The following is a 72,089-nucleotide window of genomic DNA, read 5'->3' as shown; positions in this document are numbered from 1 at the left end:
GCGCCTGAACCTTGATAAAAAGTGGACTCAAAAGTTTTTTGAAAACAAAACATTTATGTATTTCCTATAAAAGTAATAAGTTAACTTACGAAAAACATTGTCTTGTAGAGATTAATTGATATGTAACACAATTTATTGATAAAATTAGTAATTTTTTAAAATCGCTTTACATGATATATTTATTTATTATATGTTATATGGCTTTATTTTAAACTTGTTTTGAAGTTAATGAGAGCATAAGCACGAAACTCGAGTCCTTCAAGTTTTACATCTTGAAATAAACTTTTTTATTAACAAAGCCCTTAAGGTGGGCTGAGTGTGAAAGATTTAGTTTATCAAGTTAAACAACTTAATTCTAAATTAAGGGTTTTATGAAAATTTCTAGTCGATAGTGCTCGACAAATTTAATTGGAGCTAAATATTTATCTAATTATATAAAAACTATAACCTTTCTAAACTTTCCTAAAATGCATAAATTAACAAATACAGCGTATCATTTTCAAATTCAGCTAACTGTACAAAAAATTGTATTATTACTACGTCACAGTTATTATAAAAAATTTCAAAATCTAATTTTCTGTTTACTGAAATAATAAACTGTAACTCAATTTTACATTTCATGTGTGAAACAGCTGTATAAGTTTTAGTTTTAAAATAGTTTTTATTTAGTTAGATATATACATATAACTAGAATAAAAATATTTAACTTGATAAATCAAATCTTTCACACTGAGTCCACCTTAAGGGCTTTATTAATAAAAAGGTTTATTTAAAGATGTAAAACGTAAAGGACTCGAGTTTCGTCCTTATGAACTAATCAGCTTCAAAACAAGTTTAAAATAAAGCACAAAACAAAACACACAAATGAAAGTTAAAAAATTTAGCATAAATAAATTATGACGTAATTTTGAAACTATCAAAAATCATGCAAAACTGTTGGTAAAAATTAATTTACCAATCGACAATAAACTGGCAAAAATTCATAAAACTTCAGTGAGTAACTATATTTTAAGACAGATAATTGAAAGAGATAAAGATAAAATTAAGACAAAAATTGAAATTTAGATTATTTTAAAATGAAATTAAAACTTATTAAACTTTAAAAGCGATTTTTTTATAAGTCTATAAGACGATACAAAATCGCTTCTTTTATTTAGGCATCTCTTGTCTTTCAGTGCATATACAAAGGCTGTTGCTTCTTTGAGAAACAGCCTACATATTGGGCTATTGCCGTCAGCTATAGACTGTGCTCTTTTTATAACTTCCCAGGATATTTCAAAGTCAATGCCGCTGCGCTTTAAGCCACAAACATACTTCGAAAGTTCAGTGTCATTTTCATATATGCTGCCTTTAAAAGATTTTTTATGATTGGCATACCTCAATCTAAACTGAGTCGAGCACAAGCCGACATAGAACCTCGTCTCAACGCCAGAGTTAACTGTGGCCTTGTAAACAATGTTCTCTAAACGGCAATTGCCCCCTTTCAAATTATATTTACAGCTACCAGCGCAGCTACATTGACTTCGAATTCTTAAGTTTTGATTTAAAATTTTTTGGTTGTGTGCCTTAATGATATTGTCAAAATTTCCGAACACGAATAACTTATTCGCATATTATGTTTAATGAAAATTTTTTTGTTAGCGGATTTTGTTTATTGAAGTGTTTATTGACATATATATATATATATATATATATTAAAAGTTTGATAAAAAGTTCTGATCGATAGTGCTCGACAAATTAAATTGGAGCTAAATATTTACCTAATTATATAAAAACTATAATTTATACAGCTGTTTCACACATTGAATGTAAAATTTCATGTGATCGTCAGTAAGTTAAGTTTATTATAATAGTGGACATAAATTTCGATTTTCAAACTTTTATAACAATTGTTACGTAGTAATGGTACAGTTTATTTTACGATTAGCTGAACTTGAAATAATACGCTGTGAATGTTAATATATGCTTTTTAGAAAAGTTTAGAATGGTTATTTTGATTTTTTTTTATAGCTATTAGAAAAATTTTTTTAGACTGTTGGGAAAAATGTTATAAGATACTCGTGTTTGCCGCTTCGATTTTATTTTGTTTCAATATTTTGTTGGTTTTTATTTTGTTAAAAAAGTATTTTTGATAATGGATGCATATGATTTGTCTTTCGCTTTTCTTGTTTAGTGTTACGTTCTTATCTGATTTTTCGATTTCTATTTTTTCTAAGTTACAAAGTTTGCAGCCGAGCTTCGTATTTAATTTTGATTTAGTCCTGTTTAATATTTCCCATATAATTTTTTAGTCTGTATTGTTATCTGATTTTTTCGATTTCTTTCGCTTTTCTTGTTTAGTGTTACGTTTTTATCTGAAGAAAAACGTAACACTAAACAAGAAAAGCGAAAGACAAATTACATGTATCCATTATAAAAAATATTTTTTTAACAAAATTAAAACCAACTAAATATTAAAACAAATAAAAATCGAAGCGGCAAACACGAGTATTTTATAACATTTTTCCCAACAGTCTAAAAACTTTTTTCTAATAGCTTAAAACATTTTTCCAAAATAACCTTTATATATATATGTTTATAAATATTACATTTACCTAAAAAATAAAGTGATTATATGAACTAAACCTCCTTCAACAGATCAAATTCAAAGGCTTTCAATCTATTAATGTTTATTTATTGTATTGATTTTAAGCAAAGTGCAATTTATTTCGAACCTACAGCTGATGATTGAAAACAATTTTGTTATTTTTATGAAGCATATCTACTATCTATTTTTAATTCAAACGTTTGCAATAGATTATATATATATATATAAACATACTTTAATTTCACAATTTACATGTTGTACTTTGTAAAAAGCGATGAAAGTCATCTTAGAAATGTAGAATAATTAAAAAATTATGTATTTAACTTTCAAAGGTGTATACTTAAAATTTTTTAGAGTATTTAAAAAAAATTTATATAAAAATTATAAATATTTAAAGTCTTTACTAGTTTTATATGGTATACTCATTTTGTCTCATTTCTGTGGTATATTTTATCATTTTTAATGTAAATTATAAACTCTATTTTCAAATAAAAAAGCTTTTGATTAGAGCATTGAGTTTATTATATTTGTTTTTCTAATAATTAAATAAGTAGTTTGTGACATAGAGTTAAACTATAAAAGTAGTTTAGAGACCATTATAAACTACATTTAAACTGCATTGTTTTTAACTTAGTTTACTTTATACAACTACTATACAACACTATTTTTACGATTCTTCAATAGGTATTTGAGTACACTGTTTCATGTTTTTAACGTATTATTTATTCTTTAGATGGAGCTGTGAATGTGAGAGGTTCAAATAAGAAAGGGGTTAAGTCAATATCTGATGAAATAAGTTTAAAAAAATTAACTAGTAGTTTAGAATTTAAACGTTCTGTTTTTATAAAAAATAATTTTGGTTTGTTAAACAAATATAATGTGGTTTCTTCAAAGACTATATTTAAATATTTATTGAGTTGTCCATTAAAATTTGTACTAAATTTATAAAAAATCAGATAGAGAGGCTAGAGAAGCTATGCACCAGTCAATTTTATCTCAAACATCTGAAAAATTGAACCAGATTAAATTAAGTGAGAAAGAGTTGCTTGAAGAAGCGAATAGAATCAGAATATATAGTATGATTTCTGAATTAAATACACTGTTTCAACAAAGAGTGAGTGATCCTGTAACAACATATGCATCCCTGGAGAACTACGATCCACTATGGGCTCTTCATGTAAATGGACTTCAAACGAAGTGCGAACTGTTCTTAGCATCCGGAGGTTGTTTAGAAGACCAACTAAAACAACATTGCGAAAGTTGCAAGAAAGCACTTGAAGATATCAACTCTTATTTGGATTCGCAACCAGCAAAGATCGTTGAACTTCAACTAAAACTAAACCTTGGTCTCATTCATGTCTCTCTATTTGAAGTGAAATATCTCCAGGCATCGATTGAAAAGGCTATTAGCAATAACATTCACAACATTCCAAATTCAACTAGTAAAGGTTTGTTTTTTTTTTATTGTGGGCTTTTATTAATTTTAATGTCCCAATAAAACTTAATTTAAAACATACAATAACATTTTTGAATTAAGCAACTGTTAAACGTAAAATAAAACGAAATTCAGTTTATTTGGTGATTGTTAAAGAAATTATTTTAATTGTCATTATTTTAACATAACTTGAAATTTCCAGAGGCATTGCAAAAGAAATCGTTGCAAGAATCAGCAATATCAGTTTTTACTAAAAAAAATAAAGAAATTAGTAACCTTGCTAAAACCTTAGAAGATAGACTTAGCGAGTTTGAAAATGACCCAGAAAATATTTCGCTAGCGGATTTAAATGATCAAATTATTGAAGCAGTACAAACTTACCATAATTCATCAAAACAAATAAACTCTTATTTGTTGAAAGATTTGGATAAAGATTTTGAATATACATTGCAAGTGATCAAAGGACAAATGCTTATATCATGCTGCAAAGTCGAGATGGTTCATTATAACTTGAAATCATTACAACTTGGTTTAAGAATGGGAAAAAACAAAAGCTCAACAAGTTAGTTACAGGCATCGTGTTCTTAATTATATAAATTACCATTTTAAATTTTAGACGTTACTCAAATTACACATCTAGGTTTAATTTTAGTTTGTTCGTATCTCAGTAGTTACCCAAACTGTAATATACTATACAAAACAGTTGTTTTCTAATAAAATTTCTTTAAATAAAGAGTTTAAATCGGAGTCTCCCATTTTTTTAAAGGCCCTCTTAAAAGAAATAAAATTAGTTGTGGTCTCTCTCCAACAAGGTTAAAAACTTAAAAAACTACTAATAAAAAAAAACATAAGAACTTTTTTTTTTGCTTTTCATCATCAACTCCAAATATCTAGTGTAAGTTTGAAATTATCAATTTATGAACTCATGGTCCCCAGGAGAGCCACTTGGCCCACTTTAGGAAACCCTGGTTTAAAGCTTTTATTAATACTTTAATTTGTGTGTAATTTGTACGTCATAGAAACTTTATTATCGAAGAATATTCAGTAAAAATTATTTGCACTGAATAAAACATTTTTATGATAAAACTGTTAAACAAGTTTTATTTTAACGGGAATCGATTTTTACAAAGAAAGTATGAGTTTAATACAAAACTAATTGTATTTTTAGTTTTGATAAAAGTATTTGAAAAAAACTAATTTAAGTACTAAAAGAACTATTTTTTTTTTAATTTTACCATAGTAAATTTATATTATGAACAAAATATGTAAAATTATAAACCTTAACAAAATTAAAAGTTTAAACTGTTTTAATAAATGTTTTTTTTTCTATACTATCTGTGTATTTTATTTACAATTAAGATCTAAAAAACTATAAAATATTTTTTGCTTCTTTTATTTTTGTTTAAAAAAAAGGCTATAATCCATACACTTGAAAAACAAAAAATTCACTTTTTTATTTATTTTGCATTCATAAACGAACCAGTTTATTTGTTTCAGAACCTGTAGAAAATCCTTCAGAACAAGGAGCTTTAAACCAAGCAACGAAAAACTTGCAACGTCAACTGGACAATCTCAAAGAGGATAAATTGTGCAAAGTGTGTCTGGCAGAAGAATCGAACATGGTTTTTATACCTTGTGGGCACGTCTGCACTTGTCAGGGTTGCTCTTCGGGGTTGAATAACAAGTGTCCCTTGTGCAGGAAATACTTCACAAAATCTCAACGTGTGTACCTTTAAGGTTTAAAAGATTTATTTTACGGTCTTCATTTTATTTACTACTACAGATTTAATAAATATTAAGTTTTCGTAATTAATGAATAAATTCTGCATGTAATTTGATAATCAAAATTAAAAAAGCCATTTGTATGTCGCTTGTAAATAGACGATAAGTTTACAAAAAGAAAGCTAGTAATGTTTTTTTCTTTGTTTAACTAAATAATAAAAACAATTTCAATTCTTTTAAACTTAAAGTTAAGTTGAAATAAACTCAAAATAAAATCCGTTTTTGTTTTGATTTGTTTTTTTTTTTAATTAAAACACAAAAAAAGCACTCTTATAGAATGTTTTACATGTTTGCTTTAAAAATGCTGTTATTTTCTACAATTGTAATTTATGTTCTACTATTTCTTTTTTTTTTAATTATTTTAACAAAAACTTATGATTTTATCACAATAATAGAACTTTGTAAGAGATAAATTCATTTCTTAACTTTTTTTTGATATGTATTTTTTCTAAAATTTTTAAGTTACAAAATAAAAGTTTTGTTAACAGTTTTAAAACATTGTTTAAAAAACTGATTTACTTTATAAAACTTTTAACATTAAGTTTAAAAAAATTCAATTAAACTTTATAAAATTTAATTTTTAATTTCAGGAAAAATATAATATTAAAAATTATAGATTTATTAAAAAGTTTTTATAGACTATTGTACGTTAAAAATTCTTAAAGATTTAAAATAAATGTTTATATAGCTTAGTTCAATTGCATTTCTGTATTTTACATTTAATTTTTTTTTTGTCACAATTTCCAAATTTTTTTTTATCAAACCATATAAAGCAAAGTGCCGATTAATACTTAGATAAGTGTACATACACTCTTAAAGAATTTCTAGAAATTCTAGAAATTTTTATGGAATTAAAAATCTAAATTCATTCTATTGTACAGTTGCTTTTATAAATTTAACATCTAAAAGATTGTTTTAACTTGAGGTTGTGTTTTTTTTTTCATGGCTGTAAAACTTTAATAAAAGTCATAAACTGTTGAAACTTTGCTTTTGTTTAAAGGAACAACTGCTTCTACGTACTTAGAATAAATTTGTTCACATTTTCTTTTAAGACAAAATTTTCTCAAATTAAATTTTCTTTTACTTTCAATAAAGTTACATGTTTTTTTTAATTGAAAAACTTCGTTCAACTTTATTATGAAAAAATTAATTACAATATTTTTTTTTATGGTGTATAATTAAATTTGATAACTTAAGAATAAATTAGTTGTTTTGTTAAAAAGTTGTCAGTTTTTATATATTTTAGATTATCATGTTACTTAAAACGTTACTAATAAAAAATAGTTTATATAAAAACCTAAAATCGTAAGTACGTTTATGAGTTAAAAAGTAAATGTTTTAGTTTTGTTCAACGCAAAAAACAAACAGCTATTTAAAAAATTTACGCGTGTTAGTGTATTGTCATGTAGTAAAAAGAAAATTTATATTTTTGCACGTACTAACTTTTCAGAAAAAATGTGAATTAACACATAACAATAAAACTTATTTTTTTTTTTTAATGCATAAAATACTTAGAAGTATATATAAATTTGCATTTTATTTACGTTGGTTTTCTTTTATCGATAAAAACTTATAGTTATATTAACGTTTTATTACAGTTTTTCTTAAATAAACAATAATTAAAATATTTTAAAGTTTTGATTTTAGGCAGTTTAGTTGCTAGATCTTTCAATTTTAAACGACGTTTTAAAATAAAAAAAAAATTATTATAAAATATTTATACTTTACTTCAGTTAAAAGTAAAAAAAAAAACTTTGGCTTAGCATAAAAACTATTTTTAACCTTTTACAAAAAGTTAATCGAACATGTTTAACGAATGTTACTGTAAGTATTGAAACAAAATAAAATATATTTAAAAAGAGAACTATGTTTAAATTTATCCTTAATAGTAAGCAATTTTTTTGTTTAAAGTTTTATAAACTCGTGTTTTAACATAAGTTCGTAAATTTGTTTCAGTTAAGTCTAAAAATTTCATACGTGTTCTATGATACAGGGTTAATTTTAGTTAATTTTAAAGCTTTAAGTTTTATGACAACAATAAAAATGCGTTTATAATTCAAAAGTATATATGAACTTTAGCACAGTAAAACATTTATTTACGAAATAGTCTAATGCAAAAATAAAAGTATTTTAATTTTATTTTTGCATTTGCAAACTAATACTTTAACTAATCTCTAACACAAAGAAATGTTTAAGTGCGAAAGTCTATAGCTTGATTAAATGATACTAATCGTTTTATTGATTTTTTTTCTTTAAAATAAATTGCTTAAGTTTTATCCGTACTTAAAAAACTCAATTATATAAAACTGTAAATAACTTGAATACTTGTATCTTTTAAATTTATGATTCAGATAAAGCCATAAAAAATAAAAACTTAAACTATAAACAAATGTTATGCAATCAGCTTACTAAGCTATAGTAGACTTATAAGCATTTCAAAACTAAATAATCTTTAATGTATAAACTCTAGGAGTTGTTTAAATATACTGTATTATAGTAATCTTTCGGGTATATTTTTAAGAAGCGCCTTTGCTGAGTTTAAAAAACACAAGTAGGTTTTGGTAATCTTAGAAAGAGTTTGATTGTAAAACAGCTGTTATGGATAAACATTTTCCAATAAGTTGTAATGAAACAACTGACTAAAATAATTATTGTTGTAAAAAATTGTAGCGTTTTTCTCAAATATCTTGAAGTGTCATATAAAATACCATACAAAAGAATAAAACACGTTGGATTTTTAAATTACTAAAAAGCTTTTTCATTATCTGTTTATATACAACGAAAAACTGCTAAATATAGGAAAATAATTTCATAAACTTTACATTTATATTCATTACTCTGTTTTTTTAATTAATAAACTAAAGTTAAACTTAATTAAGCTTTGGAAATAATTTAAATTTTTTATTTTAGATAAGTTAATTTTTATTTTAACAACAGTTTCGTTTATATTTTAAAAATATACAAAAAATGACTTTAATGATGTTTTAAACTGTAATTAATTTCTTTTATAAGTTTAATGTCTTAAATTTAAATTTCACAAAAAAAGTAATTCTTTAAATCTAACAGTTTTAGTTTTGATAATTTACTGAACAAATATAATTTAAACATATCACAAATATTATTGTCTTATGTTCTGGTTTATTTACGTAGTTTTAAACTCGTGACTTTTTATTTGCCAACTATAAAGTTTTATTCAAAACTTCTTTTGTTAACAATTTAATCAAAGTCATAAAAATTTTAAAGTTTTACAACCTCAAAAGCTTAAAAGTAAGTAGTTAATACATATTTTAATAAATTGAAGTCGTAAACTTACCAAAACATCTTTTATTGGGTGTTACATACAATAAAATTAGTGTCTTAACTTTTTTATGTGTCTACAAATAAATTCAACTGTAAACTAGATAAAAAATAAGATTTCAAAGTAAATTTTGTTTCAAAGGATTTTACTAGCTAAGACAAAAGTAAAGTTGGATTTTTTTGTTTATCAAGTACCACAAACTTTTTTTTCAGTAATAGTTATTTAAAAGTTTTTATTGTCTTGTTTCAGTCAAAAAATTCGTCCAAGTTTTTTTTTTTGTTTTTAAAAAGTTTAAAACCAACATTTTAAACATTTTAAAAAGTCTTTTGATTTAATTCATTGTTTTTGGAGTTTTCTACAATCTTAAAATACAGCTTATTATACAGCTTTTCGTTTAATTCTAAATTGTTTAGTTATTTATGACTGTTTTGAGTAGTAAAAGTCTATAATTTTTTAAAGAAATGACCAACTTTCAAAACGAAATTGCATGTGATATCACAAACAATTTTAAACAACACTTTTAAACTGATAATATATAAAACTAAAGTACATTAAATCCGTCTAATTTATTTTTAATACTATTATTATTTTTTATACCCAAGTAAATTTTACTTTTAAGTTGTTTTAAAAATGTGCAACATTGTAAACAAATAAATTCAGCAGATTTATTTAAAATACTTGCTTTACTTAAAGAATAAAAGTTAATTCAAAATAAGAATGTTGGAATGTATTTCTGGTGTTTTCTGTTGTAATTCCAACCAAGTAGAAGGTTTTTGGTTTAATGTCTAAAAACAAATTGCTCTTAGTTAGCTTTCTTAAACTATTTTTGTTTGAAATTTAAAAGTATATCTAGTTAGAAAATAACATCATAAACTTTTAAAATTTTCAATCGTTTCTATTTCTCATAAAAACAACTGGTTTTTCTCATTATTTAAATATGCTTTACTCGTATATAAATGATAATTAAACGTAGTATTGGATAAATTAATACATAACGTAAGTAAATAAGTTAAATATATTATATTTACAAAACATCAAACAGTCATTTTAGTTTGTATTTAAATCTAGATATGTATAAATAAGGTATTTCTAAAAGCTATCCACCTTGAGTGGTACGCGCCTGTATCTTGTTAAATAGTAAACTCAAAAATTTTTGAAAAACAAAATGTTTTTAAAGTCCTATAAAACTGATAAACTCGATTTAAGAAAAACGTTGTCTTGTAATAATTATCTAACACTATTATTTATTTGTATAATCATGTAGAGTTTGTTTCAATTCCATTATGTAATATATATACATATATATATATATAAAATAAGGTTAATGTTTAAACTTAAACACTTTCAACTGAGCCCACTTGAAGGGCTTTTAAATAATTTATTGAAATGGCGATTTTAAAAATTCTGGAACATATGTTTCACAAAGCTTTAATTTTACATAAAGCTTTGATCATCAGCCAGTTAAATTCAAAATAAAAAGCACTGTACTAAACAAAGATACAAAAGTTATGCAAAAAAACAAAAAACAGTATGACGTAATAAAGTACATTATAAATATTCAGTACAAAAATCGATCTACCTTCTAACTAATCAAACAACTAAAATTAACGAAAACAACAGTTAATTGACTATAACTTATATATATATTTATAGTCAATTAACTGTTGTTTTCGTTAATTTTAGTTGTTTGATTAGTTAGAAGGTAGATCGTTGTTTTAAATAGTTTGGAAAACGTTATTTTAGAAAGATGTTTTAAATCATTATAAAAGTATATTAAACTGTTAGAAAAAGTTTTTTACTACTTGTGTTTTCGGCTTAAATTTTACTTTTTTTTAATATTTAGTTAGTTTGAAATTATTTTGCTAATAATTATTTTGCTAAATAAGTATTTTTGGTAATAAATGGATATACTTTGTATTTTGCTTTTTTTGTTTAGTGTTATGTTCTTATCTGATTTATTAATTTATATTTTTCAAAGTTACAAAATTTACTAGTTTTTGATTTTGTCCTGTTTAATATTTTTCATTTAATTTTGTAGTCTGTATTGTTATCTTTTAAGTTCCATATGTAGTTCGCTAGTTCTGTTGTATGTCTTTTCTAATATTGTTGAATGATGATTTGTGGTTTCTGTATCTTTGTTTGAAAGTATTTCCTGTGGATCCTAAATATTGCTTTGTTGTTTTATTTTATGCTGTTGTTGCTTTATATATTATATTCGACACTAGGCATTGGTTGTTTATAGGGCAAGGTTCTTTACGGCAAATGCAAAGTTTATCTTTTATGGTGCTTTTATGGTCTATACTGGTTTGTTTAATATTTAATTGTTGTGTGCTATTATTTAACTTCTAAAATTACTTGTACAACTTTATGAAATTTTAATTGTGTTGCGGTTGAATATTTTATTGTATGGATGGTTTTCGTCAATAACGTGGTAATCAGACTTAAGAATTGTTTGCCTATTTTAGAACTTACATTTAGACTAAATGGTGGGTTAAAATATATTATGTCTCTTTTTCTTTGTTTTTATTTCTTTCTGGTAAAGTGGTCTTATTTGTATTTTAAGGTGTCTTTATAATTGGCTGAATTAAATGCTTTTTGGTATTCATTTTTTACATTTTTAAAGGATTGTTCGTTGTTAAATAGTTTTAATAGCCTTCTGTTTATTGTTTCGGGTAGTTGTTTTAGTATTTGTCGGGGGTGATTGGAGTTGTAGTTTACGTATAAAACTGGTGAGTTTTTGTTTGATGTAGGGTTGGTAACTTGAGTTTAACATGCCAAAGGATACATCTAAAAACTCTGTTTTGAATAGTCCGGATTTTATTGTTATTGGGCAAAAGTTTTCAGCTAGTTCTAATGCTTTAGTTAAATTATCTTTAGTTATACTTAGGTAAAATTTAGTGATATCTATTTTTATGAATCTGTAGTTTTTGTTATATTTTGAATTTTCAAACCAGTTGATCACTTCGTCTGTGTTTTTCCTTTGGTTTAATTTAGAATGTTTTCGTATTGTAAAATTAATTTTATCTATTACGTTTTTTAGTATTTGGTGAAAGGTGATTTACTTGGGTTTATGACTCTGTATTCGATTTTGTTAGGGAAGTTTTCTTTGCGCTGAACGTAAAATATCAAACAAAAACAATGTAAATAAAATAAATGATGAGACCTATAACCTAATAAAAGTACACAACGTGAAAGGCAAGATACCGAAACTCGAAGAAAATCAAGCATTCTTTACAATCAAAAGTCACAAAGAAAACTTTCTTAGTAAAATCGAATACAGAGTCATAAACCCAAATAAATCACCTTTCACCAAATACTCAAACAAAAAAAAAAGATAAAATTAATTTCACAGTACGAATACATTCTAAATTAAAACAATGGAAAATACAGACGAAGTGATCACCTGGTTCGAAAATTCTAAAATAAAAAAAAAACTACAGATTCATGAAATTCGATATCACCAAGTTTTATCGGAGTACAACTAAAATTGAATAAATTAAAGCATTAGAATTGCTAATAAAAATTACTCAATAACAGACAAAAAAATGAATGTAACAATATACTCTTGTAAGGCAATTTTAACACATAAAAACCAAACCTAGGAAAAAAAAGTTCAGACCAATTTTTCATTAAAAGTATGGAATCATTTAACAGGGCAGAAATCTGCGATTTGATAGGGTTATTTTTACTAAATAAATCAAAAAAAAGTAAGATTTTTATGCATAATGAATTTGGATTATATAGAGATGTAATGATTAGTTGATATGTAACACAAGTATTTATTGATAAAATTAGTAAATTTTTAAAATCACTTTACATGATATATCTATATATATATATATATATATATACAATAAGTAATATGGCTTTATTTTAAACTTGTTTTGAAGTTGTTGAGTGCATAAGCACGAAACTCGAGTCCTTCAAGTTTTAGATTTTGAAATAAACCTTTATATATATATATGTTTATTATTATTAAATTTACTTGAAAAATAAAGTAATTTTATTATCTTATTCTTTTTCCACAGATCCAACTGAAAGGCTTTTAATCTATTAATGTTTATTTATTGTATGGATTTTAAGCAAAGTGCAGTTCATTTCGAACCTACAGCTGATGATTGAAAACAATTTTTTGTTTTTATGAAGCACTTGTATTATTGTTTTTTATTATGAACGTTTGCAATAGATTATATATATACGTACTTTAATTTCAATATTTTACATATTATTATATTTTACATATTTGTAAAAAGCAATAAAAGTCATCATAAAATTGTAGAGTAAATAAAAAAATAACTACATTTAGTTTTCAAAAGTATATATTCAACTACTTTAAGATTATCATCAAAAAAATGCTTATATAAGTTGTAAATACTTAAAGTCTTTACTAGTTTTATATGGTATACTCATTTTGTCTCAATTCTGTGGCATATTTTATTTATTTCATGTAAATTATAAACTTAATTTTTCAAAAGAAAACATTTGATTAGAGCATTGAGTTTATTAAAGTTAATTGTCTTATAATTAGAATAAGTAACTTGTGACATCAAATCAAACTAAAAAAAGTAGTTAAGAGATCATTGAAAACTACATTTAAACTTCATTGTTTTTAATTTATACAACTATACACTGTTTGTACGAGTTTTTAATAGGTATTTGAGTACACTGTTTCATGTTTCAAAGTTTTATTTGTCTTTTAGATGGAGTTGTGAATATGAGAGGTTCAAATAAGAAAGGAGTTAAATCAATATCCGATGAAATAAGTTTAAAAAAATAACTAGTAGTTTAGAACTTAATAAATTATATTTTTATAAAAAATAATTTTGGCATACTTAGTAGATGTAATTGACTTTAAAAACTTTATATATTTATCTAAATTTATATATATTTAATTAAATATATATTTCTAATTTATTTAATGAAAGAGAATTGTTAATTAAAATTTTGTATTAAATTCATTAAAATTCAGAGAGAGAGGCTAGAGAAGCTATGAGCGAGTCAATTTTATCTCAAACATCTATTAAATTGAACCAGATTAATTTAAGTGAAAAGGATTTGCATGGAGTTGCGAATAGAATCAAAATATATAGTGATATTTCTAAATGGAATTCACTTTTTCAACAAAGAGTGATTGATCCAAACAATATTAACTTACTTAAAGAAGTTAAACAGTTTCAAAAGAATTACAAAAAGTTCATAAAAAACAACTCCTATTTTCAAAAACAAATAAACAAACACTGCGAAAGTTGTAAGAAAGCACTTGAAGATATCAACTCTTATTTGGATTCGCAACCAGCAAAGATCGTTGAACTTCAACTAAAACTAAACCTTGGTCTGATTCATATCTCTCTATTTGAAGTAAAGTATCTCAAGGATTTGATGAAAAAGGCAATGAGCAATGAAATTTACAACATTTCAAAAGCAACTAGTAGAGGTTTGCAGTTATAATACGGAGTGCCTTTATTAATTTAAATAACCCAAAAAAACTTGTTTCAAAAGAATATAACAAAGCTTTTAAATTTAGCAATTGTTGAACGTTAAACGAAACAAAATTTAACATATTTAGTAACAATTAAATAATTTATTTTTTGAAACTTTACATCTTTTCAACAACATTTGAAACTTTCAGAGGCATTACAAAAGAAGTCGTTGCAAGAATCAGCAATATCAGTGTTTACTAAAAAAAGGAAGGAAATTAGTAACTTTGCTAAAACCTTAGAAGATAGACTTAGCGAGTTTGAAAATGACCCTGAAAATATTTCGCTAGCGGATCTAAATGATCAAATTATTGAAGCAGTACAAACATACCATAATTCATCAAAACAAATAAACTCTTATTTGTTGAAAGATTTAGATAAAGACTTTGAATATACGATTCAAGTGATCAAAGGACAAATGCTCATATCTTGCTGTAAAGTCGAGATGGTTCATTATAACTTGAAATCATTACAACTTGGTTTTAGAATGGGAAAAAACAGAAACTCAACAAGTTAGTTACAGGCATCGTGTTCTTAATTACACTAAATTACCATTTTAAACTTTTAGACGTCACTCAAGTTAAAAATCTAGGTTGAATTTTAGTTTGTGTGTATCTCAGTAGTTACCCAAACTGTAATATAGTATATAAAAGAGTTGTTTTGTAAGAAAACTTTGTTGTCTGTATATTCTTTTAATAAAGAGTTTAAAGCGGGGTGTCCTAAAAAAAATTTTCAAAAGAAATTAAAAATTTAAACAGTTTTGAAATTTAATTAATGTAATAAAATAGCTTTAAAATGTAAATAAAATTTAGAGAAGTTATAAGAGTATGACCTCTCTCCAACAAGGTTACTTAGAAAACTACCATTAAAAAAACCTAAGAACTTATTTTGCTTTTCATTATCAACTCCGGAATATTTAGCGTAAGTTTCAAATTATGACCCTGTGGCCCCTATGCTGCTAATGGCTCCCAGGAAACAGGTTTAAAAAAACCTGGTTAAAGCTTTTATTGATATTTCAATTTATCTATAATTTGTACATCATAGTAACTTTATTATCGAAGTCTATTAAGTAAACTTTATTTGCACTGAACAAAACATTTTTATGATAAAACTGCATGATTTTATGGGGAGTCGATTTTTACAAAGAAAGTTAGAATTTATTACAAAACAATCACTTAAACATGACTGAATTGAGCTTTAACTTTTTGTTTTTCTAGGTTGCCATTACGAAAAGGTTTTATGTTTTAAAAGTTTATTTTACCAAAACTTATTGTGTTTTTTTTTTAGTAAAGTACATGAAGAAAACTAATTTAAATACTATAAACTAGTATTTTTAAAATTTCAATGTGGTAAATTTGTATTCTAAACAAAAAAAAAAAAATTATAAACTACAACACAATTTAAAGCTTTAAGTATTTTAATAAGTGTTACTTTTTACTTAATTGTCTGTGTATTTTAGTTATAACTAACAATTTGAAAAGGTATTAAATAATTTTTGCTACTTTTATTTTTGTTAAAAAAAAGGCTATAATCCATACAGTTCAAAAACAAAAAATTCACTTTATCTATTTTTTGCAACAACAAACAAACCATTTTAGTTGCTTCAGCACCTGTAGAAAATCCTTCAGAACAAGAAGCTTTAAACCAAGCAACGAAAAACTTGCAACGTCAACTGGACAATCTCAGAGAGGATAAACTGTGCAAAGTGTGTCTGGCAGAGGAATCCAACATGGTTTTTATACCTTGTGGGCACGTTTGTACTTGCCAAGATTGCTCTTCGGGGTTGAATAACAAGTGTCCCTTGTGTAGGAAACATTTCACAACATCTCAACGTGTGTACCTTTAAGGTTTAAAAGATTTATTTTACGGTCTTCATTTTATTTACTACTACAGATTTAATAAATAATAAGTTTTCACAATTTATGAATAAATTCCGTATGTAATTTGATAATCAAAATTTAAAAAGCCATTTGTATGTCGCTTCTAAATAGACAATAAGTTTACAAAAAGAAAGCTAGTAAAGATTTTTCTTTATTTAACTAAATAATAAAAACAATTTCAATTCTTGTTTAACTTAAAGTTAAAATAAACTCAAAATATAATCAGTTTTTGTTTTGATTAGTTTTTTTTTGGAAAAAACAAAACACAAAAATAAAAAACAATCTTATAGAATGTTTTAGATGTTTGCTTTAAAAGATTGTTATTTTCAACAATAGTAACTTATATTTAACTAATTCATTTTTTTTAAATTATTCAAACAAAAACTTATGATTTTATCACAATAATAGAACTTTGTAAGAGACAAATTTATTTCATAACTTTTTTTTTTTGATATGTTTTATCTAAAATTTATAAGTTACAAAATAAGCGTTTTCTTAACAGTTTTAAAACAATGTTTAGTAAACTGATTTACTTTATAAAAGTTTTAATATTAAGTTTTAGAGAAATTCAATTAAACTTTAAGATCATTTAGTTTGGAATGTCAGGAAAAATATAATATTACAAATTTACGATTTATCAAGAAGTTTTTATAGACTTTTTACACGTGTACGTTAAAAATTCTCAAAGATTTAAAATAAATGTTTATATAACTTTGTTAAATTGTATTTCTGTATTTCACATTTAATTCTTTTTTTTGTCACAAATTTCCAAAATTTTCTTTATTCAACCATATAAAGAAAAGTGTTGATTAACACTTAGACAAGTGTACATACACTCTTGTAGAATTTCTAGAAGTTCTAGAAATTTTTATGGAATTAAAAATTTACATTCATTTTATCGTACCGTTTTTTTTATAAATTTAACATCTAAAGGATTGTTTTAATATTAGGTTGTGTTTTTTTTCCAATGCTATAAAACTTTGATAAAAGTCATGAAATTATCGAAATTTTGCTTTTAAAAAAAAAAAACTTTTTCTACGTACTTAAAACTAAATTTTTCACAATTGACATTTCCTTTTACGTTCAATGAAGTTACATGTTTTTTACATTGCAAAACGTCGTGCATATTTATTATAAAAAAAGTAATTACAAAATATTTCTTTTTATGGTGTATTATTAAATTTTGTAACGTAAGAATAAATTGATTAATATGATAAAAAGTTGTCTGTTTTTATATATTTTAATTATTATGTTATTTGAAACGTAACTAATAAAATACAGTTTATACAAAAACCTAAAATCGTAAGTATGTTTCATGTTTATGTTTTATTAAAATGTAAATCCATATTTTCTTAAATAGACAAAACACATTTTAAAATAACAACGCTTAAGCGTATGGCTTGAGGCGTTTCCTTTGTATTTTATGTTTTTATTACTTTTTGTTTAAAGCTACAAATGTTAGTTTTGACGCTAACAAATTCTTCATCATTCATTTAAAATTTATTAACGTCATAAAAATCATAAATTGAAGAAATAAACCGTTTCAACAAATAAAAGTACTAGGTAGAACAAAAGATATGTTGTTTTTAGTTTTTAGGTTTTAGATTTTAAATGTTTTCAAACTTTATTTAAAAACTTATATATTCATCATATTGAAGTAATCGATGAAAATACAATTTATCGGAAATAGTAATGGTTAAAATAAAATGTGCTAATGAGCTATATTCTTAATGTTTTTTATTATTAAACACTTTTTACAAACACTTATTAAGAAAACTTGTACTTTTTTGTGAACTGTAATGAACTTAAAATAAACTTTCTCAAATTTTGCGCGTACTAATCGTACATAGGTGTAAATAAAAACATATCATTACACCGTTTATTTTTTATTTATATACATAATATATGCGTAAGAGTTTCTAAAATTGTTTTTTTTTACCTAGTTGACTTTGTTTTATGTGCAAAACCTATGAAAAAATTATAGTTTTAAATGAACCTAAAATTTTTATATTATAAAATTCAAAGATTTTGATATTAGGCATTGTAATGCTTAAAGCCTCTGAACACTTGTAAACTAAAATAAGTAATTTCTTAAATAAATCTTTGGCTTTACTGAGGTTAATGGTAAAAAAAAAGAAGAAATTTTGATATTAATATTATTTTTAAGCGTTTATCCAAAAATTTAACCAACATAGCTCTTACTGCATGTATTGGAACAAAATATAATATATCAAAAAATACAATTATGTTAAACTTTACACTTAAAAATAGTCGAGATTGTATGTTTAATGTTTGAAAAAATTTATAACAAAAGCATCAGTGCGTAAATTTGTTTATTTAGATAACTACTTATTTGAATTTTCAATGTGTAAAAAATTCATGTTTTATTGTTTTGCAAAGTTAATTTTGCGTAAAGTTCAGGAAATCAAGCGATTTGGTTGAATATCATACTAGCCTAGCAATTCCAGCAGTTTAGTTAGATTATTAATTTAATTACCTTTTTTAAGTATTCTTCCCTAGTTTACAAAAAACTAAACAGTTTATTGTTTTTTTATGTCATGCTACAGTTAAACAATTTAATTTTTTCTTTTAAAATAAGTATTTTTTTTACTATACGATGTAGCAAATTCTAAAGAAATAAACACTAAATACTGGCATAAAGCACATAATTTTATGTCCAGATTAATTTCTTTATCAAAATTAAGAAACAACTAAAGTAATCTTTGTAACTAGTTTATTTAGTATAACTGTTGAAAAATGTATTTTACAACCAAGAACATTTAACTGTTTTAAAATTAAAAAGGTGCTTTCTATTACATCATTTACTTAAAACTTTCTGTAATTTAAACTTCGGCATACACAAAAGCTTTTAGCGCGAAGTTCAAAAAACATTTTGTTTAAACTTTTAATTAACAAAAATCTGCCCGTATCAACATGTTTATTTTGGCAGGCGAAAGTAAAAATTGTGAGTTTTGCACTTTTTCTTTCTAGTTCGACAACATTTTTCGTATTAGTTTATAAGTACAACTTTGGTACTAACATGTATTTTAAAATGCTTTGTTTTAACTTATTAGTTTTGTTAGTTTTTGTTTTAGAATCAAGTAAGTTAGTTTGAATATAGATAAAAGTTAATTTTTGAACAATAAAACTTATTTAATAAAAAAACGGCTAGTCAACTTTATTTATTTTGTCCTAACTTCTACTTTTTAATTACTGGTTAAAGTGTATAAATATGGTTGATTATTGTTTTATTATTGATAAGTGTGTAAGTTAATAACTAACTATTGCAGATTGAAGACAATGTGATAAAAAAAAAATTATCAGTTTAAAACACAAAACTTATAACTTTTAGAAAACTTGTAAATATTGGAAAATGTTAAATTTGTTTTACTTCAACGGAGTTGTATCGTAAATTCATTACAAACGAAATATTAAACGCAATTGATAAACTAAAGTTTTGAAAATAATTAAAAAAAACAATAAGTAAAAATTGGAAGTGGACTTTGAATGCATTTGTTATGATATTTATTATCTTCGCTTGGCTTGACTTTTAAGCTGTTGATATCTTATTTCATTCAATTTTTTTAGTTGTCCTTGTAAACTCAGTTGTTTTTTTATGAATGAAGTATTGTAAAACGGTACTTTCTGAATTCTTTTTAAAACTAAAAAATTATGAAATTTTAAACAAGCTGAAAAACATTAATTGATAAGTTATAAACTTTTGAGTCGTAACGAATAAAGTAATAAATTGTTTTGAGTTCTTTAAACTGAAGTTGAAACATCTTGTTTACTCTAACTCTATAAAAAACTCTTATATTACCAAACATCTTTAAAAACTTTTCATTACTTGATTGTACATAAAATTTGCGCAAATTAAAGAGTTTTTTTTACCAAATTGTATTACTGTGTTTCATAGAACATGTATTAAAAATTTTAATTTAAACAGAACACAAACATTTTTATTAGCAGCTAGTAAGCTAAAGCTTTGCAAAGTTGAAATAAATCTTAGCTAATTTTAATTCAACTTTCCGAAATCAAGTTAAAATTATTTTTTTATCAGCATGTTTTTAAGAATGCAATATAGTAATAAAATTTTTGTTTTACCTTCAGACGCCACGCCCGAGCTAGAATGCAGTGTCGAAAAAGGGAAAATTCCCTTCACAAGGACCAACCCCACCAAGAAGACCAGATTCAACGTGAGATTACCATCTTCAGATAGACACCACAGGACTTTCAGGTGCAAATGTTTATCCGGTAGTGGGTGCAAGAGAGTCACTTGCGAGCAACTTTTCAATGTTCAGCATGTTGATATTAGTCACGATGGGACTTCACTTAACCCTGAGGATAACGGTTTCTGTTTTGTTTTTATGCTTATTGTTTTGTTTTGATTTTATTTGTATGTATATAATATATATATAATTGTTTAATGTTTAACATGTTGATATTAATCATGATGGTAGTTCATGAAATCCTGAGGATAATGATCAATCTAATATATGATTTTTATTTAAAACTAAGTTTTTGAGCACTTTTATTTCGAGACTTAATGATTCTATACCTACTTTAATAAGCAAGTAAAAACTTTGAAGTTTAAATTTATACTAAGGTACACTACAGATGTGTAAAAACTAACATATCGAACAAAATTATATAGAGCTTACATCTCAACAGTAAAATATAATGATGTCTATTACAAAATACTTTTTGAATAACAATGATTATGTATGCTAACATATGAGTTGAAATCAATTATTTAAGTTTTTTTAGCCGACATGTTTTTATTGAACGAATTGCTTTGTTTATAATACAAAACAAGTGCTAAACTTTTGCATTGTTTTATTTTAATACTAATCCATACTTTATTCTCAAGATAAATGCTACGACGCCATTTTGGATGAGTACTATTTGAGGGGAAGCACCTACATGAGGCCGGGTAATCCCCGCGAAGGTTGCGAGTGCCCCCTTGCGGGAGACCCCGTCAGTTTGTGCGAACCCTTGCAGTGCAAGTACGATATCGGACCCAAAAACTTGTTAAATCCACCCAAGCATCCAACTAGTTTGTTTTTATTCTGTTGGTGTTATATATTTTATAAGCTTTTATATTCATTCTTTATCACTAATTTTATTTTTACTAATGTGTAAGTCATAGTTAGTGGTCGGTTAGTTTACGAATTTTGAAAAAATACGTTTAACTTATTTTTAATCTTATAAAAACTCACAATAGCATGTATCAACCCATGGCAAGAAGACTCGTTATTAGACGAAATATTTTACATACACACATTTTATTTTTTGTTTTAAACTTAATATATATAATAATTTACAATACAGCGTGTATAAATCCATGGAAAGAAGATTCGATATTGGACGAAATGGAATCTTTTAATCACACAATGATAATTAATAAATACCAGATGTTGGTCAATACTTTGACTTGTAGATGCGAGAAAGGTCTTGTTATGTGTCAATGTTAGTTTGTTTTAACATTATTTTAGATATTTCTAAGAAATAACTAATGTTAGAAATCATTATTTTTTAGTAATAAGATACCACTTAATTTTGCTTTAAAGTTTGAATATTAAAACTAAGTTACTTTTTCTAAGTCCATATTTGTAAATAATAGCAGATACGTCTTAAACTGTGTTTATTATTTAAGGTAACCAGTACACTAAACATTTATTTAAGTTCAACTCAGTAAAGTATTTAAAACTGTTTTGATAGTTTAAATAACTTTAGCAACTTCTTTAATAATATCTAACATATATTTAACGTATTTAAAAAAAGTTAAAACCAACTAACACTTTTAGACACTTTTAGACTAAAAAACATCAATTTTTTTACAAACACTATGAAACCGTATAGTTATGTACTTATACATAGTCACAGTACATACGAATATAAAACAGTATTGGACCATTTATGTTGCGACGAGCGTAGTGGGGAACTGATCAGAGTTGGTCACCAATTCCACAAATCCCACCCTAGTTACGGGTTCGTTATGTGTGGTTGCCACCCAGTTGAAATGCAGTGCACCCTGATTACTACTACCCAGTTAGTTTTGTGTTAAAGGAATATACACCTTTAAATGCATTGCATATTGATAATTACAATCTATCATTTATTTACAATACGTTTATTCTTCTTTTTTTTTAATACATTTATGTATTAATGATTTAAATATCATTTTGTATAAAAAACACACTTTTTTATTAACTAATCTCAGCTACTTTAATCGCTTATTTGTCTTAATAATCTACTTCCATAATACAATTTTGTGGCCGCTCGTTGACTAGTCTCCAACCATAAAATCATTTGAATATATTTTGCTAAGTTTAAAAAAACAATAGTCTAACAATGTTGTTAGGTTTAATTTAATAAAATTAAATAATTACTTTTGTACTACTATACCCTAATAAAACAAATTAATGCTGCTCTAACCTTTGTTCTTTTGTACTTAACTTTAAAACAAAATGACTATATTATTATTTAGTCGAATACTAGCTTAGGTTCTAGTTTATAAGCTCAACTTAAACGTTTAAAATTTTTTTGAAACATTAATTACCACTGGCAAAATAAAACAAACAAAAAATTTACAAAATCAAATAAAAGGTGTTAACGCTGTAACTCTAACATTTTAATTAATCAGAGCAACTACCACAACGACACCATTTATTATGAACACCTCGGAAAACAACGGACCAGGGTTGGTTGCCCACACCCAGAATTTTGGGGTTCCTACGAGACCCACCAGACCCCGTGGTGGAAGAAAGAGAACAAGCACCGTTGCGACAGCTACTGGTTAGTTTTATTTAAAAAAGTATCTTACTTGGAAAAATATGTGTTTATGCTTCCTATGTGAATATCGGATAAAAAGAGTATGTATAAAACAGTTTTACTTAAGTTTTATTACCAAAAACTATTTGTGTTAAACTATAAATTTTAGATTTAAATATGTCCGACTCCAAAATCTGAGCTGTGCTAACACAATGAGGTTTTTAGATTAGTATTTGTTTAACAGAACATCACAATAGAAAAATTAAAGGATATGTGTTAATAGTATTAATATACAAATTAATTTTTACTAATGCATATTCATCAACATATGAGAAAATTAAGGACATATCACATCAATATTACTAAGAAGACATATTTTTAATATTATAAAAATACTCCTTGTTTAATGAGACAAATAGGTCTCAGTATCTTTTTATTCTACTGTGTCCTGGGCAAGACATTAAAAGGTATCCGTTGTGTGCGACTCGACAACAAAAAAGTTGTTCGTACACCAGGTCCTAGGACCAAATGTTTTTAGCAATTTTTTTGTCGTTCAATAAACAAAACTACTAAACAAACAGAACAAATTGAGGACAGATCTCAGCAATGTTACCACGAGGAGAGGGGAGTGACATTAAAAGCAGGTGAGAAGTTCGCATACGCGAGCAACAAGGGAAAAGTGTTCGAGTGCTTGTGCAAGGCGAGAAAACGAAGGAGGAAACCAAAGTTGAAGTGCAAGAGGCTCGCTTGAATTGTGACGTCATACATTAGTTGCGACGTAGTAATAAGATTTGTTGTTACATATGAAATTCTTTCTTTAAAGAGGTGTTGTATATGTTAACATTAAAATAACTTAACTTCCGTTTTTTCTGTTTGGTTTTAGTTACTTTCATTAACAGTACTTTAACTTGGCATTGATTTTACTATTTTCTAAACAATTTGTATTTTAAGTTAAACGTCAAAAGATTGTTTTTAGTTTAAAATAACTTTTTTTTTTCTCACTCAAAGCTATAGCTTTTTTCTGTTTTGATCTTAAGCAAAAAATGGATCTTTTATGTAAATTTACCTAAAAAAGGCTTTCTTGAAACAAAACATATTTTTATAACTTTCACTTTAAGCTAAAAGATGTAATTTCTAAAAATGTTTGTCTAATATACAAAAGTATATTCTTTTTTTAAGTCTACTTTGAAAAGATGCTTACTATTTTTGAAAAAATAAAACATTTGATTTAATATATTTTGTAGTTTAACTTTTTCACTTTTATTTAGTTTTATATTAGTACTTTTGCTATCTATAAAATATTGTTACAAAGTCACAATTTTGGTTTATTTTTCCGTCTTGTGCTTAAGGATGTACTAAAACACGTTTTACTAATTCAAAAATGTAAAACTACTTTATGTTCTTTTATTTAGTTTGAAGTAATAAACACAACAAAGAAACTAGACCGATTTAAAAATGTTATTCTAAAAAAGGCAATTGTTTTATTAAGCTCAGCTATTATGTGTAATAAGGTAATTTTTACAAAATAGCTTCAAGTTTAATGAAAAGCTAATAAAAATTCCAAACATTTAAAAAGAAAAAACACAAACGTGTTAAGTTTCCTTGATATTTACTTAATATCTTATTTCAACAAAAAAATTATTACTATTTTCTACTCTTTGATGTTGCTTCTAATAAAATTTAGTTACAAATATTATTGTTTTAGTAACTAAAATGACTTTAAAATTAAATTAGAGTTTAAAAAAAATTATAATTGATTTAATAAATTACTATAATTTTATTAGATTTCAAGATAGCATACTTGATATTAAATACGTCCTAAACTGTAGACTTATAAAAAAGCTATATTAAAACATTATAAGTATTATTCAAATACTAAAAAAAAACATTAAATAATAACTAGTGATTAAGTTAAAAAGTTGTGAACTGGATTATTTAAGCAAGAACCAGTTAAAAGAAAACATATAACTTTTAAAATAATAATTAAGTTTTAAAAGTATCTTTTAATGTTTATTTATATTAACAAACACAAAAAATAAATAATCAAGTGGTGTATTAGAACATATTGTTATTTCTATTTTTTTTCTATCGAAGCTTTATAAAATAAGTTTTTTATGTATTAGAATAAAATACAATAAGATTTTTGCCACTTCAGCTTATTTACTGGTAAATAAAAAAAAGTAGTTTAATTTAAACATAAATAGCATTTTTATTGTAAATGGAAACAAGTATTATTAATAATTCAAAATAGAACAATTGTAATAAAATGCAATTGTAGAATTTTACTTACACTTAATTGTGTATTGCTGAAAAAATTAAAACATGTCATAGTTCTGCGTTTATAAAATTACTGCTAAAAAAAAACCTAGTTAATATGCTAATTTATATACTAAATTAACTTATAAAAAATAAGTGGAGATGAAAATTTATCTTTTTTTTCAAATTTACATATCAAAGAGATCTTTTAAACTTTATATACATTTTTTTTATTTAATTGTTTACACAAAGAACTTTTTAAAAACAGATTTTCTAGTTGATGTTAATGATTTGTAAGTACAATCTCATAATATACCTTAATAAAACACACATTGATTACAGTCTTTGAAACATTGAATCATTAAAAAGTTTACAAATTTAAAATCAAATACTAAAATAGACTTATATACATTTAAAGCTCAAAAAATAATTCATAATAAATTATATTAAAAATGTTATTAGAAAAATCAAAGTACAGCATTAAATAAAAATAATATAATTAAGTTTTTTCTTTAATTTTTTTTACATAGTTCACACAGTGTATATAAATTAGTTAAGATAAAACACATTTAAAATATAAATTCTAAAAGCATAATAAAAACTAAACAGTTTAGTAACTTTTTATGATAAATCTGCAACAATAAAAATATCAATAGTTAACCATTGCAAATAACTTTATAGGTCGAAACAACATTTATTAATTTGAAACATAAATTGAAATATTTGGGAAGCTTTGATAAAGTAACATTTAAAACAAATTTTTTTTTTTTAAACAAACAGGTAAAATTTAAACTTTTTTATTACAGTTCTTCGTAAAAAAATATTTTTCAAAAAAATTCATCACTTCAAAAGGAATCTAGATTCGAAGCAGTTTAAGAATTCAAAAAACACAAAACAGTACAATGTGACATGACAATTACAGAAACGTTTTTTATCACGTCATAAGCTTGTTCGTAGAAATTTTAACTATGACGTCACAATTCAACTTTCCTCATACGCTCTCAACTCTTCTTCAGTTTCTTCAGGTATTGTGTACAATTGTTTACATGGTTTCCTGGAAACCTTCCTGAACCTCCTGTTCTTCTGAAACCTGTTCCTGTCTGCTATCTGTCTGCTCCTGTTCACGTGAAATTGTCTCACTTGTGCCGGTACTTTCGGTGGTGGTTCTGTTGAAGCAATAAATAAGAAATTTGTAGCAAGAATAGCAAATGTTAACCGCTTAAATATTTATTGTAAACATAGCTAAGCTCTAAAAACATTTTTAGTTAAGCTTAACATTTACTTTAACACAGTCCAAACGGGCACTATCGCATCTTTTTTAGTAAGTCGGGGCAATAACTAGTGAGAGGGTCGAAAAGGGACAACTTGATTTTTTGTAGAACTTTTAATTAACTAAGTTAAACTATATATTTGTAGTGAAAAGTTGAAAATAGGTCACGTTGCAACTAAAACTACAACTGCTGCTTGAGAAATTTTTTTATAATTTGACACACAAAGTTTCTGCCGACTGCTGAAATTAAATTTAGATGGGCGATATCTAATTAGGAAGTTCATTATTATTTTCAATTTTATTAAGGGGCCACTATGAAAATGAGTTCGGAAAACCTTGGTCTAATACAGGGTTTCCCAAAATGAGCCATGGCAGATATTCATGGGGCAACAAGCAGTAAAGGGGCCAAAGGATGAGCCATGAAGTCATATTTTGAAACTTACATTAGATACTCTGGAGTTGATGATGATGAGCAAAAAAGAGAAAAAGGTCTTAGGTGTTTTTAGTGGTAGTTTTTTGATATATGTTGTTGAAGGGGGCCATAGCTTTTTTAAGTTATTCAAAGGAGGGCCATTTAAAAAAAATTTGGGAAACCCTGGTCTAATCCTTCTACAAAAGCTTAATCACATAAGAACAAAATTGACTTCAGTCATAGTTTAAAATAGGAACAAATTAAAACTTAAAGGAACAGAATGAATATTTTGTTAGCTTTGAATTTATAAACAAAAAAAATGAGTAAGGTTTAAAACTAAGAAAGAAAATGTCAGTTAGTTTAAAAACTTAGTAATAAAATAAATAGATTAAAGTTATGTAAATAGTTGGAAATACTTAAAAAATTACAATACATAGAACAAATAAAGCAATTACTATAGAAAAAAACTAATAAAATAATCAAAAACCTTGGCAATAATTACAGTTGGGCTTCATATACATATACAGAACTAAAACTCCGATTAGTGCCCAAAACACCACAAAATAAATTGCTGTGTTGTTGAAATTCGTGAAATCCAATGTTTTTTCTTCACTAACTGTTGAAAATAATATTGAATTAAAATTGTTATATGACTAAAATTAATGTTGTAGTGCTAAAACTTGTAAAATTGTTCTTTACAAACTTTTCAAAAACAAAAAGTTATTTTAAATTAAGTTTTGTAGTCAACATAAAGTTTATTTTAATAAAACCTAAGTGATGCTAGTTTATTGGTATGCTTTTATTAACTAATTGTTGAAAAAAAAGTTTAAAGCTTTTAGTTTTTGCTATTAGAGAAAATTTTTGTTAATTTCTAGTTAGTTTTATATTTTCTTATAAAACGTATAGTAACACTTTGAGTATTTAAAACAAAAACTAACCTACTAGACACAAAGTTTCGTAAAACATCATTAGTAGACAAAAATTCAAATAAAATTAAAAAATTTCTGACTAAAACATTTATAACAATTGAAGTTAAAAAGGTAAAGTTTAAGAAAACTTTAAAAGTAATCTTTAGTTCACATTTCAATAAAAAAAAATTGAAAAAAAACTTTTTATGTATATTTTAGATATTGCATAATGAATAAACTAAATTTGTTAAAAAATTATGAAATAAAAATAACTAACTTAAATTAGCTGTACAAATTTTTAATCCATTCTTAATTTCGATTGATTCCAACTTCTTTTGATTATTGAGCAAAAATAAAGTCAAAACAACTTTATTACCAACTAATTTAATAGATTTTATAACAGCTTTCTTGCTATTATAATCATCGCTAATTATATGAGAATTGGTATTTTTAATAGAACATGTGATACTTAATGTTTCAAAAGTTTTTTTGTTGGATTTAAGATTTAGATAAACTTTTTGCGCGGTACTGTTTTGATCTGAAATTTCGTCGAATACATTGAATTCTAGTTTGTATTTTGAATCTGTTAGATTCGTTAACTTGCAGAAACCTGTAAAAACAATTCTTTAAACTTGAATAATTTTTTAAAGTTAAAACTTTTTTAAACTTTTCTAAAGTTAAAATACTTAGTTATAATTTTTTTTTTTAATTTGATTCAGATCAAAATAATTGTAGCAATATAATCAAATTACAATATATGAGATCAAGTAGTTGTTTATAAAATGCTATAAGTAAAAAAAAATTATCATTTTCACAAATTTTAAGTAAATTTAAGAAATATATTTGAAATAGCTTCAAATTTATAAAAAAATTAAGAAGTACCTTAAACTAACAAAAACATCATTAGATTAACTTTCAATTGACAAATTAAATTATTACACATTTAAGCTTTTTTTCTCTAAAATAGAGTAAGCTTTTTTCAAAAAAAAATCTTAATAATTAGTGTAATTATGTTATAAAGCATTAATATTGTTTTCTCAAATCTTATTAATATCTAAAATAACAACACATTGTAAACATATAATGATGCACATTACCATTTATCTTTATTTAAAAATTCATTAAAAGTTTTACTAAATTACTACACATTTTTTAAAATTATTTTGTTTTAAAGTTCGTACCTGGGTTAGGTTTAGCTGTATTTCTTCCAAAATGTAAATTTAAAATTATAAAAAATAACAACAGACTTCTAAGCATTCTATTTTTTCGTTTTTATTTGAAAAATATCAAAATATAACTTGATTAAAACTATCTTTCTTTATTTATAACAAAATTAAACCTTAGTGTATTTAAAATACCTAGTTTATAGTATCAAAAGAAAACCTTTCAACTTAGTTAAGTATACATTAAATAATATGACAGAAATACTTCAATTAAAACATTAAAACTATTATAATTTTTGCTTAACTTTAAGCAGAAAACTAAAACTTAGAATTTCAAAAAATATTTTATGTTATCAAAGATCAAGTAAAATTAAGTACTTAAACAGTATTGTATATTTAGAATTTAATATTAACTAGTTTAAGATGAAAAACCTCAGGTTTATAAAAATGTTTGTAACTTAATCATGTATATGAAATTCTTAGTTCATAAGAAGGAGTTTTAAAAGATCTTTAAAATGAACTAATATTTGCAAAGCAAAACTGGTTTACTAAACATGCTGTATCATACGATATATTCAATAAAATAAAACTTATTATATGTTATTGAAAATTGAATACTACCACTACAAATGAACATATAAAAACAAAATATTAGAACTCAGTAGTTTAAAAAATAATACACAAATATAAAAAGAACACATGAATATTTATTATAACTTAATACAACTAAACATTACATAAGTAAATCGTTAACTACTGATATTAGTTTTATTATTATTCATAATATTTACTAGTTTAACTAAGTTAGCTAACTAAAACCACAAATATAATTTATATATAAAACAAAACTATTAAATAAATACACACAGCTTGGTTTGAAGAGCTTATTTCAAAAAGAAAGTAAGCAAAAAAATGTTGATTAGCACTGAAGTGTTATAATAGTAGCTTATATCAAACAAATAAGCTAATGCTAAAAAGTTTTTAAGCTAAGTTTGTTAGCTCTTTAGCTATATACCAGAAGTTAAAGTGTATTTTAGTAGTTTGTTTAGTTAAAATTTGATTTTTTAATTAATTGAAAGTTTAAACTAAAAACTATCTTCCTAGTAAATTTGTAAGTAATAATTATTAGTTATTGTAATATATATAAAAAGTCTGTAGTTATAAGTTCTATACAATTATTTATTTTAAAACTTTACTAAAACAAAGTTTAAACAGAATTACAACGTAAACTTAAGTAGCTTAAATTTAAACAGCTTCATAATTTTTAAACTTTGGCTTTTTTTTGTAAAAAATTTAAATGTTAGTTACAAATACCCTATCACGTAAACTAAATTATCAATTTTTGTATAAAGAGATAAATTGTATTACTAAGTAACAAAAACACCAGTTGCATCTATTTATTATATTTATAGAGTGCTCATCATATATTATGATAAACTATGGTAAACTATTGATATTGAAATACTTAATATTTATCAACACTAATGTTAGTAAATGTTGAATAATATTTAACATTACTAAAATGCGCTTTGAACATTACAATACTAACTCTAATACATCTAAACTTAAGCTTATCTAAATTAAAAACAAGATAAAAAATTTTAAGTAATTTTATTAAGTACACTTTCCAACCAAAAATAAGGATGTGCGTAAATTTTTCATGGGTTGACTTTAACCTATAATTGTTAAAAACGGATTTGTAAATAAACTTAAACATTAAATTTAAAATAAAAATTATGATAAAGAAAAGTAAAATCTAAACCTAATTTTTTACACATAAGACAGGGTTTAAATGATTACAACTCTCTTAGTTTTATTCGATCAATACAAAATATTTTTCTTATAAGTAAAATATGTGTAAACTAAATTATTAAAATACGCAAGAGTGCTAAGTACGATTCTTTAATTTTAATGATAAAGCTTAATCTTTATCTTAACATTTAACTGCTAAACAATTTGCCTAACTTGTAAAAAAATATGAAAAAGGAAGTAAAATTTCGGCAAAACAGTATAAAAAAATGCTAGATTTTATTTTCACTATTTCAAAATGTTATAAACAATACGAACATTAATTAGTTGTATTAAGAATCGAAGCATAACTCACTTACATTTCAACAACTACCATGACTTCAATTCCAGTTCGGAACAATTGAAGTTTTAATGACGTCATAAATGTTTTCTTGACGTAGTTCTCTCAGAATCTGATACCTAAAATAAAGTTGAAATTAAGTTAAGTTTTCAAATGAAACTATACTACATAAAAAACATTAAGTAACTCACATAAAACATCAACATGAGTAAATACTTAAATAATCTGTAGGCATTTTTATTAAGATATGTTAGTATTTTCACAAACATTGTTGAAATGTATATTTTTACTGTCTAGAAAAACACACCGGCTTAAAATGAAGCTTACCGTTCTTTAAAAATGCTATAACAATTATATTATATGAAGTAATAAAAAAAACATTGCTTTTAAAGTAACTGACACGAAAGTTGAATATGCGATAAGTTTTATCATAAAGTTTACAAATTATAAGTATAATGTGAGTGAAAATACGTAAAAATAATGTTAGATATAAATTGTGTGAAATAAATCAACTAGTTAGATACTTATAAGATTTATGCTGAACAGTTTCTAAGTGCATTTGACAGTTACAGCATCATCTATAACTCTATAGTATAAAATTGCTATTTAATTTCAGAAAAAAATATTCACAACGCATTAACAAAACCTGTTTATTAGAATAAGTGAAACTAAACACCTTGACTTAAAATAATTATACAAGCACATTGATTTGAAACTTACTTTTAACAACATTGTTGATTCGGCTAAAGTATTCTAATGGACTGACTTTGAAAGAACAAAATATAAACTGCTGTTAAATATACTTTACTTTGGAATAGTAACTTAATAAAGGGCACACAACTTAATTCATATAGTTTAAAACTTTAAACAAGGCTTCATCAGGCAAATAAAATTAAACATATAGTTAAATATAAACAGATAAAATAATAAAAGTTTCAGTCTTTGGATTTTTGAAACAATTTTATTAAATTTTACACAATCACAGTAAACGATTAGAAAAATTTATTGCAGAATAACTAAATAGTCACAGTCGCTAAAAGTCACCAAAAAAATTTAAAAATTGATGAAAAGATATTACAAAAAAAAAAAATTAACTTTTAAGATTTGAAATGATTAAAAACTAACTTTGTTGAACTTGAGTTTATTCTTAAATATATTTTAAAGAATTAAAATTAAAGGACAAAAATAGTAATATAAAAGATTGGCAGGAAAAAAATCTAAATTTTTTAACAAAATATCGCAGAACACATATATTACTTATTTCATACAGAAAACTTAACACATAGTTACATTTGCTAAAAATAAAAATCAGTGGTAAAAACGAATAGTGCAAAAAATGTACACGTAGACTTAAATAAAATACAACAGTTAAGACAGTTACAGCTTGAATATATTTAAAAATACTTATAAAATTAATACAGCAAACTAATGTTTTTTGGAAGTTTTTAATTTAAATTATAACATTTGTTTTTCATCTTAAATTTTTTAAAATTCATTATCTACATATTAAAACTGATAACAATATTTTAAACATAAATATTCGAAAACTGTAAAGTTTTAATTTTCATCTCAATTGTTTAAACAGAAATATATCTACATGCTTAAATACAGAAATAACTATAAAAGTTCAAATAAATTAACAAAAATATGCTAGCAAAGGTCCGTCATATGTTGTCCACTTTTAGCTAATCGCATATGAGAATTTTCCATGTGTTTCCATCTGTATAAATAAAAATGTTTCAATAAATTCCATTTTGTGATAGGAAAACCAAAAACTATTGTTTACATACAAAGTTAAACGTTCTTATTTGTTAAAAAAGTTTTTTGTTTAAAAATTAATTTCGAAGCTATCTGTCAATGCAGTTCTTTTTTTAAGTGAAAATTAAAAAAATATCTATATATTAATAAAACAGGCAGCTTCATTGATAAACTTCAAAATGAGATAATTTTTTAATGAGTAAAGTAACTTAATTATTTCTTGGTTATCTTTTACTTTATTTTTAAAGCTTTCTATCTTGTTATTTAATTATTTTTTTATTTGTACTACTTATTTTATTAAAGCCTTTAGTTTTTCCTTTGTTTTTTTTTCCTTGTTAACCTCTTGAAATTTTATCTTAATGTTTTATGTTTTCTTAATTACTAACTTAATTACATATTTAAAAATAACATTAACCTATTTCTTTCGACTTGTTTTCTTTCCCTTATTAATCCCTTCACATTGTATCTTTTCACATCTTCTATTTTCTTTTGTTCTTCTTTTTCTATTTTTATTCTTTTCTTGCGTTTCATGTCCAGTTTTTTCTGATAAAAAATTAAAAAAATATACATACAAATGTTATGAGAATGATGAAAGTATAATAGTTTCATTAAAAAACCTACTTTTTATTAAATTTCGCTTCTATTAGGAATTTTTTTAAATAAAAGTATATACTTTACAAGAAACAGTAATAATGATACTTTAAAAAAATATAAAAAACCTATTGTACTTTTAATATTTTCTCAATTAAAATCAATACTTTTTAAGTGGCTAATAAAATACGGAGTTGTTCAGTGTTGATTAAAATGATTTTATAATGACTGTAATTTAATAATTCGCCTTTCCACGCTACAATAATAATAACTTATAACATTTATGATATTCTGCTAAAATTTCATATATAATATGGTTTGTTGATCAACATTTTTCTACGACAAAATGTATCTTACCTTACATACAATTAATTATTTACATTTTTCGTATTGAGTTCTTTGGGGGTGTTTGACCACTTTTAATAAATATTGTTAGTTAGTTTTACAGCTTACTTAGACTGTTCAAAATGTGGATTTAGCTGTGATAATTTGTTTATCACAAAAGTTAATTAAATATATATTTTGTTGCTAAATACATTTTTACTGTAAAATGCAGCATACGTCACAAACTAATTATCTGTTGTAAAAATTGCACAATTTCAAACTTTAGAGTAAACCAGTAGTTTCTGTTTATTGCAACTAACCTGACATAGCTACTAAAGTCTTATTATTTTTTTACAGAACAACATATTTTCAAAATACTAAAATAAACTAACAGAACCTACTAAGCAAAACCGTACTCAAAAATTCAGCTGTTATTTAACACTGAATAGAAAAAGCTACACAAAAAAGTTTTATAATAAAGCGCAAAAATAATCTAAGCTTATCTGAATTTTTACTCAAAGTAATCAAAGTTTCAAAATTTAATGTTTTATACGTCCAAAACTTCTAAAATCATTGTACAAATGTATTACATTTAAAATGTATTACATTTTCAATGTAAAACCGTAATTTAATCAAATTTTATAAATACTCGTTCCTTTTTTTATAAGATAACTAGTTAAGTAGCCAGCATTTTAATAAAAGCTTCATTTTTCAAAATTTTATTTTTATATTATGTTTTAATTAACTATATTCCTGCAACTTAACTAGACTTTCATTTTCTTTAACTTTTTTATGCAAACTAGTTCAATTTATACTGTATATATTTCACTTAACTATCTGTAATTTAATTAAGTGTTCATCTCCTATTACTTTCTCTGGTAATTTTAAAACTTATTTGATCTTATTTAAATACAATAATATTACATCTACTACCTGCAATTTAATAAGAGTCTCATCTTCTTTTACTTTCTTTTTGTGATTTTTTTCTCGTTCTTCTTTTTCTTCCCTTTCTTTCATTTGATTTCTCAACAATTCATCTCTGTAAATAAGTAAACCATTGACAGTTTTTGAACAAATGTGTAACTTACTGCGACAAATTAAAGCACATAAAGTTTGTTTCATCACTTGGGAAAAAAAAGACTTACATTTTCAAAGTTAAAAAAAAAAACTAATAACTTTAAAATATTTAAGCAAGATAAGTTTTAAAAATACTATCCAGATTAAGGATATGCATTATTAACATTAGGAAAAAAGAGTTAAAGCGTTGAAAACACGTTATTGTATTTAGGATTTAATTTCCAACATGTGGAAGATATCGTTCTTTTTTAAAAACACCGTTTTAGATTTAAAACGTAAAACTACAAGGGTTGTCACGTCTGAGTGACCAAAAACTATCCAGAGTCAGCATAGATGTAAAGAAAAATTACAAAAATAACTGTTTACTAAATGCGTAAAAATGTTACGATAATAACAAAATAATAATAATATAATAATAGTATAATGTCTAGAAGTAAAACTTTATTTTTGGTAAAACTAATGATTTTTAAATCTAAAGTGTAGCCTGAAATTAAGAACAAGTGTTAAAATCAGCCTAAGTTTTTCACGTAACACGAAAAAAACATTTTTTCTTAACCCGAGCAACCTGAACTGAATGTGTAACATTGAAAAGTAATGATATATTTTTTTTAACCTGTGCAAGCTAATGTGTTTGAAATTTTTGAATTTTATTTATAAAATAAAGTAACTAAACTAGATTTAAGTTGTAATATTAAAGTATTCTGAGATCGAGGAAAATAATTTAGGAAAATTATTTAGAAAAATTAGCCCAAGTTTTTACACCTAACATAAAAAAACTTAAATAAGCTTGAGTGTGTAACAATCTGTCAATGAAGCTATTTTACCTGTGCAAGCTTATGTGCTTGAGAGTTTTGAACATCGTCTCGTTTTTCTCTTCCTTCTCTCGTTTTATCTTGCTTCTCTTCTCTTCTTCCTCTCGTTCCTGATCCTCTCTCAAAGTTGCCAGCCTCTCTCGAAGCTCGGCCAACGACATCTCGTTGAAGACGAGGTGTCCTGGTGGCAAAAAAAAATTATTATCTGTGTATTAAAGTTTCGATTTATTATTTATGTAGGATATGTTAGCAATTAAAAGATCCTGTCAAGATAATTTTTTCTTTATTATAAATAATTATTATATTTATTATTATCTTTTTAATTCTCGAATTTAGGCCAGTGACATCTCGTTGAAGACGAGGTGGCCTGGTGGATAAATAACAATATAAATTTTAAGAACAACTTGATAATTACAAATTCTTAATGGAATATGCAATGATTTAATAAGTTTCAAGTTATGACGTCACGAAATTTTTGGAATTTCCCTAAACCGCAAAACTATGCGTCTGATACCAAAAAAAAGATCTGGTCTAATGTTAACAGCATTAAACTTTACGTCATAATTTTGAACTGAAGTTGTTTTAGCTAAAGCTTAGACTTATGACGTCACAAAAATGGTTTTCCCCTAAGTTATAAAAAATAAAGGGCTTACATAAAATGCTATCATTATACTTGATAAAGTTGGTGCGTAATTTACAAAAATAGTGCTTAAATATTTATTTAGGATTCCTATTAACAAAATTGCATAAGCTAGTTATTTATTGTTTTCATGTTTTTTTCTTGATTTTAAATCATAACAAAAACGATATAGCTGTATGAAACTGGTTATTACATATAATATATATGTAATAAAAATAACTATTACAATAACAATATAAATCAATGATCAACGTGCTGTAGAAGTTGAATAAAACAAGGTAACTTTTTTTAGTTTTTAAAGTTATTATACTAAGTTATATAACTATTATTTTTAAACTTTCTTTTATTTACCTGCAGTAGACGTTGAATCAAACAAAACAACTTTTTCAGGTTTCAAATGTTCCAAAGCTCTAATTGCAGCTATCGTTTCGCTTCGCTGTATTAACCTGATAGAATATTTTATTTTAAAATTTCACACAATTATAACAGTTATCTTGTGAATTAAAAATCATTTCACTAATTTTATGTTAATCTTTGAAAAGAAGTTAAACAAATATAAGTTTACTTACTATTAGTATGACAAAGTACTATAGAAGTCATTGTAAATTAAACAGTTTTAAAATATTTAAAACAGAAGTATTATATTTGCACAACTCATGCTATATGTTAAGAGCTGTTTGTTTAGTGTTTTATTTATTCTATGTATTTGTTATAAACGAACATATGCTATAAGTTGTTGAAACTAGAAATATAGAAAACAAAAATACCTAAACAATATTTTTCTATATAATTCAACAATAAATAGTAAAATAATAATATAATAAAATATACAATAACATTATATTATATAATTTATATATAAAAAACAAATACCTTTCCTCTTCTTCTTTTAAAGCTCTCTGCATCAATTCTCTGGTTTCTTCATTTACTTGTTTGACCTTTGCCTGAAAAAATTATTATAATAAACTTTTTTGTTTGTTTACTTATGTGTTTGTAAGTGATGACTTATATTAAATAAACAACCATTGTACTATTACAATATCAAATTCAAAACAATTGGTAATTTAAAACTTGATTTATGTTTTAAGTAGTAAGACTTAAAGGTTTTTTTAGAAAATGTAATATGTTCTGCTCTTTAATTAACACATATAGTTCTAATTTTCTACAAAACAAAAACTATACACAGAAAACCAACGTTTTTTGAAGTTATACATATACATTTATTAGAAAAAAACAATTAACCTGGTTTTCTTGCAACACTTTAGTTTTAGCTTCTTGAGCATTGATGTGAGTCTTGTTGACTTCTTCAATTAGTTCCTATAAAATAAATACATATAAATAAGTATCATAAAATTATACTACATCATCTTAAAATTGATGTGAGTCTTGTTGACTTCTTCAATTAGTTCCTGTGAACATAACAACATCATATTTACAATTTAATTAACAACTATCAATTAATACTTATACTATACCACCATACTAGATTATCAAGTTTGCTGAGAAAACTTAAAAATGTTACATTTATGTCATAAACAATATTTTATATTATTTTTACACGGACACATGCATTCTTACCTGCATTCTCTGCTCCTCCAAAAGCCTGACTACCATCTGATCCTCCTGTCTCTTCTGAAGATCTTCATTGACACTTTCAGCTATCTTTCTCTTTTCTTCCTCTTTTTCCTGATTAAATTATATAACTAACTTCAAAATAATCAATAGTTTTAACTTAAGGACTTATCAGTATGTTTGTACTTCTTTTAACAATAAAAAGTATGAGCATTAAATAACATTACACTTTAGAAAAAGCATAGTGGTCAGTTTGCTTATTATCACTACACAATTGCTCAATTATATCATTTTAAAACAAAACCAACACTTTTAAAATTATACTTATCATGATTGTTACACATGAGAGAATTCTAAATATTGGCAGCTATGCATTAACGTAAAGTTTCAAGAATGTTAGTTTTGGTAAAAATAAACAAAAAGTAAGTATCAGTCTTTTAGAAAAAAAAAGAAACTACTAATTCAAAGTAACCAAAAACTTTATTTCTAATAAAACCTTTAGTATAAGTCGTGAAGACTTAAATAACTGAAATTTAACAATAAACAATTCAAATAGATTAGTACATGTTTTCAATTATATGTAAATAAGTATTGTTTACACTAGTAAACTTATGTCGCTTAATAAAATCACTTTAACATAAACACTAATTTAATAAAACCTTTTTTCTCAGCACATTCATTTCCCTGGTGATCTTGCTCTGCAGTTTCTTCTGCTGCGTGGAGACCATGATCTTCTGCTTCTCCTCGTCTTGCAGCTTCTTCTGTCTGATCTCATACTCTCTCCTGTCGGAGTCTCCCTGAATAATTTTTAATTACCTCAGGAAAAACATTACAAAAAATTTTAAACTGTTTCAAAGATTGTTAGAAAAACTCAACTATTATTAAGAGTTCTGCAACATCTTTATTAGTCTTATTAAACTCTTTACTTTATTAAACGTATACAAAATAAATATTCGTGTTAAACAGGAAATATATTACAACAAAACTTAAACTGATTTAAAGGTTGTTTGAAAAATGTTACGCGTGTTAACAAAAAACTCAACAGTTATTAATAGTTCTGCAACATCTTATTGCTAGCTATATTTAGCAATAAGTTATAATATTTTTGAAAAGTTTTGTGTTTCACTTCTTAATTTACACCCTAATTTTTTTCTAAACAACTTATACGCAGTATAATAGTATGGGGACAACATTATTATTAGGCGGAAGAGATTACTTTTCAAAGTCATAAAATACTTCTCTAATTACATATTTTAAACAACAAACCTGCAGCAATCCGATGAGGTATTTTTCTCTTTCTTCATCTTTCTTCTTGTACAGCAATCCCTCCCTCAATATTGCTGCCGTGTTCATCTTGATCGACTTCGGTTCGAAGTTCTTCATTTTGGTGCTGTAAGTGTTGTTGAACTGCAGCTTGGAGTCCTTCTCTTGCTCTATGCCCCTCATCCTCAGCTGGCTCTTCTGTGACAACTTCGGATTTACCACGTTGAATTGACTCCTGTTGTAGAATTATTGTTATCATTTTGTTTCTTTTAATTACTTATTATTATCTTAACAGGTCTTTCATAATTTATAACTAAATAAGCTTAAAAATATAAGTAAAAATTCTCCTCCATGAATTCTTTTTTTTATTACTTTTTCGATTAAGATTCTTGATTAAAAGACTAGAAATTTTATTGTGACAAAACTATGTTCAAAATATTTTAGAGTCCTGTCCAAAATGATTTGATACACTGACAACTATTACATCAATTTTTTTTTTTTGATTAGTATAACTGCATACTGTTCATTCTACTTAGTTATTTAAAATTTAAAAATGTTTAGGAGTTATTTTTTCATGAACATCCTATTTCTTTAAATTATCAAACAAAAACCTATTTTTTAAGTTTAGCCATGAGAGAACTCTGTTTAATTATTTAAGAGACTAATCCTGTATTTCAGATTTGATACTTTGACAATCCTTTTAAATAATAATTTTTTGAGCTTTAAATAGTTAGGGATTAAAGACTTATGTAGTATATTTATCTGTATCTTATTGCTTAAACATCTTTATAGATCGTTCATCATTTATTATACAATCAAAAAACAGTTTACTTTTTACCTGTTTGCTTCCAAAAGCTTCTCCATTGCTTTTTCTTTGTTCTTCTTGCTAATTTCTTCCAGCTTTTTATTGTAAACCGGCTTCTTTTTGTTAGACATGGGTATGTACTTTGTGGTCTCTAACTTGGATATCTTCTCCGGTATTGGCACGGCTCTCGGCCTGACTTTGGTCAGATTGAACGCTTTGGGCACCGTAGCAGGTTTTGTTTCGTTCTTAGGAGCTATGCTTTTTAAAACGGCGTTCTCAAGAACTATCAGGATGTTCTCAAGTTGTTCTTTTTGTGTTTCGAAGAACCAACAGATGTTCTTGTCAACGTAGCTTTGGTCGTAGGTCTCACACCATTTGTCGTACACCCAACCTAAATTGGTCTATTTATTTTAACAATCCTAATTTAAAAATAAACAACACAACTCTTTTGTTTAAAAATTTACCATTAACACCCAAAATATAAAACATTAAAAAAACTTTTTAGATACATCCTCAAATAAATACAATAAGTTAAACTTTCTGAGTAATACTTATATACAAACTTCATACAAACAAGTATATATACAATTTATCTTAGCACAAATGGAGTAAATTTGAATGTTAATATTATGTCCATAAGATGTTGCACAAGTGTAACAAAACTTATTATCTGGTGTACAAACATAAAAACTATTTGTTCAAAAATATTTCTTCCTAGAAATAATTGTACACTCAGTAAAATATAATTTAAAAAAACCTTTAATGTCCTTCTCAGAAAGGAGATAAGTGAAGAACTTGGCCATGTTGAATTTATCTGAACTTAGTGCTAATTGCTGCATTTGTTTGTGTGTGAATTCTTCATGCCTGAATATAAGCAAGTAAGATACAACCACGTACAAATTAAACTGGGATTTCAATATGTTCCTACCGTGTACCATGTAGAAGCATTCAATTAAGACGTTTAACAGCATTCTGTGGTACACACAACCTGAAAAAAATAAAAAAATTCTAAAAATATCAGTGTTATGGAATTACTGTAATAAATACAAAACGAAACTAAAAAGTTTCAGTAAAAGTTGAATAACTGCATACTAGTTAAACAAAATTATTTTTTATTCCTTAGTTCGTTAAACATGAATTATATTAATATATTCGTAGAAGTACTCCACTAAAGTATTATATGTTACATCGAAAATTGAAAACACTAAAGTTTTGTAATTTATGTACCAGTCAAAAAAAGTTTCAAAAGCTTGCAACAAAACAAAATTACAGCTTAATTAAAATTTGCTAAATTAAATTTGTTTTTTTTTGAAAAGTTTTTGTATAATAATTTCATTTATGACTTTATAGTTCTTCATGACAATGTAAATATAAAATATTCACAACTAACTTAGGTAAATATTTATATTAAAACAAAGTATATGTACATTTTATAACTTTTTAAAGTACTTGGAGATAAAAAATAGTTTTTACATAAATGTTTTACAGATAGGTGTCATTTGAAAGTTTTCTGTAAAAAAGTAATTAAATTTATAAACTGTATAAAACATAAAACTTGTCAAAAAAGACACTGAAGTTTTTATACTGGAGTTTGCATACACAATTTTATTAAATTTAAATATTACAATTTAAAAAATATTTTCATATGAGTATCAAGACTTAATGGCCTTTTCAATGACATTAGTTTATATACAAACAATTTTAGTTTAATTATTTTATTTACTCAAAATATTTTCATTTAGAAATATGAGATCAACAGTGATTTAATAGTTTGAAAAATATATAACTGCTTAATATTTAATGCTAATCATATTTATATAAATGTAAGTGTCAATAAATTCATATTATTAATTTTATACAAGATACTTTCATATAATTTAAAATAATTCATCACAACAATCATGATAGTTTGTCATATCAAAAAATTGTTTTGATGAGTGTCTGTATATAGTTATTTGTCTAAACAAAAAAATATTGCTCAATTCACTGGAATGTAAAGAGCTTAATTAAATAAAGGTGTGCAAATTAAATACTTATTTATAACCAGGTGACCTTTTAAAGTATAATAAAATAGTAAACTGTTTACTATTATATTATACTTAAAAAGGTCGCAATTTTTTGCTACTGGTTGTAAATAAAATGTTTAACTTGCACATATTTATTTGACAAGTGTCTGAAAAAAATTAAAATTGTGAAATAAAAAATGCAATATAGAAAGTAAAGATATAAAATAAATGTAAAAAACTACTACATAATTTAAGTTAGAGGAGTCCACCTAGATTTTTACAAGTTGATATATTTTGTAGAGTTTAATTTAAACTAACAGACATTTTTAAACGTTTAACGAAACTCTAAGTAATATTTGAGAAATATATGTGATTAAAGTTGGTGACTTCAATAGGTTCCTTATAGAAGGTGCAAAACAAAAAAACAAAATAAAACATAAATTAACTAAAAAAATATCTTCTCCTTAATTTTTTAACCAATCTTCTTCAAACTTTAAAAGTAAGTTCTTTACTAATATTTAAATATATTAAATGAGAAGTTTTTCCAATTTGAAACATAAAAAAATATTTAAAAAAACACCTGACTATTTTATTTTTAACTTTTTTATTTAATATTATTTTCAAAAACCCAACATTCAAAATCTTTTGAACTACAAAACAAAGGGAAAAACAACACTTTCAGAAACCAAAGCAGACAGATGAACAATAAGTAAAAAGAATTTTGTTAAATTTAATTAATTTAATATTTATTTACTACTTATTTGTTACATTTATTGCATAACTGTGTTTATAATTTATTCATTTATGCATAACACCCATAGCCAATTTTAGCTGGTAGTTGGCCTATTATTATTGAAAACTATAAAAGTAATTTTTTTTGAAAACTTTAAATATTTAGCTCTAAAAATGAAAGAAAACATAGATTTTTAATGAAATTTTTGATTATAGAAAAAATAGGAAATGAAAAAATTGAAATGTTGTATTTGAAATATTTTACAAAAATATATATCTCAATAAGGTAATTTTTTTTATAAATCTGGCTCATATTTCATACTTTAAGTTCAATATAAGAGCCAATACTATCTTATTAAAAAGAAATGTTTGAACTTCCCTATGATCTTAATATTTTTTTAAAAATTTTTGGTGACCCTATTTGAAAAGAAAAATCCATAAAAAAATATATAAAAAGTTAATTTTTCCACTAACTCTACGCAATGGATAATTAAAATATATTGGGGTGTTATTAAATACTTAACAAAGCATACATACATTGGTTTGAATAAAAATGCATGTCAGTTACTACAAAGTTTTTAGTAAAAATTTATAATTATTAAAATAAAAACAACATTTTGCTTTAGTATAAGACTCTATGTTAAAATAACTACACTCATTAATATTAAGAAAATAAATAGTTCATATTCAAAAAAGAAAATTTTAAATTTTTATAACACATTTTTTACATAACACTAGTTCCAATCAATCATGAACAAGTTATATCTTTACTAAAAAATCATATTTACAGATCACAACACATTAATGTAAAACAATTTTTAATCACACATAATTTATTAGTATTACATGAATTTGCCTAAAACAAAATTATTTATAATTTTTAGAATGTTTGGTGGTTAATAACAAAAATCAAAAAAAATTATTTACCAACCTGAAAACACCTCCGTGAAGAACGTGACTTCATCATCATCTTCAAAATCCTTGTCATGTTTTTCCAAAAAGGTCTTGATGAAGTTGTCCAGTGCATTCTCCTCATATTTGAAACTGTCAAGAGCTTTTTGGGTCAGCTCTGCCAGCTGGTACGGCTTGGATTTGATTGGTTTCATTTGGTTTTTTGTTTGCATGGAAGGCAATGTTTTCCTTGTTTTTGCTTTTTAACTTACAACTTTTTCTGAATCAATTTATAAACTTAAATAAATAAAATTTAATTTAAATAATTTCAAATTGGATGAAAAATGGAAATATATTTAATTAATTTGTAAAAATTATTCTTTTGTCAGCTCTGCTAGCTGGTACGGCTTGGGTTTGGTCGGTTTGATTTGATTTTTTGTTTTGCCTGAAAGGCAATGTTTTCTTTGTTTTTGCTTTTAAACTTGAAATTTATTCTAAATATTTGAACACAGTATTTTCAAATAGAAATCAACTAAGATGTTTTTAAAATCTTTTAAAACCAATTTTAAGTTTATTTATAATTAACTATAATTTTTGTTTTTACAGTCGTATTTTCACACTAAAAATGTTCTAAATAAAGGACGAAAGCTTTGCAATTAGTGTGTTTTGGTTATTGTTTTATTAGACAACTATTTTGAGGCTATTTTATAGCTTTTTTGTATTTAAGTTTATTTATTTTTGAAATACTAAAGTTTTCTCAAAATCTTAAGTCATATAAATTATCTATACATCTTAAAATTTTTCTACATCTTACCATGCTACTTGTCCTAAGGTAAACAGAAAAAACTTTTTTAGTTTTAATAAAACACTTTAAAGTTTAAAAAAATCATTTAAGATCTGTACTAGTATAAAAAAAATTCCCTCTGACTAAATTATTCACTCTTCTTTCAAAAACTAACTTTTCTAAATCATCTTGCATCTAAGTTATTTAAAAATCCTGAAAAAGTTTTTATTAGGTTAACTTGTTTTCAAAGTAAATAAACTACAAAAAACTTTAAGCAAAATACTTAATAAACTACACAAAAAACATAAAACTAAGAAAACTATATAAATTTAAATAAAATTAATTTTCAAAAATAATATTAACTGTAACCATATTTATAATTATAAATATAAAAAAACAACTGTCAAAAAAATAAATATGTTTAAAAACATCTAAAAGCCCTTAATTTCTTCAAACTTATGTTCTTTTGTAGCTTTCACAAAACGTGCTTTTCTTGAAACAAAAACTAAAACACCAAAACATTTTATTTTTACCCAAAGTGCTTCACTCATCATCTTTTTTCACTCTGATTTTTCAGTTCTCCAGCCATCCTCCTAGCTCTCAAGTTTCTCTTATAAGCTTGCCTTCTCCTTCTCTTTTTAGCTTTCACCAAATCTTCCCAGACCATCACTTCTTTTTTCAGTTCCTCATCAAATTTACTGTAATCGTACTTTTTAGTTTCACTTGCATCACTTTCAGAATTTCTGCTCTCATTTGAAGTGTCTCTTGAGCTTGTGCTTGCATCTGATGTGTCTCTAGCTAACTTCAACCTTTTAGCTATCTTGTGGCTCTTAATAAGTCTCTTTCTCAGCCTTGCCTCTTTTGCACAATCTTCCACATAATTATCAATGTTCCCTTTAAGTTTGTCTCCATCACTCGCAGAGCTTCTTGCTTTTTCTACCATCTCATCAAGTGACCTCATGCTTTTAGCTTCCTGGCTTTTGAGCGCGTTGTATCTGTCCCGCTCACTTTGAGCCATTTTCTTAAGCACCTCTAAGCTTTTGTTCCAGCTTTTTATTCTGTCATGATTGGTTTTGATTTCAGCATAATCAAAATGACTATTTGTTTGAGAGTTTCTTTTATAATTGTGCCTACCAACATCATAACTGTGCCTTCTTCTTTTCAAGTCATTCACTTTTTTATAAGGACTGTGTCTACTAATCCTTTCTAAAACAGGTTTTTTGTGATCATTAGCTTGTCTTGTTCTTCTATCCAAAACATACCTACTACCTTCACAACTCTGTCTACCTCTTCTCTTTTCCAAAGCAGGTTTTATATGATCAGAAATAAGTCTGTTTCTTCTATCTAAAACATACCTACTACCTTCAGAACTTTGTCTACTTCTGTTTTCTAAAGCATACTTACTTCCTTGTACATAACCACCATCAATACTAGTGACATTAGCAGCTTCAGGCATGTCTTTGTGACCAACAACAACGTCAAAGCGGACTTTTTCACCCTTTCCCAATGATGCCTCCAAATCTTTGGGGTTCTTTTTGGTTATGGCTGACTCATGAACGAATAAGTCTTGTTTTTTGTCGTCCCTTTCAATAAAGCCATAGCCTGCCCTGACATTGTACCACTTGACCCTGCCTGTGACCCTTAGGTTGAGAAACCTTGTAAATGTTCTGTGGACGTACTTTACTTCTGGTTGATTTGCTTCAAAGTAATCTTGATCAGACCAGTTTGAGGCTTCAGAATACTGACTGGTGGCCATACTTTGTTCAGATTTAACAGTTTTTATGCTGTTTTTAAAGTCTGATGTGTCATTAAAAGTTCTTTTAAACTTTGGCTCAATTGGTTTGTTGTTGTGGTTAGAAATTTTGTTTTTTTGGCTAACTTGTGACTTGATAACTTCTTTAATGGCCTTTTCAATTTGTTGATTTGACTTGCAATCAGAAGTTTCTGATTCGTCAATTACTAAACTACCTTCAGAATCAACTTCTTGGATAGGCTCATGCTCAGTTATTTCTTTAGAAGACTCAATTTTATTGTGTTGTTTATTATTATTTTGCTTAGAATTACAATCAGAAGTTTCTGACTCGTCAATTATTAAACTTGATACAGAATCAACTTCTTGTGAATCATAATGACCTATTTTTCCAGAAGAGTCTATATTACTTTGTTCGTTTTTAATTTCTTTACTAGATTTACAATCAAAGGTTTCTGACTCATCAATTACTAAACTTGCTTCTGAATCGATTTCTTGAGACTCATATTGAGTAATTTTTTTCAAAGCTTCAACATTACTTTGTTCCTTTTTAACTTCACATTTGTCTTTTATACTTTTAATAGGTTTAAAATAATCAGTAATTTTTCTATTCTTTGGCTCAACTGGTTCGGTTTTAACTTTAACATCTTCATCTAATGTGAGATCAATAATTTCATTGTTTTGGTTGGAGCTCATAATTTCATTTTTTATGTTCTTTGAATCAAAAAGGTTTTTTACAGTTTTTGGTTCAGCATCTTCTTTTTCAACTTTTATGTCCTTTTGTACAGTTAGATCAATAACTTGTTTCTTTAATCTTCTCGATCTGCGAGGCATTTTGCTATGACTTTTTATCTTGCTTTACTTGTTTACAGTTTAAGCTGTTAAGTGTTGTTGATTATATGTCTTACTCAATTGTATAAATAAACTATTTTTTAACCGCTAAATATAAACAAAACACTAACATTAAAAAAAACATTTAATATCAAAGTTAAAATAAGCTCTCTGTCTAATTTACTGGTATATATAACAAAAATGTTCTTTTAAGCATCAAATAACTTAATTTAACTATAGAAAATTAATGTAAATAAAATCTACACTAGCTGAGTTTTTAAATATTATTAAAAAAACATATAAAACTTAAGTCCTCAATCTCACATAAATTTTAATATATATATATCTCTTAGTATATGTCTCTATCTATAAAATATATGCATGAATTTATAATTTAATTTTTCACAAACCACCATAACAGAAAATTGTGTATGAATTAATAAAGATTCAAAATTAAATAAAATAAATTTTAAAAGCAAGTGAACTATAAAAATTCTAAAAATTACAGCTACTAGTAATCATAAGGATGACATTGACTGATAGAAAAGTGTAAGCCACTTTCAAAAGCCATATATAGTTCAATGCATTTTGTTTTAACTAAGTTTATTTTTATAGGAAAGTTTTGAGTAAAAACACCAAGTACCTTTTTAACAACTTTTAAATCTATATTTTATTTTAGACATATTCAACACTGTAAAAAGTTGTTAACAAAAATCATGACCAAAAAAGTTTCATAATTTTAATTTTTTTATGTTTACCATATATATTCGAATTGTATTATTAACTAATGATTTCTTTTTTTTTTTTGAGTAAAATATTGTTTTGGAAATAAAATAATAAAATACTTCAAGTTATAACTTTCAATAAGTCAATAACATTTAGGTCCAAAAAGACTGATTTTTTTTTTAATTTTAATGTCAATATTTTTATCATTTAAGTTTTGATAGCATAGAAACATAAGAAAACTACATACCATTTTGAAGACCATTTATGTTTTTGTGTACATTTAACTTTGAATTATAACTTACAAAATAAAAACATTAATGGATAAGATTTCTACATTGTCATAAATGTTATTTCCAAAAAAATGTTGTACAATTTTCATAAAATATTAATTTGTGTATTGTTGTTTAACACTTCAAATATCAAAAAACTTGTTTATGGTTAACTTTAGGTGAGCACTAATATCAAACTGAAAATATAATACATTCAATGTGTTATTTAACCATAATTTTAGGATAAAAATCGATACTTCGTTTTAAACAAGCTATATAAATACAAAAAAAAATAAATTAATGTATTATAAACTAAAACATCTAATCAATTTTATTTTACAATATCATAATCAACATAAATTTTTGTATTGATATAATCACTTTATATTGTAAAATAAAAGCAATAAAATACTGAAGTTTATTAATTTATGATTTATAAGTTCAATTTTATTTATGTATTTATAAAAAATAATTTTTTAGCCTAAAATAATGATCAAATAATACATTAAATGTATTATAATTTCAGCTTGATATTGGTGCTAACCTAAAGTAAACCATAACCAGAGATTTTAATCAATAAATCAATGAGTTTACTTTTTACTTTTATTTTTTAAGAAAAAATTAAGGAATCAATTTTAAAGTTAAATAAATATTTTATTGAAAAAACAAATTAAAAATTCAACAAACAAATACTTTTTTTTAATATATGTCAATCTTTAATTTTTTGACAACTAAATACAAACTTATTCAATGTAATCTTTATAATTATTTCAAAAAAAAAACTCATGAAATATTTTAACTTTGAGACATCTTTTTTTATAAAAAAAAATCAAAAAAAAATATTTTCTTTTATTGGAAACAAAAATTTAATTGCATTTTTTATTTTACTGACCAACTAAAACATTCTATTGCAAATAACACATTCTTAAGAATTTTAGCAAAGTTGATATAAAATGAAAGAAGGCTCTAATAAAATTTTAAAACTTATAAGGAAATGACCTATGAATTCTTTCTAAATCTGGTTATAACAAAACTAAAAACATAAATGAGTTAATTTCATATATAACTCAAGTTTTAGTGTTCTATAAAAATTAATCTTGTAATACATATGTAAAGGTGTGATGTAGTATATATCCAGTAAAAAATCACTGAACCCAATTCTCTTAATGTTTGTACTTTTGAGTATAGTTTTTCCTTCCTAAATTAATCATTTTTATTAACCAAACAAGTAATAAAAAACACATACAATTTAATTTGCCTTATCTATGGTTAACTTTGAACAATAAATAATATTTTTTTTTGCTTTGAGGCATAGAGTTCTAATGGTGGCTTTGAAAACTTACTGAGTTGAATGTTTTAAAACTAAAAACCAAGTGGTCTAAACAAATTATAAAATATCTTTCAACAAAAACGGAATATTCCTTGATGAGTTATAACTTTAAATTTTCTACTGTGTAAAATATGTATGTATTTTATTATTGTATCTAGTGTTTTTGCAAAAAAAAATCATAAAAAAAATAATTGTGGACAAATTGACAATTTCACTTGGTAATAAATAAACAATGTGTGGCCTGAAGGCGTAGAGTCCTAAAACAGCTTTAAAATTTTTTTGAACTGAAAGTGAAAGATCAAAACCCAGTGGTTGATACATATCAAAATAAAATATATAAACCATTATGATATTGATTATCATAAATATTCATATACAGTATGTAGCTTATTAAGAACCATAGCAACATTTTTATTCAATTGTAAACAAAATGTACTTTTTGTATGTTAGAGCTAGTCTACTAGCAAAATTTACATTAAATTTAAAATATTTTTATAGAATAAGAAAAATAAGAGGCTATAAATAGTTAGTCATAGGAATTAACAAACAATAAAAAAATTCTTTTATCAAGAAGAACATCTTATGGATACATATTAAGGTCTTTTCACGGACAAAGGGTTTTGAAAAATCTGTTTTATGTTTTAGTATGTTTTTTACTAATGATTATTATTTAAGAATTAAAAAAAATTTACCCAAATATTTTTTAAAAAACAAATAATTTTAAGTATGAATAACATAAAATTTGTTACAAAAGAAATGTTTGCTTAAAAAATGGAATCGTTTAATTACCAACAATTACTAAAACTATTTCTTTTTAGCAAATTTGACTGACTACTGAAATAGAATCGTTTTTGTTTACAAATAAAGGTTTTAAAATGTATAACAACTTTATAAAAAGTTTTTTTGTAAATTTGAATACAAAACACATAATACCACTATTATTATTTTTAAATTAGTGTATTGCTAAAAATTTAACGATGGGTAAAACAAACTTTTGTCCTAAAATCCATTTTTTAGTAAAAATTTTGCGTGTTGCATTTAAAAAACCTAAAATACAGTACAATTTATTTTAATAATCATATGAAACTTAACAAATGAAAGACTATTGAAATTCCATAATTGTGTTACAAAGTAATAAACGAATTAAAAATATTTGTTTGAGCATTTCTAAAAAAATTGCATATCTATATGTTTATTTTTAAACTAAAAGTTAAATACGATTTAAAATTTTTGATTGTTAGCCGAAAAAACGTAACTTGACTTTTCAATTAATCAAATATTAAACCGATGTTTATCAATAAAAAGTTTTGTTATTATCATTAAATAGCTAACTAATAAAGCTTTGTGTTACTTTGTTGACTTTAAAACTTTATAGCTTTTAAGAACAACGTAGATTGATAAACATAAAACAATCAATAACTACTTAAATTACATAAAAGTGAGTTTTTTCAAAATAAAAAAAGATTCATTTCAAACCTTATTTACTCAAATTTTAGTTGCTTAAACAAGGGAACATGCTTTATAAAAAATAACTACAAATTTTGTTCAATTTGGAAGTGCAGAGTGTTTTCAAAGTTTTAAAACAAGTTATAGTATAAGTTTAAAATCAAATTAAAAGCTAAAAATACTTTTTTGAACAATTAAATACAAACATTTGTATAATATTTTATGAAGTGAGTGTATAGAGTAATTACAATTTCAAACTATTACTAACTTACAGTGGTTGGTTACAACAGACATTTTATTAAAACACATCCAACAACACTTTTAAAAAAGTTTCATATACTACTCTTAAAATATCGGTTGTGAAATTTTATTTTGTCGGCTCTGAGTATTAACTTTTTAATAAAATAAAGTTTTATAATTTATACTTAAATTAACAGATTTGAAATGTTTCACGCCATCGCTAATAAAAATGACACTTAACCACACGACCAACAAAAACAGCATCCGAGACAACCTACGACCGGTTTGTTCTTATTAAAACTAATCAGGCAGTCATAGTCGCTAGAAGCCGCTGTTGAGATCTTATCACGCGGTTGATGATGGCCTAATAAATAGTGGTTAAAGCTGATCTAACTAGCATAGACTTTTATCCAACAAATAGCTGACAATGTCTCAGACTTTGGGCTGTGAACGATTTGGCTGCGTGATTTAATTTACCCTCAAAAGGTCGCTTTAGTGTTTACGCACTTTCGAACATTTAAAGGTGCATAATGAAATTCCAACTGTTCAGTTCTGAATTCTGAGTAATTTCTGAACATTTTTCTATTCTATATCTTTACCACCGTAGTTTTTACTTATCTAGTAACATTTTTTCAAAAAATTTAATTTGTTTTTTGCTATTAGTCAAAATATCTTTTTTAAACTTACTTAAATGTTTTTCTAAAATATTTTTTCTGTTAAAAACTATAAGTTTTTTAAACTTTTTTATTATTTCTATAGATTGATACTACGATAAAGATTTAAATGAAATATTTTAGCAATAACTAGTCTTTGCTTCGAAGAAAATGTGTATTGTGACACGAGTTAGCTTCAAAACAGGGTTTTTTCCCATAACAATTTGAAATTTTCTTCAAGCAATAGTTGCTACAAAATTGATAATTTGAAATCAGAATTAGATTGTAAACAGCTGTAAGATGGAGTTCCTTAACAATCCATCTACTCTCAACATGTTGGAAAATGCATGCCTAATTGTAACTTTTGCCATGTTTTCAAGTGGCATGTAAGTATATTTTCCAGTTTTTAATTGTTTCTTTATACTAAAATGCATTTACTTGTTTGTTTTATGTTTATCCTATTCAAAAAAACTTTTATGTGAATAGTAACAACAAAAGTTTTTATTTTATTTTAAACTTATTATAGGATAGAGCTAAAATATGTTTATTGTTTTAATTATGTTTTTAATGTAGTATAATTATGTTGTTTTTGTTTAAACATACGTTATAATAGTAAATAATTAAAATATTAATTTATTCTTCAAAATACAAACATATTACTTTATAAAAAGTTTTTGAGCTATTTCTAAGCTATTTTTAGTTAGGTTTTTACTATTTACTGTACTTTTTCCTTAGTTTTTCTTTAAGATATTAAAGAACTAAAAGTCAAGAAATTTTATCAAGTTATATTTATTCATAAATTGCAGTCAACCTTTTATACTTATATATATCAACTTATACTTTACCATGTTGTTTGAGCATAGAATTTTCAAAAACGTTAATTTCATAATAATTTTTTTTTCTCCAAGCTAAACCCTTGTAGTATGTTATCAAATCTTATTGTTAACTTAATAAAATAATTTTTACTCATATGTAAAAAAATATATGTTATTATAATAATAAATATAGAGTTAAAATTTTAATTTAAACAAAAAAATTTAAACAAATATACAACTGTTATAAGAATATACTAAAGTGGCTGTACCGTTTATAGTGGAATAGTGTCATCTAAAAAAAGTTAGTAATTAAATACATTTGTTTTATAAAACAAGTATGAAGGTAAAAAATAAAACTAATAATATGTTTATTTTGATAATTATCAAAAGTTTTTTTTCGGTCAAAAATTTTATATAACACTATTATTTTTATTATTTTCAATAGATGCATATTAAACACTCATAACTAGGGTTTCTTTGCATTTCTTTTTGCTAATTTTTTAATAACTCAGACTTTTTATGACTACAATTATTTAAATGTTGTACAATAAATTAAGTAAATTTTTTTCTAAAAAATATGAATGCTGTATAATACAAACAAATTAATTATTACCCCATGATAGTTATAATTAATACGTACACCATTTTAACATTTGTTACAAGATAGTTTTAGAATAATAGTTAGTAAATTAGTAAATTAATGAAATAAATATTTTTATTAACCTGGTCTATGTTGTATAATGTGAAATGTAGATAATATTTATATCACTGTACTAGTTGTAAATAGTATCAACTAAATTGTTGCTGCCAAATAATTTAAATGAAATATTTTACAGACCAGATGTTAAGCAAATGTTATCTGCAAGGGCCACGGGAAACGTCCAATTTCTGCCTTTTCTCATGTGTTGCATCAAGTAAGTTATATTAGATAACATTAACTATTGTTTTTTTCCTAGCTGTTTATCAATAGATTTATATAAATACTTACTTTTATATCTGCTCTATCAACTAAGTTTTATTGAAAAATTATAAATAAAGTGTTTTATTTACTATGTGTTGTATGAAGTTAGTTTTATTCTAAAATTAAAAAAAATATTATTTTTCACATTGTTGTATCAAGTTGTTTTAATATTTAATTATCAATTAATATATTTTATATTTTAATATCTGTATCAGGTTAGTTTTATTTAATAATTTTGATTTTTTTTTAATGTTTTTTTGTTGAATTAAATGAGTATCATTATTTTTTTCTCTTGTTGTATCAAGTTATAAGTTTTTCATAAATTTTTCCACAAGTTAGTTCATGGGTTGGTAAACTGCAGCCCATGAGCCAAGTGTTTTGCCAAAGAAATACTTTTTGAAAACATTAAAAAAGTTTTTTATCTAAAATTTACAATTAAGCTCTTAGTTAAAGATATAGTTACTACTAGTGCGTTATTTTTGTGTATTCTATCAATTGTTTAATTTAACTAGATTTTTCATATGTTGAAATAATTGTGTCAGTATGAAAGATGTTTTCCTATTTAGTGTGACCTGAAAACAATTTTTTCAATAAAAGTTATAAAATCAATTGTTTATTTAGTTAGATTTATCACATTTCAACTACAACTATGTTAAAATAACATGAAATTAAAATATAATGTCGTTTTTCTATTTAGTGTGACCTGAGAGCAATTTTTCCAATTAAAGGCTGCCACCCTTGTGTTTGATCAGGGGTGGGCAGCCTTTTTAAGTTGCTTGCCGTATTGTAAAAGAAGTTTTATACAACTTTTTTAAAATGTTTTACTTATCAACATAAAAAATACTATTTTAAACAATAAAAGTGATGTAGTTAGTTGAAATAAAGCGCAAAAATTATAAATAGTCAAGTTAAGAGCCCAACTATGTTTTATTAGAAAAAAATTTTTTAGTTTATTGTTTTATAAAAATGTGTTTTGAGCTGAAAAGTCCATTGTGGACAACATATATTTGTTTTGATGTAATTAATTAATTACAATTAATCAATTATTTGTTGTAAATAATTATTTTTGCAATTGGTCTGCAGGCGGCACATTAAAATGTTTTTATTGGAAATTGTACAAATATTTTATTTCTTTTAACTTATAAGTGAAGCATTTTCGACCTTAAATTTAATTCTTGCTTTTATACATAACAGAACTCAATATAACTGCTATGAAACTGTTTGAATATTTTTAACTTTTATACCCAAAAGGAAAAAAAAAATGGGTAGCTGTCAAATTTGGACAAGGGGAAAAAAATGCATGAGTGCACAACATTGCTCAAAGATACTTTTGCACAAAGACATTTTTGCATGGGTTGAATAAAATTTTATTTTTTTTAATATTTTTTATTATTACTTTTAAAAATTTATATCTTTTTCTTCCTAATTATCACTGTTACCCCTAAACTTTACCCTTGGTTGGTAGTTTATCTATTTTTGTTTTTTTAATAATTTATCTTTCTGTTTTTTTTCTGTTTTTTTTTACTCTTGTGCAAAAATGTCACTCGTGCAAAATTGACCATTGGTGCAAAATTGTCTTTATGCAATTTTGTTCCATTGTGCAAATTTGTGTTTATGCAAAAGTATCTTTGTGCACTTGTGCAATTTTGTTCTTGTGCAATTTTTTTCTATTGTTAATATTACCGTTAGTTTTTTCAAAATAATATATTAAGACTATGTTTTATTACTTTTTTATATATACTATATTAAATAAAATGATGTATATTATATTAAACAAAAACTTAAAAACTTTGATAAGCACTAATAGCGCACTAATATTAAATATTTTTTTAAAATTTAACAGTTGCTCAGCCTGGCTCATATACGGAAGGCTAAAAGAGAATCAAACCATATTCTTCGTTAACCTGGTAGGAGCATTGTCCCAGGCATTTTATATGGTCATCTACATACTTTACAGCACAATGCAGGTTTGTATACATTTTTATTTAGAATAAAATTACTTTATGTAATAAAACAGTACATAGCTTTTTCGTACATTTTATGACTTCTGTTTTGCATCTTATACTTACTTATACTTACATACTTTGCAAATTTAGTATTAGTTATCAGGTATGAAAAACTGTTAAGATTTTGACTAATAAGTTAAAAAAAACAACTTTCTGATTTTTATTTCACTATAAACTTATACTTTTATTTTCTAAACTACTCATTGTAGTACTCGAAAATTCAACAAAAATTTTACATATTGTGATATTATTATTCTCGACTCAGTAGTATTAGAGGGTTATATATAAATTTTTATTTGCTAAATTAATACTTCATATTTTAACAAAATTTTCACCTTTTCAAAACAGAGGGCATTGATGAAACTTACCATTCTCTCTTTCTTGATTTTCTACCTCGTCTACTATGTTACGATGGCTTCATTTACAGTAGAAGAGGCTTTGAATGTTTTTGGAACTCTATGCTGTATCATAACTTGTTTGATGTTCGCTTCTCCATTGACTGAAATCGTTAGTTTAAGATTCATGAATAATTTTAAGATTAAATTTTAATTGTTATTCCAGTGAGCTTGTTTTGCTAGGATCTTTACTAGCAAAGGACTAACTTTAAACTTTGAATAGTTTTAACCGTATCAATACAAACCTCTGATATATCTCAGGTGTTCATGTAAGTATTATTAATATAACAAGGAATGTAATAACATAAACGCAATAACCACAAGTGTTTCTCACTGAATTTATAGTTATTAGTATTAGTCACAGAGTACTCTTTTTAAAAATTAAGTAGATTTTTGTTAAATTTATTTCTGATTAAATATATTTGACTTAAGCGTACATTAACTTATTAACCTTTTAAGACTACATAATTGAAATTGGAGTAATTTGCTAATATTAAAAAACTATTTAATAACATAGTGAGGTCTTCCAATAGTATTATAATTTTTCAAATAACATTTGAATTTAGTTGATAAATCCATATAAGCCATATTTTTTATTCATTTTTTTTTTCATTAAATTTTTTATAGTTACATGTCACAAGCTCAATTATAAGTTGACTTATTTTTACTTTGCCAGCTTTTAATCAGTTTTGTTTATAATTTTTTTACACCAAAATCAGTAAACAGGTGAATACAAATGATGTAATTACATAGTACTAATAGATTTTAGTAATACCTAGGGAATAGCAAATAGTAAAATTGTGTCAAAATTGTGTGGGTTAATTGATAATTTAGGTTCTAAGAAAAACAAAACTATTACACTTGATATAACTCATCAGAATTTTATAAGTATACATACTTAGCTTGTAAACATAACTTTGCAAACTTGCGTTTTTAAAAAGAATACAAAGTATTCATTTTTTCTATTTAATTTTTATAGCTTGGTATTATGTGTGGGAATACTAAAGTTATGGTGTAAAAAAATTTGAAGTTTTTATAGAAGTAATCGAAACTTTTTTAAGTGATGTTTTTAAGTTATGTTTGTAGAATTTATGTATCTTATAATGTTATTATTATAATTTTTAATATTCTGATATTTTAAAGGATATAATATTAGCTAACTTAATAGATATATTTTTAAAAAAAGAAACCAAAACCAAAACACTTTTTTTGTATACAATAAAATTTACATTCAATTGTTTATTCAGTTTGTTTAATATAAATCTTTAAATTTTATAAGCTAATAAAGAATACAGTATTTACTTTAAGTATGTTTTAGATAGTTTTTATATAGTTCCTCATATCGAAGCTAATATTGCAAAGCTCTAAAATAGCAAAGTTAAAGGAGAAAAAACAAGTTACACACACTACTTATAATTTCAAGTTCCTTATTTTATGTTACTAAGCTTTAAGGTGAATTTAGATTGAAGCTTAAATATTTTGAATAAATTATTGTACTGTATAAAGTCAAATTTAGGTACTTTTGTACCAATTACAAGCTTATAAACTGTAACTATTGCTTCATAAGTTTGAATGAATAAACTAAAAACAATAATTTTTTTTATTATGTAACTATAAAATAATAAGCTACTGGAATTAATGGACACTTATTAAACTATTTTTTTGTGAAAAATGTTACAATATTCAAAAGTTTATGGTTTACGCAAAATGTGCAAATTAACTTTGTTTATACATGACATTTAAAAGTGCCAGTTTTTAAATGTCAAAGAAAAATATAGTTTGTAAATATTATTAGGTTATTGTGTATAGAAGTTATGAAATTTGTGTTTCTTTTATGGTAAAACTTTATTGTATTATATACTTTAATTTTCAAGTTATGATTTATACACTTTTGTATTTAAAATAAGTGTTATGCAGTCTACTATTTAAAGTCATGTAAATAAACATAACTGTTATAAAAATGAAATAAAATACTAAAAAAAAAATTAAAAAAATAACTGACCTACAATTAAAAGCTCTTAATTTTTTAAGCATTGTAAATAAAAATATAAAAAAGAAATTTTTCCCATTTAATATCTGTATATTTTAATAAATTTAGAATCGACATTAAACAAAACTATATATAAACTATTAGTTTATTACCAACTAACGATTTAGTGTTTATGCTAATTTATCTGGTCATTAATTATTTATATCGCAATTAAACATGAAAATTTAATAATTTGCATACAAACACAAATATTTTAAATTACCAGGAATTACGCTCCATTTAACAAGTGTTAGCAGAAATCAATTAAGTTGATTGATATTGTTTTGTTAAACCTAGTTTGATTTTGTTTTAGTTGGTACATACTGATTATTGTTTATTTAATTAATTTACAATAATTATAAATTTTTTACCATGTGTTTAAACTATACACAATCTTGATTAAAAATAAAAACTTATCAACTTTCAACACACATAACAATTTTAAAAGTAAATTAATATTATAAACTATTATTATAAACTATTAGCTAACATTAAAACTATGAATTGTGTTAGTAACAGTTGCTTAAAAAGTTATTTAGTGGAATCCATTAAGAAAACAACAATGCATTAACTTTAATGTAAAATACTGAACAATTCATTTATATTGTAAGTAAAACCACGCAAAAACCATTTAAACTTTTGTTCAATTAACTTATACCCTATTGTGTTGTTATTTGTAAAACTAATATTACACAACAAATGCATTTACATTTTATAGTTTTCATTTTAACATAAGATAAAAATAAAAATTAATATATATAGTTTTATTTTGTTCAACTTTTTTATGGTTTATAGTTTTAATTTACAACTCTAAATTCCGGTTAAGATTTAAACTATGCCAATTATTATTTACTTTTAAATTTTAAAAGTAATACAAACTATTGAATGTTTATTTTATTAGTTAACTATAAGTGCTTTTTTTCGAATAAGAATAAAACTTTCAAAGTTGTAAGTGAAAAAGAATTAGGTAACTAAATTTCTCCTTTATTTTGTTATTTAGGAGCTTTACAATAATAGATTTGATATGAGGAACTGTATAAAAACTATCTAAAACATACTTAAAGTAAAAAACTGATTCAACAATGTCATTTTGTCGTATAGTCTGTAGTAGAAATTTCCTGTTTAATTATTTATTATATGTCAGACTAATACAGACTTAAATTAAATTATTTGTCAGCTATTAGTATAATGCGTTTTTTGTTTTTATATAAAAATGTTAAAACTTTTTTTTATTTTTTTCAATTGACCAAGTAAAACTCTATATGTTTACATTAAGGTAATACATGTTTACTATGCATTGATTAAGTTTATTTAAAAGAATATAAACAACTAAATATATTTTTATTTCAATTATGATAAGATTCTTAATGTTTTAATTTTAAGTCTATTACAACTAACAGAATATTAGTGTCTAGTAAAACATTTTTACATTAAAAAATAGATCTGATTACTTTTTGCTATACAAAATAGTCAATAGGTTTAACAATTTACTTGTTTATGAACTGTTTATTTCTTAAGTTGTAATTTAGTTCTTGCATTTTTAAATTCCAATGTACTATATTGTAGTAATGGTTCTTTGTCATGTACTACTGAGTTTATTTTATTTAGTATAGTGTTTAATGTTTACGATGTGTATTATAATAAGCATTTTCAATCTTGTATAAGTAAATGAACTAGTATATGTCTACATACTATTTCCTTTTGACCTTTAACATACAATCTAAATCGAACATGTTTGTTTGTTTAATTAAAACCTTATTTTTGAATTCTTTTAATGAAAGATTTTTATTTGTCGAACATTGTATTGTATGAAATGTATGCAGATGTATAAAGTACCACATATTATAAATTGTATATAAGTAAATATAGTATATGTCTGTATTGATCTTCCTATTGACCTTTAAATTACTATCTACTTTAGAGATTTATTTGTAAATGTTTGTTTCGTTAAAACTTTATTTTTGAACTTTTTAAATAAAATGATAAGCATATGTTTATTTATTCCGTTGTGCTTATTTATTCCTATAAAAGTGCTTAAATCTTTTATTTTTAAGGTATACTACTATTTATTTTTACAAGTGAAATAAGGTTCAAAAAATTTTTTTGTTAAAATTTCTACAAAAAAGTTTAAATTCTTAAAATGTCATGTAAATGTTATGTTAAACTACAAAAGAAAACTGTTCAATGTTTTAATACTTATAACTTCAAGTTGTTAAACCTTAAGTTTAAATAATGTAATTTTTAAAAAACATACTTTTATTCAATTAAGTTTATTTTTATATGTTTTACAAATCAAAATTAATTTATAAATAATTTTTTACTTATACATTATTAAAAATAAATTTAAGTTTTTATTTTTGTTGTCTCAGTAAGTATTAGTTGTATATTTATATGATAGGTCGTTTAGTATTTAAGGGTTTGTCTATTTTTGAAATGTATCACCGTTCTTAATTGTAGAATTATTACTTATGTTTCACTTATTATGATATTAGTTTTTGAAACTTAATATAAAGCATTCATTATTTCGCTTTCCAGATATACTTGTATTTCTAACTTATATGTTTATGTTTCAATTTCTACGACCTTTGACATACTTATCAATTATGCATTAAGTAGTTTGACTAGAATAGTTAAAAAATAATATTTTTCTTAACTAAGACGTTCTCTTCAACAATTTCCCAATATTATAGCTGTGTAGATGTCTATCTACTATTTCCTATAACCTTTATCTTTTCTACGTAGAAGTTTTTAAATTTTTTGTTAATCTAATCGCTAAATCTTGTAACAAGAGTTTGTTTAACTAATTAATAATTAACGTTTTGTGAGTTTATTTTTGTAAAGATAAATAACAGTAAATAAAATTCCTATATTTTATTACTTCGAATGTTGTTTGGTAAAAGTAAAATAAATATACTTTTTTACGGAAATTTGTTTCAAAGTGCAGGCTTTTTGCGAAGCTAAAATAAAAGTTAATGAATTTTTATAGCATGTAGTACTTTAAGTGTTTATGTTGCTTTTTAAGTGTTGAAAATAAAACTTGTTTTTTAAGTGTTTTTTATAACATGTGGTATTTATGTTGCTTAATAAAAATAAAACTTTCCACTACTTGCTGTTAATGTACAGCTTGTAAACACTTAAGAAAATACAATGTATTGTTAAAGTGAAACAAATTTGTAAAGTCTTCCCTTTTTAAAGTGTCTACTTAAGAACTTAAGTTGTTTTAAGTTCTCAAGATAGTGAACAAGTTACAATGAAGGATTAAAAAAAAGTTTAAACAAAAAAAAAATTGTTTGTTGATTTCTGTCGCTATCAAAGTTGACTAATCAATACTTGTAAAATAAATTTGTAAAAATTGAGTTCATGCGACCTTTACTGTAGGCTAAATGTAATAATTAAAATATTAAATAAATATTTCCCACTTATGTAATTAGTAGAAGTTTAACTAGTCAATCAGTATGAATTTTGGTTTATTTAATAATTTCAAGTGGTTTTTTTTTAATTAATAAAACGAATTTTAATGGTTTTTATCTTTTATTTTACAACTTTTTTGTTATTTATATTTTCACTTCAATTACAAACTTGTAAGATGTAAAGTAATAAAAACTTAAAGTCAAGTTTAAAAGAATTACAAAATATAAATGTTTGTAGACAACTTAATTAAAATAAAACTTTTAGTTTAAAGCGAAGCTAAATTTAAAGACTTGCTTTTTAAAGTATCTACTTAAGAACTTGAGTTGTTTAAAGTACTCAAGATAGTAAGCAAACTTTTACTTTTGATTAAAACTAAACTCTTGTTTGAAGTTAAAATTTGTTGTTTTGTAGGTTTTACCTTTTAAAGGTTTTTTTATAGTCGTTTAAAAAAACTATTGAAGCTTAAGATTTATTGGATTTTTTTTATGTTAGCTATTTTAAGGCCATAGGGGGGGTCCACTTTGTTTTTAACAACTTGATCTTATTTTGTAGAATTTAATCTGAGCTATCAGACACTTTTAACCGCTTAAAAAAACTCAAAGTAACTTTTGAGATATAAGCGATCAAAGAAAGGGCATCCAATAGGTTCCTTATGGAAGGCGAAAACTAAAAATGCGAAAAAAGACTATTTCACTAAAAATCTATCTCCTCCTTCATTTTTTGAGTAATCTTTCTCAAATTTTTACAGAATGTGTATCATTAAACTTTAAAGAGATCTATTGTAGGAATTTTTTTCATTTTGAGTAAAAAAAAAATTATTGTCAAAAAACTACCTTTTTTTTTAGTTTTTTAGGGATAAAATTTTTATTTTTCAAAATTTCAAAAATTCCAACATTCAGATTCTTCAAAATATTAAAAGGAACATTTCCTGAAAATTTGAAGTCTCTAAGTCAAAAAATGAAGGAGGAGATAGGTTTTTAGTGTGTTTTAAAATTTCCGAGAAAATTGACCCCGAAAAATTTGCGGTCCATACGCTTATATTGTAAAATTTTTACCAAAAATTAAATATCTCAAAAGTTAAATGATATTTTTTAATTCTATAAAAACTGGTTTGTAGTTTGTACTTAAAGCTTTCATATAAAAGCCTAAATTAATTTTTGTAAAAAAAAATGTTGGACCCCCCTATGGCCTTAATTTCTTGATTTTTTCAAGCATACATAAAACTAAGATCAACTGATAGTTTAGATGTTATAATACTTGATTTGTTTTATGCACCTTTTTACTTTTTTGTTTATTCATTGCCATTTAAGTAAAACTTAATAACAACTACCAACCAATTTATCCCTTGTTTTATTAAAAATAAGTTATACACTTTCCTATCACGGTACAATAAAAAAATATACAAAGTTTATATGTTATTGTTAAATAAGTTTATATGCTTATTCATATGGGATTAAGTTATACAGCTTATATAACTTCAATTAATTACATTATTTTAATTTATGATTTATTAATGATACTGACCATTTGAGTAACACCAAAATAATAATTTTATAACCAAATTATCTCCTATTTTGTTTGAAGTTATACTGTTCTTTCCCACTATTACTTTACAATAATAAATTTGCATACAAAGTTTGAAAAAAAGCTTATTCAGGGTTGCCACTTTACCTGGAAAAACCTGGAATTTGACAATTTAGGCTAAAATAACCTGGAAAAACCTGGAAATTTGATAAAAAAAACTAGAATTTTTAATAACTTTAACATTTTCATTTGTAAAATTTTGATTTGACAAAAAAAATCTATCATATAATTAAGATTTTTTGTCGTTATCAAAAAATTTTTTTATTAAAAAACACATTTAATGTAACTTTACAGTATCTTTTGAAATGCTTTTATTCTATTTAATACAGTTTCTTTAAAAGAAATTAATTTAAAACTAAAAATAAACCCAAAAATGTGTACTTTTAAAAACCTGGAAGAAATTTGGAAAACCTGGAAAAAAGTTTGAAAAAATGAGTGGCAACCCTGTTATTAAATATAGAACTAAGTTGTGTAACTTGTGTAATTTCCCTTTGAACTTAAACATAAAATTATTTATAAATGATCTATTAATAGTAATGTTGCCAGACGTGTAAATATTTACTCTAAGTACATGATTTGTTTGCATTTTATTGTTTAACTAATTTATTTTCATTTTTTTTTGCATTTTATTGTTTAAGTAATTTATTTTCATTTTTTTTTCATTTTATTGTTTAACTAATTTATTTTTCAATTTTATTGCATTTTATTGTTTAACTAATTTATTTTTCAATTTATTGCATTTTATTGTTTAACTAATTTATTTTTCAATTTATTGTTTAATTAAATTATTTTTCAATTTTATTTCATTTTATTGTCTAAATAGTTTATTTTTAAATTTTATTGCATTTTATTGTTTAACTAATTTATTCTTTTAATATTTTGCTATTTAGAATGAAATTTTTGTGAATTTTACATGCTAACTTAATTATTTATTAAAATTGCTTGTATTTATTTGCTATAGTCAAGACAAACTCATTTGTATTTCTTTTTATTACTTACAGTTGTCAAAATTGAGGAAAAACTAACCATTTTCGAAAAGTTGAGTTTATGTGACCTTCGTTAAAAATGGTAAATCTAAATTTTTCTGGGAATTTTAATGTTAATTAGTTGTCAGTTTGTATCATTAGTTTAGTTTTATAAATTTATTTAATTTTGTTTAAGTTTAAAGTTTATATTTTAATCAATACATAAGATAAATAAAACTACTTGAATGATTTAAATGTTAGAATAAATAAAATGTTATTATTAATAGTATAAAAAATATAAATTGAATATATTACACTTGTTTAAACTCTTAAAGAAAATATTTCATTTGAAATTAAAATTTTATATTAAAATTATTTTAAAGTTTCCCAAGGCTTTCAATTTTACAAGTATTTTGTATAAAATTTACAATTTTTAAACAATTTTTCAAACTGCTGTTTATACTTATTATGAAAAGTTCTTGTGTTTTAGGTTCCCTTTTAATATTTTTTTTCTGACTAAAATGTATTGTTTAGTTAAACTTACACAATACTTGCTTAAATATTTGGATAAAATATTTACTTATGTTAAAATATATACCTTTTTTATTTGTTTGAGTTTTTCATTTACTTTGTAATAATACAATGTCAATACTTAAGCAAACTTAAATGCATATTTGTTTTGTTAAATAATTTTATGATTGTTTATTTTATGAACTTTTTTTAGTACTTTTTAATTTATTATTAAACCTTTTTGTACAATTGTATTGTTAATTTTAGTACAAAACTTTTAAATTGAAATAATAACTTTAGTACACCTAATATATTATAATTTTTAACAACTATTGTAACATTTTACTAATTGTTTGGTATGGTTTACATGGTTTTCAAAATTTTCTTAACTTTTAAAGTTGAAGTAAAGTTACTGTTTACAAAAATTATAATATTTTAACTATTTTTCACAATGTTGAAGTTGTATTGAAGTATAGTTATAAGTAATTTTAAAAGATAAAATATAGTTTTAAAATTTTACGGTATTTAAATAGCTGTTAATAATTTAGTTAAAGCCATTAAATGTTTAAAATGTTATTTTAGTTTGTAAGTTTATATAAGCATTAGTTATACGTCACACTAGTAAATGTAGTTAAGTTAAATACTTTTAAAGCCTTAATACTATATAGTTTTAAGCTTAACTGTTTTATAATGTGTTAAAAAATATTATTTTTTAAGTATGTAAACTTTGTAATAAAATTATGAAACTTTTCTTAAATGTGTTTCATAGCTTTAAATTTTCATGACATTAAACTTAATTTTATATGTGTTTTCTACTACTATAACCTATACAAAATAAAAGTTTCAATTTAAATTGCAATTGTATAAAAGTTTAATCACTTTAGCTTTATATATTATTTGTCAAACTTATTTTCGCGCCATACGATTTGACCTATATTAAACTTTATTGTCTCGGGAATTTATTCACAGTGTTAATATTCTTGAACTTACTTTTTATGTAACTATTGAACCACAAGTTTATCTTAGATTAACCAATCAAGTTTTTATATGTATAATAATTCTATTTTATATAGCATACATATAACAAGTTGAACTGCTTTGTTGTTTTATAACAAAAATAAATTATTACAGCTTTAGCACTTAACTTGATAACGTTATGATAATACTGTTATGTATACTTTTTAGTGCAATATATGTTTATTTATTTATGTTAAATTTTATTTTTTACTTTAAACAACTTGATAACGTAATATGACTGATGAATTTATAAATGTGTATGAAATGTAAAAACCTTTCTGTTTGTAATAGTGAAAATTTTAAAGCTTTGTTTAAAAAACATGTACTGTTATACAATCAGAATTAACAAGATTTTTTTGAGGGAATATATATAAATGAATAGATAAAAAATATATTAAAAGAAGTTTCTGTTATAAAACACACTTCTATTTGTTAAAGTCATCATTTATGTGGCTAATAAGTTGTTTAATTTATTTTTATTACAGTTGTTTGAGCTTTATAGATACAACAATAAATACAGTTTTAATATTATAAATAATTATATATTACTATTATATATTTTAATTAGTTTTATAACAATAGGTATCTAATTTTAGCTTCATAGTAAGAAAAATAAATATAGTTTTAAAAGATTATAATCAAAAAACTTTTTGATATTAGAATGTTCATGTGGTGTGTAATTTGAAAAACAATAAGACTTCAAGAAAAAAAGTTGTAGAAACATTTTCATATCAAAGACTTTCGCTTTTATCTTTTACTTACAAAAGGTCACATTTAAATCAAAGACGTCATAATGTTTTCTAATACACGTATTTTGACATTATTGTATTAATATTTAGACATCAAGGGAAAAGCAACATTTGATATATTTTTAAAAGGTGTGTTTACAAATAATGTCGAAATTCATATGTTATACAACTAAAAATGATATGTTGTTTATAATAAGTTAAAACTTACCTTTGTTTTTTTAACACTTAAGTATAACTTAGTGATTCTATTTAGAGTTCACTGAAAATTTAGTAAGCTAACTGTAATATTTAACAAAATATTAGATATAAAAGCAAAACAATTATAATAACTAAGTTTATTTTACTTATAACTTTAAACTTATATTGTCGTGTTATATTTATTTAATAATACTTTAAAGTTTTAAACTTTACAGAAAACTCAGTACGCTAAATAAATATTTTACAAAAGTAAATTTAGATAATAAAAAAAGTTTAAATTTTTTTTTCGTTTTATTTTTTAAATAGTGCGTGTCATTATATGATATTAAACTTATTTTAACTGAAGTTTGCCTTAAGGGTACTTCAAATTAGACATAAAAGTATATTGTTGTTTTAACGTCTGTGTTATAAAATATTTTCTATATTTTTAATTGGTAAAACTATATAGGTTATAATTTAAAACAATGTATTTAAAATTTAAAACTATTAACGAAAAGTACTATTAAAGGTATTCTTGAAAAAGTACTACATATCTCACTATATTTAAATCATTACAACGTTTATTTTTTTTAGTAAAGTCATAAAACTTTTAAGAGTTTTTCAAAAGTCCCAAATTTTAATTTTTAGTTTGTACCAATTTAAGGTTATAACTATTTGATTATTTAATTGACATTAAACAAACATTATAATCCATAAATAATCTGTCTATACTATCACTACTGTTGTACTAAACTCACATACATATATCATTTACCAACATGTAAGATTAAATATAAGCACATATGTTTTACTATTTTTATTGATTATAGCTTTATATTTCTTAAACAATAATTAACAAAATAAAACTGTAATAACAATATGTATTTATTACAGAAAACCGTGATATACAACAAATCCACAGCTACAATCAGTTACCCACTAACAATCACCAGTTTCTTGTGTGGAGCATCCTGGACTTTGTATGGGCTTGCCATGAACGATTATTACGTCATCGTTAGTTATTATTACGTCATAATATGTCTTACTTAATAGTATTTGTCCTTTTTATTTATAAAATTAATTTTTGTATGGGGTTAGTTATACTTTGTATGGACTTGCCATGAACGATCATTACGTCATAGTTAGTTATTGTTACGTCATAATGTGTCTTACTTAATAGTATTTGTCCTTTTTATTTATAACATTAACTTTTGTTTGGGGTTAGTTAGACTTTGTATGGACTTGCCATGAACGATTATTACGTCATAGTTAGTTATTGTTACGTCATAATGTGTCTTACTAAATAGTATTTGTCCTTTTTATTTATAACATTAATTTTTGTATTGGGTTAGTTAGACTTTGTATTGACTTGCCATGAACGATTATTACGTCATAGTTAGTTATTATTACGTCATAATATGTTATAATGGATGGTATTCCTCCTATTTATTTATAAAAACAATTTTTGTGGGGGTTAGTCAGATTTTGTACTGGTTAGCTACGAATAATTAATAAGTATTTGTTCGCTATTCTTATATTAAGTTTTGTAAAAGATGTGTATTAGGTTTTTTTTTTAATTTTGTTTTGGTACCTGCTGTTTGTCAATGAATGATTGTTACATAGTTTTTGAACATCAGATATTTTTTACTAAATAAATTAACAATTCAACTAGTTACGTTGTTCTTAGTTAAGTCAAAACTTAATTTTTGTTTTGAAAGTTTTTTGTTGACCAAACTGAACCGACAATTATGAACAAAAAAAAAGTGGTATGTGTAGAGACTAAAAAGTTCGATGAATTTTGAAAGTTTTGTACTAAATTGATTTAATCTGTAATTATTCTAAACTTAATTAATAATAATAACACATTGATTAAGAATATTTATTTGTAAATGTTACGAATTTAAGTCAAACCTAAGTTTACTTGTCAATATAATTATATAGTAAAAATTAAAATGTTAAAATTCTAAATTATAAACTAAAACTAAAAGTTATAAACTTAGTTTAAATATATTTTAATTTCTATTAGTAACTTGTTCAGTAGTTCGTGATATATTTTCTTTAAGAGATTGAGTTGAAAATTCAAGTCTGAGTTGTAAAAAGTAAACTTGTAAAGATGAATTTTATGATATGAAATAAAGTATTAAAATTTTATTTGATTTTAAAGCATTTACTAAAATTCATAACTTACTAAAATAGTTTTAACGAAATACTAAGATATCAAATATCTAAAAAAATAGCTAAATTTTTGAGGTAAGATAAAACAGTTCGACTAAATTATTGCTGCAAACTTACATGGTTGCGGTTTGTATTCTAATTTTTATAAAACATCTTTTTCTGATTTTATATGAGTTATTTTATAGAAGTATATTTCACTAATTTTTTTTTTTAACTTCTAATTAAAAATACTTGTAGTTAGTATTTAGTTACTATATTTTGTTTAAGATAAAATAAAAAAGTTTAAGTTGTAAGCTGAATTTTTAAAAAATTATTAACTCAAACTATTTTACATAGTAAAAAACTATTTTATTATTTTTATGTTATATAATTTATATTTTTTTCTGATGATAGAAATTTTAATCTTTACAACTATAAATAACAAAGTGTTTTTGTTTTATTACTAAACACACGTGCAATATTCTATTTATAAATTAGAACAAAGTAAATAGTGTGACAAAAACAAAGTAAAATTTAAACAAAGCAAATAGTATGACTTATTTATTGTAGTAAACAAGGCTAAATGCGTAAAAGGTTGTCATGTTAATATTCAATAAAACAAATTATAAAGTAACATTAACAGCTGACTTAGACAAGAAGTATTTAATTAAACATTGACCTTTACTTAATTAGTATTTTCTTTGATGTATGAAATTGTGGTTTAGAAAGTTCTAACTCTATTTTAAACCTAATTTAATTTTAAGAAGTATTAGTTTAGCTACCATGCACAATTTTCTATACTGTAAGTATAAAAAATGTTTTTTTTAATCATAAATCAAATATTGAAAAAAAAAATTGTAATACAAGTATTTTCTTTAATGCAAAAAATTGTGTTTTAAAACGTAGTTTAAATTAAAATATAAAATATACCCTCTCTATTAATTTAAATTCAAGTAAGCCGTAAATCCGGCGTACTTGAATAAATTTCAGTTTTCTTTTTTTTCAGAAAGCTAAACAAGTTCATAAAATCAGAAAAGCTATATAGGTTAGAAATAAACTGTCAATTAAATATAAACCAAACTAATTACTCACAAAGGTTTCATCATTTACTATCAATGTAGTAAACACCTGTGAAAAACAATCTCTCTAGTTGTAAATGTTTATGGGTGAAAATTAATTTAAATGAAATAAGTGTTTATGTAAAATATCTAAAGCTTATTTAAAATGTTTGATATTTTAACTTGTAAGCTAGTATAATATAGTTAGTATAAGCTATTGTATATTTAACGTCTATGCAAAAATTAAACATTTCAATTCTCACCTTTTAATTTAAATTATAACTTATACGTAATAGAAATGATAACACGTGACACGTGGTTAATGAGTATTTACATAATGTTAGCTGTATATGTTTATAAAATGTTTGAAAAATGCAAATTTGATAGTTATTATTTGGCTCTAGTTTTAAAAAGTTGTTTGTATGTAAATTTCGACCATGTTAACATAACTATACTAAAATATTATTCATGTTTTGCATATAGTTTATAAACATAAATGTTTTTTTGTGTGTCAAATTCGTACGGTTATTAGCACTACAACAAAAAAATCAATAGTTATAATATTTTTGCTGTTTTAATGAAAATTCGACGTTATTTTCTTTTAACAATAAGTTAAATCTAGTATTAATTACAAATATGTTTTTAATGTATAACAAAAACAAACTTGATGTTTTTTTTTGAAAAACTGAACAGATGTAATTTAAATAGCTGTAATTATTTTTTTTGATTTATAGTTTTTGTTTCTTAAAAATCCTTGATAAATATTTTAGAAAAGAAGTTTAAATTAAACAAACTTTAAGTCTATAATTGTAAAATATGCTTTAAATTTTGTCATCAAGGTATGTCTTACTACTTATTGTTTAAATAGTGTGAGTTATATAACAAATTTATCTGATTGTGTTTTTTAAACAAAATATAAATTCTTAATTTGATGGGTCTTATTACATACAAGCTTGGTCAGAATTTACTAAAAACATATCGAAGTATTTAGAAAATAAACTTCAGTTATTCAACTAATGACAATGTTCCTAAGTTTCAAAAAACAATTTTTTTGCAATAACTTGAAATTTAATTATTTTTAAATTTACAGATCCCCAACTTGATGGGTCTTACCACCAGTTTGGTCAGGATCTATCTGTTCAAGAAGTTTCCAAATACTTCTGCCAATGAGAAAGGCTTCGTTTCTGTCAATATGTAGAATGACAAATATGTAACGTAAAGCTGGTTAGTATTAAAGAATATTTGAAATTAGTTGGTAATGTTAGTTTCTTGTGTCTGTTACTGATGTGTTTAGTTGTTTTTCTTCAAACTGTGTTTTAATTTTATGTTGTGACGTCATAAAAAATTTAGCTTTTAGCAATGGATACTCTGAATTATAAGTAGTTAAAAATGAAAGTTCAAAAAAAACTTAACTACTCGTATATATTGTGAAAACAATGTAGTATTGATTAAAAATTTTGATTTAAAGTCAGTTTTTTTGTTAAATTTGATTTTTTATTCTTGGTGAATCTGTTCTTCCATTTGTTGTATGTAAAATAATACTATCAATCGCTCTACTAAGCTCTACCTATGATAACTATTTTTAATTATAAAGAAAATACTGTAAATATACTGAAGTCTATGTTTAAGTTTTTTCAAGTTTAGTTTGAAACTTAAATTTTGCCTAAAACTTGCTTAGTAACAAATATTTGTATATAAACTTTGTTAAAATCTCAATGTATCTATTTTATAGAGTTTTTGTAGTGTTATATTAACTTTATACTTTATTTTAAGGTGTTTTTGCTATAACGTTTTTCATAAAGTATTTAAGCCTTTGAATTTCGTGCCAACATTTTTTGGTAGCTTATTAAAAAAACTAAAAAATACTTACTTTTTTTTTTATTTTACATTTCTAGATATATATATAATACTCTGCTTTTGAAAAGTATTTGTGTTGAATTTTGTACTTATTTCTTACATCTCAATTTTTTGAACTATTTAACTTACTAATATTTCCAAATGAAAACTAGTAAAATCAATTTATTTTGCATAAAAACTTATTTTTATACTTTTAGCTTCATATAAGTTTAAAAGTTTTCAAAAACAATAATTCTTTTCATTTTTAGCATTTTTTTGACTTAGCAATTTTTTTTCTTCAATTACTAAATCAATTTGCTAAAAACAAGAACTTGAATGTTTATTGTTAAGCTTAGAAAATAAATTTGCTTAGTATTTATATGCCTTTACTATGTTTACTTTGTCTGAAATAGAATTAAAAGCATTTGTTATTTAGTTATATAAGCTGAGGTTAAACTTTATTTTAAGATTTAAAATATAAATTAAACAATATTCCTTGTTATATTTTTATTTGGGTGAAACTAAATTTATAAAATTTAACATGATTTTTTGTTATTTTTTATAAAAGTATTTAGTTGTGTTCAATTCTTA

The 72,089-nt window shown here is 24.1% G+C and overlaps 4 protein-coding genes across 4 annotated transcripts; 2 read left to right on the top strand and 2 right to left on the bottom strand.

Annotated features, from left to right (window-relative positions):
- The first annotated feature begins 19,486 nt into the window (after window positions 1–19,486).
- LOC145843838 (uncharacterized) lies at window positions 19,487–24,896 on the top strand. Its single transcript, XM_082951081.1, has 7 exons — window positions 19,487–19,560; window positions 20,570–20,809; window positions 21,330–21,515; window positions 21,791–21,928; window positions 22,366–22,510; window positions 23,106–23,257; window positions 23,815–24,896. The coding sequence occupies exons 1-7, from the start codon at window positions 19,500–19,502 to the stop codon at window positions 23,982–23,984; spliced, it is 1,092 nt and encodes a 363-aa protein (XP_082807207.1). The 5' UTR covers window positions 19,487–19,499; the 3' UTR covers window positions 23,985–24,896.
- A 1,322-nt stretch (window positions 24,897–26,218) lies between these two features.
- LOC145842278 (uncharacterized) lies at window positions 26,219–28,137 on the bottom strand. Its single transcript, XM_082949704.1, has 3 exons — window positions 28,110–28,137; window positions 27,659–27,787; window positions 26,219–26,655 (listed from the first exon to the last, which is right to left on the bottom strand). Exons 1-3 carry the CDS (start codon window positions 28,135–28,137, stop codon window positions 26,471–26,473), a joined length of 342 nt encoding a protein of 113 aa, XP_082805830.1. The 3' UTR covers window positions 26,219–26,470.
- A 4,532-nt stretch (window positions 28,138–32,669) lies between these two features.
- LOC145842268 (cilia- and flagella-associated protein 99-like) lies at window positions 32,670–44,056 on the bottom strand. The gene is made up of 13 exons (XM_082949692.1): window positions 43,843–44,056; window positions 40,931–41,161; window positions 40,207–40,564; window positions 39,372–39,603; window positions 38,765–38,902; window positions 38,112–38,219; window positions 37,776–37,850; window positions 37,407–37,477; window positions 36,885–36,979; window positions 35,906–36,074; window positions 34,938–35,043; window positions 33,505–33,632; window positions 32,670–33,051 (listed from the first exon to the last, which is right to left on the bottom strand). The coding sequence occupies exons 1-13, from the start codon at window positions 44,033–44,035 to the stop codon at window positions 32,982–32,984; spliced, it is 1,974 nt and encodes a 657-aa protein (XP_082805818.1). The 5' UTR covers window positions 44,036–44,056; the 3' UTR covers window positions 32,670–32,981.
- An 8,040-nt stretch (window positions 44,057–52,096) lies between these two features.
- Window positions 52,097–71,483, top strand: LOC145843819 (sugar transporter SWEET1-like). The gene is made up of 6 exons (XM_082951059.1): window positions 52,097–52,217; window positions 53,483–53,560; window positions 55,451–55,574; window positions 55,962–56,120; window positions 67,345–67,464; window positions 70,753–71,483. Exons 1-6 carry the CDS (start codon window positions 52,132–52,134, stop codon window positions 70,858–70,860), a joined length of 675 nt encoding a protein of 224 aa, XP_082807185.1. The 5' UTR covers window positions 52,097–52,131; the 3' UTR covers window positions 70,861–71,483.
- The last annotated feature ends 606 nt before the right edge of the window (window positions 71,484–72,089 follow it).

Source organism: Thalia democratica, chromosome 1 (assembly GCF_965202585.1).
Source record: "Thalia democratica chromosome 1, ktThaDemo2.hap1.1, whole genome shotgun sequence".
NCBI lineage: Eukaryota > Metazoa > Chordata > Thaliacea > Salpida > Salpidae > Thalia > Thalia democratica.
The sequence above is the reverse complement of the archived record's forward strand: the minus strand, read 5'-3'. Positions and strand labels throughout refer to the sequence as shown.

Excerpts from the sequence above, each read along its gene's own strand:
- LOC145843838 (XM_082951081.1), top strand. The coding sequence starts at position 19,500 with ATGTATTTTAAAATGCTTTGTTTTAACTTATTAGTTTTGTTAGTTTTT. Across the intron at positions 19,561-20,569 it reads AGTTTTTGTTTTAGAATCAA|ACGCCACGCCCGAGCTAGAA; the intron begins GTAAGTTAGTTT and ends TTTTACCTTCAG. Across the intron at positions 20,810-21,329 it reads ACTTAACCCTGAGGATAACG|ATAAATGCTACGACGCCATT; the intron begins GTTTCTGTTTTG and ends TTTATTCTCAAG.
- LOC145842278 (XM_082949704.1), bottom strand. The coding sequence starts at position 28,137 with ATGTTTTACGAAACTTTGTGTCTAGTAG. Across the intron at positions 27,788-28,109 it reads CGAAACTTTGTGTCTAGTAG|TTAGTGAAGAAAAAACATTG; the intron begins GTTAGTTTTTGT and ends TATTTTCAACAG. Across the intron at positions 26,656-27,658 it reads CAACTGTAATTATTGCCAAG|AACCACCACCGAAAGTACCG; the intron begins GTTTTTGATTAT and ends TTGCTTCAACAG.
- LOC145842268 (XM_082949692.1), bottom strand. The coding sequence starts at position 44,035 with ATGCAAACAAAAAACCAAATGAAACCAATCAAATCCAAGCCGTACCAG. Across the intron at positions 38,220-38,764 it reads TGAATGTGCTGAGAAAAAAG|GAAAAAGAGGAAGAAAAGAG; the intron begins GTTTTATTAAAT and ends TAATTTAATCAG. Across the intron at positions 36,980-37,406 it reads TTAAAAGAAGAAGAGGAAAG|GTTAATACAGCGAAGCGAAA; the intron begins GTATTTGTTTTT and ends ATATTCTATCAG.
- LOC145843819 (XM_082951059.1), top strand. The coding sequence starts at position 52,132 with ATGGAGTTCCTTAACAATCCATCTACTCTCAACATGTTGGAAAATGCA. Across the intron at positions 52,218-53,482 it reads GCCATGTTTTCAAGTGGCAT|ACCAGATGTTAAGCAAATGT; the intron begins GTAAGTATATTT and ends AATATTTTACAG. Across the intron at positions 53,561-55,450 it reads TTTCTCATGTGTTGCATCAA|TTGCTCAGCCTGGCTCATAT; the intron begins GTAAGTTATATT and ends AAAATTTAACAG.